At 34.2% G+C, this 72,089-nt stretch overlaps 1 protein-coding gene and 2 long non-coding RNA genes across 38 annotated transcripts; all 3 read right to left on the minus strand.

Annotated features, from left to right (window-relative positions):
* Nucleotides 1-17,857: 17,857 nt before the first annotated feature.
* On the minus strand, nt 17,858-28,696 carry LOC114184834. Of its 35 annotated transcripts, none has more exons than XR_003604634.1 (6): nt 28,374-28,696; nt 25,407-27,202; nt 24,210-25,288; nt 22,258-22,331; nt 18,154-18,530; nt 17,858-18,051 (listed from the first exon to the last, which is right to left on the minus strand). XR_003604634.1 is itself a non-coding variant. In XM_028072175.1 (4 exons), the coding sequence occupies exons 1-3, from the start codon at nt 26,446-26,448 to the stop codon at nt 22,278-22,280; spliced, it is 408 nt and encodes a 135-aa protein (XP_027927976.1). In that variant the 5' UTR covers nt 26,449-26,793; the 3' UTR covers nt 17,858-18,051; nt 22,258-22,277. The 35 variants fall into 35 exon arrangements, 4 of the variants coding, with proteins under 4 accessions (XP_027927976.1, XP_027927978.1, XP_027927977.1 ...); XR_003604624.1 differs by having other exon boundaries at nt 18,237-18,530; nt 22,258-22,345; XR_003604621.1 differs by having other exon boundaries at nt 22,258-22,345.
* Nucleotides 28,697-39,471: 10,775 nt separating this feature from the next.
* LOC114183222 lies at nt 39,472-42,643 on the minus strand. 2 transcript variants are annotated; one of them, XR_003604310.1, is made up of 8 exons: nt 42,626-42,643; nt 42,428-42,479; nt 40,961-41,021; nt 40,773-40,828; nt 40,484-40,551; nt 40,312-40,372; nt 40,124-40,179; nt 39,472-39,554 (listed from the first exon to the last, which is right to left on the minus strand). It is a non-coding gene; the product is annotated as an uncharacterized LOC114183222 (long non-coding RNA). The 2 variants fall into 2 exon arrangements; XR_003604311.1 differs by lacking the exons at nt 42,428-42,479; nt 42,626-42,643 and adding an exon at nt 41,133-41,145.
* Nucleotides 41,181-41,654, minus strand: LOC114183223. Its single transcript, XR_003604312.1, has 3 exons — nt 41,609-41,654; nt 41,422-41,477; nt 41,181-41,200 (listed from the first exon to the last, which is right to left on the minus strand). It is a non-coding gene; the product is annotated as an uncharacterized LOC114183223 (long non-coding RNA).
* Nucleotides 42,644-72,089: the final 29,446 nt, after the last annotated feature.

Genomic DNA, 72,089 nt, shown 5'->3' on the forward strand with positions numbered 1-72,089 from the left:
ACATTCTTGTTGTATATGGACCCAATAATAACAACAAATATTGCAATGTAAAAATAAAAGTTCATAAATATAAACATATAACTGCATAAAAACAAAATGAATCAAATTTAAAACACTAACAACATACATAATTAAAAAAAGTTGATGCACTGGCGTTGGACTAACTCTTGTGCAAAGGGTAGCGGGAACGGAGACGCAATGGCAGGGCACATTGGAAGTCGTCTAGACTTCGCACGAGCAACAATGACACGAGCAACAACGACTTTGAACGGCCAACACCGACGACTTTGTAAGAGCAACGACAAGATTCAACGGTAATGGTCGCAATGGCTAGAGGTTCAAGCAACGGCGTAGTGGTTGGAGGTGCGAGTAATAGCGGAGTGGCTGGAGTGTCGATTAGCGTTTCATGGGTTTCATGGTGGAAGTGACAACTTCAATAGTGGTTGTCGCGGAGGAATGTGCAAATGGTGGAGGGTGACACAAAGGAAGGAAAAGTGAAAAGTGTGTGCGAGGGGAGAGTGAAAAGTTATTTTTTTTAACCCTCGTCCAACTAATCCACGAAGGTTATTATCATTATTTTTTACGTTATTATTAATAAAAATTTTAGTGTCTCGAAGCTTTAAATTATACCTTATTTTAAGTATGTAAATTGATGTAGAAATGTCAAGAAAACAACTACGTTCTTTTTTTTTCATAAGTTAATAGTTTTTTATGAGACACATTTATAGTAACCAAGCTCAGGTCATCCAGCATTGTATCATGAACATTGCTAATATTCAGGGGAATTCATTGTATACTTAAAGGAATTATGCATAGTATTCGAGGTCCATGTCATCGATTTCAGACTCGTCAAGTTCCTCCATGACCCAGGTGCCTCTCAGTCTATGTCCTCAATCGTAGGCTCCTAAAGCTAAATTGCTTTAGTTCAATTAATTCTCTTTTTCTCTTCATATTCATATAATGTTTTATGATTTGATATATAATAATCACAATAACAATGACTGAGTGATTTATTTAAGGATATGTGATTGACGTTGATTTACATTATTGGATTTACATGACTTCCCGTTGGGCTCACCATGAGGGAAGTCGTTCATATGTAGTCCAATCCTCCTCACTCCACCACTCAAAGTCACACTCACAACCACACTAATCTCTAAACTCGTATTTATGATGTTTGCTCATCCATATTCATTTCTCTTTCAGAATAAATTAACAGAGAGGAATATTGTACAGTAACTTCATTTGTTGTTTGTTGGAAGTGTAACAACAAATCAAATATGTTATAGTACTATATCTAATGTAAAATACGTTTTGATTATTTTTGCATTCATGTTAACTGTCAAGTAATTAGAAGGGTTTTCATGAATCTTTAACTTAATTTATTTTGTTTTTAAGTGTAATGTAATAATGCCTTGGGAATAAACTTAATTAGATATGTATTTGAAACTAACATAATTTATGTTTCCACTAGGTTGTATGCTCTAAGGTAGACAATGTATATTGAATGAGTGAAGGTATGATAATCTTTTCTTATATATATATTTGTAGTTTGTATATAACATATACTTATATTTTAGGATCAAGGTATTGCTTTTGTAAGTGAGCCAGGGGTTGAATTGGCTAATTAAAAAAATAAAGTAAATTTTAAAAACTTAAAAAAGTTTTAACTTGAACCAAATCAACCACGAAATGACGATACAAAAGCTACTGAACAATACACTTTTAACCGATCAAAAACAGAGACAATCAATTAATTTCATTAAACATATATTGTATTGTGTAAATCAGCAGAATAAATCACAAAATAGTCCACTGAAAAACTGGGAAAACTGTAGAAATGTGAATTTGTGATTTAAATAAAAAAAGCATGAAAGATCAAATAGGATACATTCCATGAGTCATACAAATATGAGCAAAGTTTCATATTATGCTAGAACACACAAAATAGAAAAAAGATTGTTCAATTCAATTTTCTTTAAACTTTAAAGTGCAACACAAGTGGGAAGAGTTAGATACAAGTACAAGACACACAATGGTTCACTCAAATCTGAGCTAAATCCAGTTTGTCAAGAAAACATGAGCTTGACTTTGCACTACTTCAAAATATTTACAAAGTTTACAAGATTACACTTTCAAAATATGCCAAACTACTACCTCTGACTCTTTAATCATACAAGCACAATAAGACTACCCTTGCAGACTTGGAAAACCATTAGGAACAACCAAAAAGCTTAAGAAGGATCATACATGACTGGTGGCACAACCTAGCCTACCAAACATCTTCCTACAAGCGTCAAAAACCAAGCAAAAAGCTTCAAGAATGATCCAAGATCAATCTTCAACGATTACACTTATGTATGATCACGAAAAAGAGAGTATTCGACTTACTCCAAACAGTTTTCCCGCTCAAAATGGTAAGTCTTACCTCTCTTTCGAGAAAAACAAAACTTATAATCAAACTATTACAAAATTCAACAAGTTTATTTTTGAATCAATCAGTTCATTTCACTTAACTTAAGTGAAATCAGTTGATTACAAAATAAATCAATTGATTCAATATGTAACAATTAAAACTACTGCAGCAAACCTTTTAATCTGTTATAAAAAGTCATTCAACAAATTAAAAGACATCATTTAACCTGTTGAAAAACAATTCAATAGATTAAAAGACACAAACAAGACCCTATACATCTATACAATGATAAATGGTCTACAATACGAACTTCAATATTCAAGCTTGTTTTCTTCATGAGTAATCCAGATATATCACACACACACGAGTCTTGATGAACACGTGAAACATTAAATCTTCACATTTTCATCAATTTAAGCATGGTTCCAACATGTTCCAAGGCAATGACTTCATGTGTCTTCATTAAATCTTCAAGCACCAAAATCATCAAGACCATTTGTGCTAAAAATCTCCCCCTAATTTGATAAAGCCATCTTCCATTGGATCAACCTCCATTGAATTGACGAAGTGTTATCAAAGCATCATCTTCCATTCTTTGCTTAAGCTTGTGAATCTAAAAAATGTTTCCAAAAGAAGTATACACAAGATAACAAACATACATAGATGCAAATGCTCCATCTATAATTAGTATAGTTAACATAGAGAAATTGATTTGGCAATTTCTTTAGTGCAATTCCTTTAATGATCCAATTTTTCTCCCCCTTTTGATTCATCCAACAGAAGTAAAGCAATTAAGAACACAATCAAAGGAAAATGCTTCATTTATCATAGCGCATGATACATTGCAATAGAAACTAAAACATAAATGAAAGCATGAAACTAATACATTCAATAGACTGATTTAAAATCAACCGATTAAAAGAAACTAGCAGAATTCATAACAAAGCAACACAACCACATGAATGCAATGTATGATCTTAAAGGTCAATACACTCAATCATCTTGAGGATTCTTTCTGGTCTAGAATGAAGTCAACAGATCATGAATGTCACGAATTTTGGCCATCCAAATCATTGAACCTCTCATTGCAAAAAGTGTGATGTGCATCTTGAGACACATTGAGTTCATGCAGTTGGTGCAACACCATTCTCTCAAATTGAGAAGTACACAAGTGATGAAGGATTATCTTGTTTTCTTTTAGAGTTATGAATATGGTGAACTTGTTTAAGAAAGCTTTTTGAAAATTCCTACTGGACATTAAGATAGCAAGCTATCTAGATGTGAAGGTTCATTTCTCAAACTCATGAAAGGAAGAAGAGAGTTGGATTCAAACTTAAACACACACGGCAATAACAACACTTAAAGAGCAAAATGAAAGAAGAAACCATAAGAATGGAAAGCAAAGAAGATGGATAATGGAAGAACCACGCCACTTATAGGGGGGATCTAAGCCAACCAAACCCTAGAGATGAGTGATGGTGTCGCCACTTGCAAGCAAGATAAGGCAAAGGGTGAGTTCACTTCTAGGAAGGAGAGCTCACGGAAATGGATGGTTGAAAGCACAAAGTTTATAACAAAATGATCAACCCTTTTACAAGACAAGGAGCACCCTTTAAATAGGAGTTCATAGGGGTCCTTTAGCAAATACAAAAACATGAAAGCGACTAACAAGCAAACCCTAAAAACCTATAGCTAGAGTGAAGTCTCGGCCAAGTGAAGGAAAATGATTGGTGGATGCATTCCCATGAGGATTCTAGGCCAAAAGAGGAAGGAGATCAAGTAGCCTTCAAAGGAATAAACCAAAAAGGCAAAAGGAGACAAGGCACATGTCTACTTTTGCTTTTGCTTTATGCTTGTTGCTTTCCTCTCTCTTCCACATCATCCATGTGCTCCAATCACCAAGTGCCACCTAACCATACTCTACTTCTTCTTAATTACCTACAAAACAAGACAAACAAGGATTAGCATGTTGGTTTAAGTTAATCTAATCTTGGTCAAAGGTCAACTTTGGGTCAAAGTCAACAAGTCAACCAAAATAAGTCAACTAGAAACCAACTTAGGGAATTCAAACTAAAGTGATGCAAAACAAAGATAAAGATGATGGAATAGAAGACTCCCCTCTAGACATGATTCTAGTGATCCTTCTTGAGGAAGCTTCTAAGGAGGTGGTGGTGGTCACGCCTTCATCAACAAGGTCATTGTCCTTTGGCGTATTGTACGGGACAATGTTCATTGGTCCAGTAGTGGGCTCTTCCTCTTCGTTTGATCCAAGCATTTCCAACCTTGGTAAAGCCCATCTTGTGTAGATGGAGATATGAGGTGTGGTTCAAGATCATAGTTGACTCCTCAAGTTCATCTTCAACATCAACACCAAAGTACTCAATGAACTTAGACACCAAAACCACATATGGTAGCCTAAAATACGTGAGTCTTTTGTCCTTGAGTATGTGATCACGAAGCACAAAGATCCAATCTACTTGCACATTTTGTTGGTTTAATACATGAGGATCAATTATGCCTCATTCAATGTAGAATGGTTGTTTCCACGTGGAACTATGATTTTTGTGATGACCATAGCAAGAAGCCTTTTCATCCACTTTGAGACCACCAATAGGGAAGTTCTTGGTCTCAACACCAAGATTCCTCAAGCATTGCCCATAGTATTGGACTTTGTTGATTTCTTGCACAACACCAGTTTCACCTTTCCTTACTTGAACTCCTTTTTTGCCTAAGTCGAGCAACATCCTTCCAAATATCCTTGCATATCTCCATTCAAACTCCTTTAACACTAGATAGCAACACATCATTCTTGAGTTGCAAGTTGATGAAAAACACCTTCACTAAGTCAGGAAAGATTTTCGTTGAAAGTTCAAGGAAGGTCTTCAACTTTTGATGCTTCATATAGAAAAACACCATCACCTTAGGAATGTTGATTAGCTTCCTAGTCATCTCTATGAGGAACGCTTGAATGTTTTCCTCATTTCCTTCAAACCAAGCTTCCATGGTGTTCGTGATTTGGAGAACTTGGAATGGGAGGAGTGGAATGTTCTTCATCAGATTGAGTAGTGCGTTGTTGACGACGAGGCACGATGACTGTTGGTATGGCTGTTTCTCAAAGATGTTAACACATTGAATTCCAGAATTAGTCATTTAAATTGTGCATATTTATTTCAATTAATTTATGTTTAGGTTACCAACGCCATGTTAATGCACCAGATTACAGTATCTGAATAAAGCATTATGTATCCAATGAGTTTTTAGTAATTGATCAATTGGTTCAGATCATGTAAGGTGCATGCACATTAGAATCACTGGATGCTTACTTTGACTAGGTCAGCTTTTGAATTTAATTCATTCAAATATTTATAGTTTAAGTAAAATCAGCACATAGATTCTAAAAATTAATCAATTAAAAATCGTGAAACTAAGCTTCGTATTTTCATATATATAAAGAGGATTTTTTCTTTTGTATCCACAATTATTATTCGTATTTTACCTTTTACAATAAATTATTTATTTATATTTTACAAAATAACAATTATTTTTACATGTTTTCTGTAAAGCTATCTTAATAGTTATTTCCTCATTTCTCATTCTCCATTCATCAACAATTAGTTTTTCTTCTTTTTTTTCCATTCATTCCAATATGCTCTTAATAAATATAAATTTACTTTGTATATTAGCTTAATGTAGAGCTGTCAAAACGGATAACCCGACCCGACTTGGCTTGACCAACCACGGGTTGATCATTTAGAGAGCAAATCCAACCTGACTCAGTTATTAGCGAGCCAAAAAAATTTGAACCGGGCCCGGCCCACCTCGGGTTGGTGAGTTAACCGGGTTGGTTCAGAGGCTCACTTCATTAAAAAATACAATTTTATTTTTTTCGTCAAAAATAAATTATAATTCTAAATAAAATCTAAATAAACTTTATTACAATCCAAATACAAACCAAAATTACAAAAATATAAATTATTCATGTGTTGACTAAAAAAATAACCTGACTAGACCTAAATGCAAAGCCCAACTTAACAAAAAACACTTGCGTGATCCTTTATTTGTGGGTTAGTAAGTCAACCTGGTTTACCATGGGTTCAACTTGGGTGAGCCGGGTTCTAGGTGGGCCGGGTCAAAAATCAACCCGTATTGAAATTTGTAAGAAAATTTCAACCCAACCCGACCCGAACCCATGGTGGGCTAGGTTGGCTCGCGGGTTCCAACCAATTTTGACGGTTCTAGCTTAATGATATTACAATATTGTCACCTAATAATATAATATCTTATATATTTAAAAAATGCATACACACAGGTGCGAAAGTGCCTGTGTTTACGCTAATATCTATAGAGAGAATAAAACAAATTGTATGAAGTATTTTTTTTGTAATGGGTGTCAACTTCTAGTTAACCCACAAAAGGAAGAAGGACACCGCAGGATGAATTAACCCATTCACTACAAGAAAATGCTTTATTAAAAATGAATTTTCGTGACAAATAATGGTTAGTCACTATAGTTACTAATTTAGATACCAATTTAAAAAATAAAAACTTATTGGTTACTAAAATAGTCACTATTATGAATAAAAAAAATATAATAGGTTGCTAAATTGATCACTAATTAGATAGTGACTAATTTAAAAACTAATTTCTTTTTTAGAAAAAACATTGGTAACTAATGTTTAGTAACCAATTCTAATTTTTATTCATAATAGTGACTATTTTAGTAACCAATAATTTTTTATTTTATAAATTGGTATATAAAGTGGTCACTATAGTAACTAGCAACTTTTGGTCACTAAAATTGGTTATTAATGAGGCATTTTCTTGTAGTGATTATACATATGCAATGACATACAAGGACAATTGTGCTAATGCCACATTAAAGACATACAACATTGCATAGTGAAGGACAAATAATTATACTCAACAATACCAAATCTAAAGGATGGACTGAAATACCTCATGAAAAAAAAATGCATCTTTCAGCCACAATCCTATTTAAATTGGGATTACACGAACATGAACAACGAATGTAAGAAATTTATTTGGAATGTTATGGGATGCACTATTAGAAGCTGTATAATTTGGACAACACTACAAAGGGCTCCATTAATCTAACAAGAACTCGCACAAAAGAGGGGTAGGCAATTGTGAAATGACAAAAATCTTGGTTGGGTCTACTTCTATGCCCTTACTTGAAATGATGTGCCCCAAAATTATACCATGTTCTACCATGAAATGGACTTCCAAAATTAAGAACATGGATAGTTTGGATGCACCTATTTAGAACTCTGTCCAGGCTGTCTAAACATGCATCAAAAGAGGATCCATACACAGTAAAATCATTCATAAATACCTCTATACAAGTTTCAAGAAACTCACTAAATATGCTAAGCATGCATCGCTGGAATGTGTCAAGGGCATTACATAGGTCAAAAGGCATCCTCCTATAGGCAAAAGTGCCAAAGGGGTAGGATAATGGGGTGGTATTTTTGTGATCCTCAAGAGCAATGTGAATTTGAAAATAACTAGAAAAACCATCAAGAAAACAATAATGAGATTTTCCTATCAAGCACTCAAGCATCTGGTCAATAAATGGCAGGGGGAAATGGTCTTTCCTGGTTGCTTGATTGAGCCTCTTATAGTCAATGCCTATTCTCCAGTTGTTTTGCACCCTGGTTGGGATCAACTCGTCCTTGTCATTCTTCACTATAGTGAGGCTTGTCTTCTTGGGCACAATATGGATCAGGCTGACCCATTGACTATCTAAAATAGGGTAAATGATCCCAACTTGTAGAAGCTTGGCCACCTTCTTCTTTACAACATTCTAGAAGACAAGGTTGAATCGCCTTTGTTGTTGTCTCACTAGCTTTGCTCCTCCTCCAATAATATCTTTTGCATGCATATGGATGGGCTAATACTAAGAATGTCAGTCAATGTCCAACCAATAGCCTTTTTGTGCTTCCAGAGCACTTACAACAACCTTTGCCCTTGTTCAACGATGAGGGAGGTAGAAGTGATTATAGGTAGTCTCTCCTCATCCTCCATGTATACATACTTGAGACTGTCTGGTAGAGGTTTTAACTTTAGAGTATTGGGTGACTGTTGAATAGCAAGAACTTGAGGGGAGGGGGAAAGTGGTTCCATAACTTGTACCTCAACATGAAAATCATATGCATATGTACTTCTTGGAACATGGTTAATGCATTTTGACCATGTAATATCAAAATCAATCGGTACAACATCTAGATAGTCAAACAAAGAATCAACATCATAATCAAAATCAGAACCAAAATCACAATCAACATCAATGCATGAAAATTCAAATAATTCAGACACAGATGAATACTTCATTGAATGCAAAGGGTGGAAATCAGAAACATGTCCATCAACAACATCATCAATGATATGAACATGGAAAACAAAATGGTCCTTTAAGGTATGTTTCATGGCATTAAGAATATTAAAATGCACCATAATATCATCAAACTCCATAGACAAAGTAACTACAAGGACATCAATCTTGGTTCGTGTGGTCTTTAAAAATTGTCTGTCTAAAATGATTGGTGCATAACCATGTGAAAATCCCTCTTCCATGTCAAGAGTATAAAAATCAGCAAGGAAAATTAATTCACTAACATGAACCAAGATATTGTCAACCAAACCTACGGGGTGGGCAACACTTCTATTTGCCAACTGAATAACCACACGCGTATGTTACAAGGGTCCAAGAGAAAGAGATTTAAATATGGAAAGAGGCATAACATTAATTGAAGCACCAAGATCAAGCATGATATTTTCAAATTTATTGTTACCTATGATGCAAGATACAAAAAATGTACCTGGGTCCTTGCACTTCTCAAGAATTTGAGGAACATATTTACCTATCAGTGCTAACTAATTCCTTCCCATATTGATATTCACATTTCCCTTTAGCCTCGTCTTGTGAGTGCACAACTCCTTCAAGAACTTCGCATGAAATCTGTTTAATGGCATCCAAAAGAGGTATGTTCACCTTCACCTTCTTGAATTTCTCTAAAATCACCCTGTCAATTTCTTTCATCTCTTTGCTTGCAATGGCTTTTGGTGGGAAAGGAAGAGGGATGAGAGGCATAGTAGAGGTGGAAGGCACACTAAGGGAAGGTACACTAGATGTGGAAGGATCGGCTGCATGAGCATCATGCTTTCTCTAAAGTGTGGCACGGTCAACTTCTTTTTGAAGTGTAGGCTCTAATGTGGGAACTTGAATTTGCTTCCCATACCTCAATGTGATGGCACTCAGATTTATGGGATTCTCAATTGTTTGAGATGGAAACTTGTCTTACTTATGTGTATGTGCTTGGTTTAGTTATGTAGCCATCAACCCCATTTGTTTTGTCAAACTCTGGATTGAGGGTCTAGTCTCCTATTGGAATTGCATATTTTGAATGGTCATTACATGCACCAACTACTTTTTGTTGTTGTTGAGGAGGTGGTTGTGCATTACCCTCCTAGGAGTGAGGAAAAACCTTCAAGTACACATGATCTTCTTATACATCTGCAGGCTTCATGGTGGAACATACAACTTGAAATTTCTTTATATGCTTGCATGGGTTCTCGCCTACAACACACTTAGGTGAAGTCAACTCACTCAATGTCCTCTCATGAGGTGGAGGTATATGTTTAGCCATGTTATCAGTATGAAAATGAAAATCAAAATGATGCTAATGCTCAGAATGATCAGAATGCTCAAAATGTTGAGTATGCACAGAATGTTTAGAATTAGGACTACCAAGAGTATTAGGAAAATTAGGAAAAGTCATATAATATTCAGGATGTAAAGATGGATTCCTATGATGTCTAACTCCTCTATGGAAGATCCTATCAATTTCATGATCTAATGTTTGTAATATACCAAGATTCCCCCTAGTCATGCACCAATCAATCTAAACAGCAAAAGTTAACAAAAAGTCAAAGTCAACCTCAAGGGTAAAAATGGTATAAAACTGAAGTACCTTAGATTAACCTTAAAATTTTTGAAAAACACCCTAAAATCGTAAACATGTATGACAAAAAATTTGAAGCCTAAATTCGAACCTTAACTACACAAACAAAAACACACATTGTTTGATTGAAAATAGGAAAAACTAAGAAAAAATCATTAAAATAGGAAAATGGCTTTATTTTGAGATTTTTGAAATCGCCTACATGATTGAGTGGAGGCATAGCAAAGAAAATTAAATCTTATCCCAAATGCATATAAAATTTGCCCTCTCTCAAAAACCGGAGCAAAAGTTATGGTCGTTTGAAATTTTGATGAAAAACTAAATAATTTTTCTACTACAACTACTACTAGAATGACTCAAACAACAACATACTCACTGAAACTGAAACACCAAAATGGAAGCACTAAACAGAAGAATATCACGAACATAACAATGAACATCAACCACATTTAACCCACATATCACGAAACAACACACACACAAAACATAACACAAGACAACAACATTGAAAATAACTTTAAATGAAAATTTTGGTCCCCGACAACAGCACCAAATCTGATTGAGGTCGTATCTGACCAAATTAAACAATGTGAATGTAGTACTTGGGACTAAACCCAAGGTCGTCTCCAAGTAACCAATACTTTCATTCAAGGGGTCCAGATGCAAACACAACACAAAGGGGGTTGGCAATTTCAAAAATTCAACACAAAATAAAATGTAATTCCAGAATGTAGTACTTAGGAGTTAACCTAAGGTCGTCTCCTAGTGACCAATACTTTCATTCAAAGGGTCCAGACGCAAACACAACACAAAGCGGGGGGGTTGGTAGTTTCAAAAATTCAACATAGAAATAAAAAGTAATTGTAGAATTGATAAAACAGTACTAAAAACGACATTGATTCTTTGATTCAACTGGAAATCCACCAATCACAGATTACAAAAATAATTATTGTGTCTTGTTTGCTCTCATGAAACCCGTAATTAATCAACTACGCTAAAATTAATACTAGTTCTATGTGCCATTAAGCAAACCACACTTCAAATATTAACACCCATAGATTAAACATGAATACAAAACGATTAAGGTGCACAAACACAAGATTGAGATTAAGCCTACATAAATTTTGTGTTTAACCATCAAAAAGCAACCTGAAGAAGGGCAAACAAAACAAAACTCAAAAATGAACAACAATCTTAAGGGTTCATTCCATTCTTTTTAAGGAATCAATGTACAATCAGTTCTCCATGGGATTCGAATTAAAACTCAAACAAAAAAAATACATGATTATAGAGAAGAGAGGAAGACTAAAATCATAAACCAATGTGCACAAAACTTAAACAAGAGAGGAAAACATGGAAACCCCCAACTTGGGTGTTGTTCCAATCTACAGAACCGTGAAAAATGGAGTGTCTCCTTCAATGGTCTTCGAAGAACTATAAAAGTGCAATACCTAAGGGGTTCTACCACACATTATGGAGTGCATAATTACAAAAATGCCACTATGAGCCCAAAATGTTGGCCCAATGACGTGGACAAGCTAATTAACACGGTGTAGATGTAGCAGTGATGTGGGAATGATGTGATAATTCTCTTTTCACCTTAAATTAGCATCTAAGCTCCAAAATTACTTCAAAAAATACCTAAAAATAATTAGAAACTAAAATTAAACCAATTAATGTCAAATTAATCAAAATTCAAATAATGGCCCAATGAAGATCAATAGATGAAAATACACTAACAATAAACAATTAAGCTCTAAAACCTCATCAAGATGGGCACACAAAGGCAATAGAATAAGGGAAAATAATGACTCATCAGTCTACTAAGCCCACCCTTGATACGACACAAACTAAGAATATTTTAATATTTAACGCATTAACGTTAATGTAGCGTCGGCTTAGCCCACACAAATTCCTAAAATTGCTTCAAAATACACCTTTAAACTTGCTTCAATGTCAAAATTATTAACAAGGAATCAAATAAAAATCAAGTTGATGAGTTTATGTTGGCTTTAAGTTCTAATAATAAAAACAAATGCACTAATCATGGCTAATGCACCCAAGGGTTTGACCTTGAGAACCTCACCTATTTTCCTTTGTCTTTCACCAATTTCAACAACATCAAATGCAGAATTGCAATGGTTTGACACATATTGTGTTGTATTCCTAACATAGAATTACGGTAAAGATAAGATTAATTGAATACCTAGATCGTTATCTCCCAGTGCTCCTTCTACTTCAGAGTTTGCAAAAGATGGATCTTCCCATGTTTATGGAAGTAAGCCATAGTTCAAATTTATATTGTAGATAGAGAACATGAATAAGATATGTTTTAGAATAGTCTAAAATGGAACCAAATCAATCTACCTAGTTCAACCAAACACAATAAAGGAAACCAAGGATGTGATGAATGAGAGATGCAAAATGCTTCAACTATTAAAGATAAAAAAAACTAACATGAAAATGACATCTAAGTAGGAAGGGTAATTATCAAAGGTCAGCAATGGGTATTGAACCCTAAAAGTAGTAGACTTATGGTAGTAGATAGATAAAACTGAACAACAAATATCGTACCACATTTATGTCGACAATAAAGCAATAAAATAATGTAGAGAATGGATTAATGTTAAAAATGAACTTCCAAAGACAAATAATGTAATTTAGAATAAGAAAGGAATAATATGAGCTCAAAAATTGTATGCATTCCTTTTTTGTATCTTGCTTTATGGGAGTCAAAGCCTCGTCAATTACAACCTCCATCTTTGCACTAGATTCTTGAAGAATCTTTATAATGAATTTGAAGATATCATCACCCGATCACAATGGAATATCATGCCAAGGAGAAACTTGAATATTTTACAAATTACATTTTAGGTACAAGTAACAACTAGCTCATAATAGGTAGCCAAGGAGAAACTTGAATATTTTACAAATTACATTTTAGGTACAAGTAACAACTAGCTCATAATAGGTAGCCCATATAGTATAAAACTCATTCAATAAACGTTACTTCCATTTCGTAGTTGAAAAGCACAATATCTAATTATATAGTGATTCTTATTACTTGGCTACATGATATAATTAGCTTCTATTGTATTAAGAAAATATAAATCATGATGAGTCCTCATAAAACATTGAAATTTGGCTTTTGCTCTACATTCCTTTCATAAAGTAGAGGAAATGTAGTAATAATAAGTGAACACCTACACATGTGTTAAACAACATATCTCTATTAGCTAGTGAAGTATAAGAATCTTCAAAACTATTCAACAAAATAAACACCATCCTTAACAACTTACCAAGCCATTGATCCATAACAATAAACACAAATATTAAATCAGACAGTAACCTATTTATCTCTAACGCTTCCATCACACAAATAACAAACAAACAAAGAGAAACTAAAAATCATTACATTTCAATTTCACTTTTCCATTAATCAAATACAAACCATTAACCATCATCATATCATAACAACGACAAAAACAAGAAGAAACTTTTAACACCCAACATCTCATTACTCTAGTGGAAAGCAAAACCCATAGAAGAAATCAATTCCCATTCGATAACAAAATATAAAAACCAAAGCGATACTTGAAAATAACATACAATGGCCATGAGTCATATAAATGATGCATAAAGAATATGCATATTACATTAGGAACTAAGGATTCAATCAATAAACAAAGTTTAAGCAATTAAACTCTTTATTATAACCATTTATATTGAAAGTTACCTCTTTTGTATCTTCCTTCAATACTTGTTCATCCTTCACCATAAGAATATGATGAAGCATAAACAAACTACTATCATTACATGTTATTCTATTTGCATCAGAACAGTTGAATCCAAGAAGAGCAAAATCACTAACTCACAAAGTCCTTACCCCTACTGCACCTTTCTCATTTTTCATGCTACCACTGAATCTTTCTCTCATTGCGATCCCCACCACCGAATCTGGCGTATTTCATTGGTGGCTACACTTTCATTACCTCAGTAATCCATGCATGGTCAAATTCATGTATAACTTGAAGGAAAGTATTTAATATCTATCGCAATTGAGATCGCGACAGGACGACAAACCAAAAGATAAACGAGTTTGAAAAAGAGATTTTGGAGTTGCCTCCATAATTTATTCTAGAAAGCTATGGGAAACCATGAAGATAAATCAAGTCTGTGAAAAACAATTTTTTGGGTTCGAAAGTCGATTATGCGTACGGAAGGTGTTAGCACCCTACAACGCCAGTCTGAGGGCGGTACCTTTAATTAAACATGCAAAGTTGATGTGGTTTTCAAAATGTTAATTTTTCCCTAAAATAATAAGACAATGATACTAAAATGAAACAAAAATATTTTTTGGTTTTTTTGAGAGGTGAATATGACAAGGACTAGCCTTTCTCCTGCGTATCTCCATTCACGATGGAGAATCAAGGATCACGTAGTTCTTAATAGAAAATTATTTAGAAATCAATTTGGAAAATGGTTGGATATTTTTAAGGTGAATCAGATGAAGGCTGGCCATGCTCCTACGTATCTCCATTCTTGATGGAGAACCAAGGATCACGTAGTTCTTAAAAGGATATTTGAAAGTGTTTATATTTTTAATTTTTTTTTAAGTTTTATATTTTTTTGGTATTTTGGAATATTTTAAAAACCAGCGTCACATGACTCAAGCATTAGGACAAACACCAAAAGAGAAACAGAAAAAAAAAATTTTATGTTTTAATTTTTACTTTTTGAAAAGAAAGTATGTGAAAAAGGATGATGTATAATTAAAAGAGGGCTAAAAATAGATTAAAATTTTAAATGTGTGGTGTAGTTAGAATTTAATGTGAGGTCTGCAAAGTGCAACATAGGCGTATGAAATAAAATTAGGTGGCGTGTGTACAATGAACAAAAGGGGAGGCAGTGATCAAATGCAATCAGACCCAAAACAAGACCAATTAAAAACATGTGGTGTGGGGTTAACAATTATGGGGGTGTACGAAGTAATGTCCAGCCCAAAAGTAAGACATGTTGTGTATGTAGCAATTTGAGGGGTGCCGAAAACAGTTAACACAGTCCACATATGGGGGTGCAGGATAAAAATAGGAGGTGCACGAATAAGGGGTGGGCTGAGATGCTTGATCAGCCCAATGTGAGATGTGTTTATGGAACATGAACCTAAACCCTAACTGCTCATCAATCAATCAAGAGGCAAACCTTGTCTCTCTATATAAGAACCCTTTCACTCGTCATTGCCCAACAACCTCCTTCTAGGATTCACTCCACTGCCTCAAATTTATCGTCGGCCTTCCCGTCACCGTCGATAGTATTGCTAGCGCCGCTAGTGCAAACAGGGGGCGCGACTTCTCCTCTCATCCACAAGCTCTCCAGGACCGAACAAATGCACCTTTAGTGACGATGTTGGTTATCAAAATTGGAGTTGACGCCATGGCCATATTAGGGTTATCGTTGCAACCGTAATGCAATGGCACCACCACCAATATCATATTCGAAGTTCAACGATTATTCCTCTTTTCTTTTGTTTCTCTTTCCGATTCTTGATGGTTCTGTGTCGTGAATGGGTGTTGAATATGGTCGTGTGTGGATTCTGGTTTGTGGTTTATATTCTATCTGGTTTTTATGGAGGTGAATGATGAAAATAAGGGTGAGCGAAGAGGAAGGGTGAAGCCGAGTGAGTGATGATGAGTGGGGTGAAAATGGATTGAGTATGTGTGCTTTTGACTTGATGTAGCAGAATGTAGAGTTTATGGCTCGTGTGTAGTGGAATGGGAAAGAAAATGAGTGGGGTTAGAAGAGAGGCTTAAAGTCCGCTTTGAGTGTAGCGAGGAAGAAGATAATGGTTATGGTGGTCAGGGGAAAGGAGAGGAAAAACACAGATGAATGGTTGAGAATGAAGTTGATGTTTAAACTATTTCCCAACACTCATTGAAGCAATAACAATATTGGAACAATAAAATGTTTTAACAAAGGCAGATAAAATGAATTAAACTCACACAATTACGTCATGTTCATTCCTTCAAGCATTTAACAACACACCATAAATTTCACACACATCAAATCAAGCTCCAGCTCACGCAAATACTCAAGGTTCAAGACACGACACTTACCTCTTAGAGCTCCCTTATCTCGTACTACTCATTTCCTTCTATTTTCTTTGATTTCTCTTTTTTTTTTTTTTCTGTTCCTCTCTTTTTGGATGTATATTTGCAATGTACAATTTTATCTCCCAAAGAGTGCACTCAGAATTTGTGCTAAGAAAAAATCCCCCTATTTGTTATGCTTGTCTAAGTATATATATATATATATATATATATATATATATATATATATATATATATATATATATATATATATATATATATATATATATATATATATATATATATTGTACCATACCTAGTCAAACTCGACCAAATAAGTAAACAATGTGTATATCAAGACAGCCAAGTATCCAGCCTAGGCCGAGTTAGCCTAACTTGTACCGGTTTTAACCTATACATCTGAAGGAATGATCTACACCTCGTATAACCAATATATAAGTCGTCAAGGTAGGTAGCTGGTCCAGGCCGCCTACTCCAGGCCGACAACTCTAAAAGACAGTAAAATAGAAGCCACCTTCAATAGGTCTTAAGGGCCTGGGTTAGGGCCTAGGCCCACTCATGGTCCAAGCTAGGACCCAAGTCAAAGCCCGACCCATGGGGTAATCAGACATAATTAATGCTCTATAAATACGAATGGACCCCAGTAATTAAAGGTACGCATTCATTAATCACTGATTTGACTTTCTGAGAGCTTTGACTTACTTGAGCTTTGGAGACTTTTCTACAGGTAACCCCTCCTGAGTTCAAGCTAACATATATCAACCGGGGAGAGACCAACTAAAGAGATAACGGACTACATGGTAAGGTGACGCTTGTGCCTAACTCATACCCAAATTAAAGTTCACTTTTTTTGTATTTTTCTTTTTTTTTTCTAAAAATTTCTAAGTCAAATTTTATTCTTATCCGGACGAAATTGGGTGTTGACAATATCCAACAAATTTTCAAATTCATGTACAACTCGAAGGAAACGCTTAATCACGAAGAACTAATTGGGAACCTTAAACCAAAATATTTAACAGTAAATGGGCTTCAATTAACAATGCAATAAATGGGGCTTCAATTACTTACTTGGATGCTTAAAACTCCATATGGTATGAACGAAAACTATTCGCCTTGCAAAGTCTAGGTTATGCCACTAAACGACCTCCCAATCACGCCTCTCAACCACCTTTCCGACATAGAGACGGGAGCCACTTCGTTGTTCGTAGAGAAAGGGGCAACTCGTGTTGTGTTGTTCTTTGAACTCTAACTGTTCACACAAAAAGGGGTTGTCTGCAACATCCTAGACGAATATTACTTAATTAAATAATTTATAATTTAATATAAAGTATAACAATACGGTTCCCAAAAACACGAGAAATTTAAAACTTTATTAATGCGCGTAGTTCCAAAATTCACAATTTAAACTTAACTTTTACAAGTTCCAAAGTGTAAGTATCATACTTAAAGGAAATACAAGAAAAACATGCTTAAGAAAAATAATCCCCATGCTAGCATTCACTTCGGCTCTACGCGTCACCAACACCCCTTGAAACATCATCTGCTCCTGTGTGACAAGTCACATGATCATCGCCAAACACAAACAGAAAGGGTGAGCTAAATAATTCAAACATCCACAAAAGAAAGTAAATCCCCTCACCCAAAATACCTTAATCATTTTCTCAATTAAACACATAGTTATACTATTCCACCCTGATCTCATAACCCCTATGAGACGAGAACACACTCAACCTTGGTCTTCGGGATTTCAATGCTTCCACGAACCTGCCCGCTCGTGATCTAACTCTACGAATCTACCCGTTGGTAGTCCAACTCTACGAACCTCCTCGTCTGTATTAATCACGTATTTCCAACTCCATTACGAACCTCCCTGCTCGTAATTCATCCAAGCACATCCCAGACCAGGCCATCACAATGAGCCATGCAAAACACATCACAAAAAGCTCTTACTCCTGCGTTATTGCTTGGCGCAACCTACGCACCGCCAAGTGAAATGTGTTGCAAACAGCTTTGCGATCACCACTTCTAAACAGAAACCTCGAAAAAAAAAACAACGAATAGGAGTGAAGGGTTCATGCATTCAACTTCAATATACACAATACACATTATTTAATTAAAATCACGCAAGGACAACTCTCATTACTTGGATTTCTTGCTCCCAAAAGCACTCATATTGTTCCTCTTTGCAAGGCTTGGCTTCAACTTTGCCTCTACCACCCAAAACAACCCCTTCTCCTTTTCTTAGACCAAACTTTGGGCTCAGACAAATCTCCTTACTCAACCCCACAATATTCTACTCTTTCATGTCCATAATTCCTCCCTTCTCCTCCCTTTTTCAGCTCCTAAAAATATAATAATTAAGAAAAACGAAAATAAAACTTAATGGCCATCAAGTGTCATTACTTGGAGGTTTCTCATCCATAGCACACTGCCTCTACCTATCTGGCTTCCCTAACGGCTAGGGTTTCTAGACTCTCCAAGGCTAAAAAGTAAAAATATGAAAAACTATAACGCTCTAGCCAAGGTTCAAACTCATTCCACCCAATTACAAAGCATATCACTCATTCATGCATACTTGCAAAACAATTATTTAAATTATCACACTAGTATTGTTCTATATAATTCTCCACATTAATTACTATAAAGATCTTTTTACCCGCATTTATATTAAAGAAATATTTATTTATTTGTTTAATTTTTCTGAGTCTTACATTCTCCCTCAAGCTCATAGAGAAAGTTGAAGCTCGCTCGAGTCTAGGGATGTCAACGGGGCGGGTAAGGTACAAGTAGTAGCTCCCTCGTACCCTACCCACTGGATAAATATTTGTCTTATACCCATATTCATATCTGTCGGGTATCCGTTATGCGGGTACCCGCATAATTTTTTAATATCCACGGATATCCATGGGTACCCGCAAGTATTTACAAAAAAATAAAAATAAATATTTAACAACATATTTTAATCATAAATTCAAATAAAATACAAATACATAACATTCATAAATTTTAAACAAAGTTCAGATAACTCATTTACATAGTGTTGAATGACAATTTACAAAGAAATTATTTTTTTAAAACTAATTGATAAAAAAATAACTCATTCAAAATCAATATGTTAATATTTTAATCATGTTTTTTTTAATTTAAATTGGAGTATAGCAGGTACAGGTATCCATGGGTACAGATACTATGATACCTATACTTGTCCAGCTAACATGCGAGTTTTAAAAATACCCGTACCCGTTACCCGCAAGTATCCATTTCCTACCTGTTGCAAGTTTTATCCATGGATACCCACAGGTACAAATTTTTTTGACATCCCTACTTGAGCCTCGTCACTCCTCACATCGCTCCAGCTACCCACACTTTGAACTCACTCACTCTCACTCGCATTCTATCACAGGGGCAAACTATTGTTTCGTAGAAAGGGGCAAACTCGTGCTGACGCTTGCAAGAAAAGTGAAGTCTATAAATTTTCCCACCTAAACTTAACCTAAATAAAAACCTAATAAAAAAATGTTTTTTTTTTAAATTATATAACTATGCATCGGTCATCCGATTCTACATAGCCGGTTAGATATTCTCTCATAAACTTATGAAGCTATACTCAGATAAGTTTATGAGAATATAAATCTGGCATAGCCGGTTAGATATTCTCTCATAAACTTATGAAGCTATACAAGATAATACTCAGATAAGCTTATGAGAATATAAATCTGGCATAGCCGGTTAGATATTCTCTCATAAACTTACGTGATCAAAAATATAAAACTATACAGAGAATAAAGAAAATTTAAGCCTTTAAATGGTTATCGCATCTTTAGATAAATATTACTTAAGGCATCCGTGGATGCCCTAGATAAAACTACTCCATAGTAGAGATATTAGAGATACTTACTTTAGGGAAGATGAAAGATAAGAAAAGAAGCACCTCTAAAATATACGTTTTATTGCTGGAGGAAGAGAGTACAAAAGGAGAGTGAGAGAATTTTTTAGAGAGAGAGGTAGGTGTAACTCTGCCCAGCATAAGGGACTTATGAGCCTTTTTATAGATGAGTGGGGAGACCTACAACTTGTCATTCCAGTCAGAATGACCGGAAACCTTTTGTTTAGGTCACTTGTTGACCTTAGACCTGTATAGCCAGTTTTTACCCTTCAGTCTATTACTCCAGTAAAAGAGTAAAATTACTATGTCATAGGTAAAAACATCTATTAACACCTTCGTGTTACGGCTACAGACGTCAAGTCACCAAGTTCTTCTTCGAGCATGTGTTTTGTATAGTCAGGATCTTCATTGTCTGATGGAAATGAAGCACCAGGAGTTTCTTGTCCATGGTTCCCTGTTTGTTGATAAATTTCTTTATAAATTCTTTCTTTTTCAAAGTGTTTTACCAGAAGTGGACTGGCCTCAATGGGGAAAGGGTGAAATTTGTTTCCCATAAGTTTCTTCCAGTATAATTTTGTGTCAGTTGTCTCTTTGAGAAGTGTGAATTCAAGGATATCTTTCTTAGAGAAATTCCAATTTGATCCTTTTATGTATGCTTTCCAAAGTTGGTATTGGTATAGTTTATCTTTGTTAATAGATAATCCTTTAAAAGGGTCATGTTCTAACAAAGCATGTGTCTCTGGATTTGTGTCTGTGTACAACTTCATTACAAATATAAATACTTTATTAAAGTTGACCAAGATATTTTGGTTTTTAATTAATTTTTATTATAATAGTCAGATTTGCATGGGTCAAGCTAACGTTTAACAATTATCAAAACTAACACTACATTGTGAACTAATTTAAAACTGTGTAAAATATATTATTATCATTATTATATATATATATATATATATATATATATATATTATTAAAATTATTTAATTGGATAATGTATTATATTATTAATATCCACTCTATATTGTTGGATATAGGTTAAATTTGAAATTAAATTTAAATAATCTATGATTATTATTTAGTTTTAAACGTATTATTATTATTATTATTATTATTTTATTTAATTTGTTATTTTATATTTAGTATAAATGATATCTTTCATACTTTTGATTATTAATATTTAAAAAAGAACGCATACTTTTGACGAAAAAGTAGGCTTTCAAACATATATCATTTAGTTATCTAATTTTTGGGAAAACGTAATATTATTAATATCTTATAGTTACTTACCATGTATTTTAAAGTAGATCATTTATGATTTCCAATATCAACTTTTGAATAATTATACATAATCTCGTTAACAGGATAGTGATATAAATGTTATTTTATCGTAAGATATCTATATTACTATAACTTGTTTTGTATTGCATTTATTATAAGTATATCATTTATATACTTTCGATTATCAATATTTAAATAAGAACACATAATTTTGATGAAAATTTAGGCTTTTAAATATATATTATCTAATTATCTAATTTTAATAAACACATAATATAATTAATATCGTTTAAACTATCATTTATAATCTTAAGCATCAATTGTTAAAGAATTACACATATAGAAACTATTCAATTCTAATCTTTTTTTTTCTCACTATCCTATGATAATTTGGTTATTTTAGTTATGGAACCAAGTTAAGCCGAATAATCAGTACTAGACATATTAGTTTTAATCACATTTAAAAAATGTTGCTAAAGCCTAAAAAAATGTTATCATCTGCAAAGGAAACATTAATACACATGTTGTGTATAGTACATGTTCCTCCAGAGAACAAATAAGATAAATTAGGTACAAGTGTCACCTTACCCATATAGTCCGTTATCTTTTCAGTAGGCCTCTTCCCAGTTTACATATGTATGCTTGGACCCGGAAGGGGTTACCTGCAAAAGGGACTCTGAAGTTTAAGTCAGCGAAAGCTCTTAGAAAGTCAAATCAGGTAATTAATGAAGTAATGAATGCATATCTTTAATTGCTGAGGTCCACGCATATTTATAGCTTATTAATTATGTCTGACCATTCCATGGGCTAGGCCTTGGTTTGGGCCACATGTGGGCCTAGGTCCTAGCCCAAGCCCTTAGTCCTGATTATCGTGGGCTTACTGATTGTTAGGTGTTTTGGTTTCGTCAAGTCTTTTAGAGTGGTCGGTGTAGTCCGATTACTTCTCTAGCGGTGTATGTCGTCATTGTTCGCATGTCGTCCTAGGCTGGCTGTTCCTTTAACAGCTTGGGTTATCGATTTAGGCCGGTTAGGCCTAGGTCTACCTAGGCCGGCTACCCTAAATCATTTTCCGTATAGATGTGGTGATCATTTATTATTATTATTTGGTTGAGTTGGCTAGATGTGGTACAGCAGTCCCCTAGCCTTTGCCGATTAAGTATGTCGATGAAGGATAATATGTGCTGATGTGCCAGCGAGACCGGCTAGATGTGGTACAGTACATGTTACCAAAAGGTTTTAGCAACATTTTTATGTATTATTAGCATCACTTTTAAAAATGTTACTAATCAGTATCTTTACTAACATTAGAAAAATGTTACGAATTTAATATTTTTGTAACACTTTAAAAATGTTACCTCTACATTTCCTAACATTTAAACAAATTGTACTTATATATTCTCTAACATTTAAATAAATGTAACTAATTATCTTGTTTTGTAACAATTAAAAAATGTTACAAATTGCCTTTTTTTAACATTTTAAAATTGTTACAAAATGTTTTCTAACTTTTAGATGAAAATTTGGCAAACCAGTTGAATGTTGCAGAAGAAACATATTCAATGAGAACAAATTATGCTTGTGGTTATATAAAAGGATCCAAATAACAAAATATATTAACCATTGCAAACAAAGTGCGTTACCTTTCTCCAACTATGACCAAGAAATTTCATTCACAATTATAGCATTGTGTCCATACATCAGCGGTGAGAACCAAGAAATTTAACATTTCTATTAAATAGTATTTTAAGGTTTTCCATCTCCATGAAAGTGTTTTCATAACATTCTATTGTTCCTTCATTATCAGAAATGGAGAAATCAAGAGACATGATTTCAGTTTAACTTGTTCCCTAATATTGCAAAAAGGCACGAATCAACCACAACATAAGTGTAAGACCTCAATCAAGAGAAGTTTAAAAACTAATATAAACATAGAAATTTAGAAATTGTCAAGAAAAAAATAACTATGATGTGAATTACGATAGACAAATGACTGAATCAAAGATAAGAAAGCAAATCAATCATTGGTGAAGTCCATTAGCATTGTGGCAAAAGTTAGAATTTCTTTATCCTGAATATCTATGAGCCAATACATTCATGATTGGGAGAAAAAAAATCATCAAAAAAATCATTAAGTGATTAAGGGGGAAAGCTTAGAACATATGATTTCCATAAGGCATCATTTATAGAGTATGTGATATGAAAATGAAGAAAAAAGAACTTAAATATTGACCTCCAATAATATCTCTTGAAAAATATTTAAAATTTATGTTGACTATAATGAAAATTTAGAAAAGTTATCACAAATTCCTATAAATACCAAAGCACCTTTAATAATGACAGTGGATCTCATGATTATAATATTAAGATTTCAGTGGCTTTTATAGCAGGTGTTCAACATGTTTAATAGGGAGTAATTTATCTTTCCAGGTTCCTCATTTGAAACTATGAACATGCATATTCAAGGCTAAGGATAAATAATGACAAAGGTATACCTCAGTCCATATCTACATAAATATCCTCAAACTTCTGGAACATGTTACCTGGAATATAACTAGAGTTGTCCTTGTATGTCCAATATGAGAGAGGATACAAAATTAAACTTGAAGGCGGTTCTACTTGATTATCTGCCAAAAAATAACAGAAGAAAAATCCAACGAAGATCCTCAGTCAATGGTGGCCATTTCTATAGGCCTAAAACTAAATATACATTGATCAGAGAAGAAATATTCTAAAAGCATAAAATTCATTGTACATAAATCTCATCTTAGAACACATTTATTGAATAATTATTCAAACTAGTTCCTACCTTACAATGCCAAACTAAACAACAACCTTTATTATGTTCCCATCCCACCACCATATTATGCTCTGTTTTATTCCCTTTCGCAACATTTAACATCAAAAACGGAAAAGAACATGGAGGCACGTGGCACAGGGAATTCTAAATTCGAACAACCTTGTAAACTTGTTCACAAGACATCCGGTCTAAGATACTAAAATTTAAAATATCTTCCATCTATGTTCACGATAAATTCCATAGTTAAAAGTTATTGAACCTTGAATTTCAATACATCTCATATGCTTAGGTTTCTATATATGCACTCAAAAGAGCAAAATTTCTAAACAATAAGAAAAGTCTAGGTTTTCTACTTGTCAATTTCTTAAGAAATAGGAATCCATTCATATTATAAATCCATTCATATTATGAATCCATTCATAATATCATGCAAATAGAGAGCACACCATATTAACACAAACAGAGAGAAACCAAAAAATAACTCAACAGTTAACCAAGTGCTCAAACTACATATAAACATAATTAATCTTAAGCAAGTTAAGTTCCCCTTTCTGTTCAAATCTGTTAGCATTAATTAGGTCACTAAAATTTAACTATCATATACATATTTAGGATGAATCCCAAACTACAACTTAAAATAATGTTCTTTCCTTTTGTAACAGTGTGTGAAATTGAAAAGCTAGGGACTCCAAGACTAACTCAACTTCTTTTAGTATACAACAAAGAATTGTACTCACCATTGTGTTGAAAAACAAATAATTGCTCTTGATCCTCGTGCACCACTAACAATTGAGTTGTGGTTCAACGAATCACTAATCATCACTATAACATATATACTATAGTAAGTTAAATTTTACAGAAAACTAAATTATATGCAAGTTTATAGATAATGCAAAATATAAGAAGACAAATAAGAACTTGTTTTATATGGGAAACTAACCCCTCTTTTGGACCAAGCAAGACCACCAAAGACAAACTCACCCCTCATTTCTTCTGTTGATCTTGACTTAGTCAAAGAAAGAAAACTTTTTCCAAATGTGCCCTTGTTCTATCATATTATACCTACATTCACACAACTAATAATTACATCGAAAGCACAAAAAACTCAGAAAAAAGTGAAGTTTGACTATCCTTCTACCCTGTTACCTAACCATAAAAATAATGTTAGCTATATATTATTGTTATTTTTTTAACTTAGTTTTCTCCTTAACTGAAACTTATAACACTTGTGTTTTGTCAGTTTCCAACCAATAGAGTGGAATAAAAAAGAGCAAAATTATCAGCAATTGCTAGGAACACATGCATGATTGTATGTGTGTATAGCAGCAACTTGAAGAAGGGACAAAGCTATATAAAGGAACCATTTTATAAAAAAATCAGCAACTAGGTTAGTTTAGCCTGTAACATAGTGCGCAAGATAGCTACCAACCAAGTGGGAAGTAAATTATTTTTTCATAGTATGTTGTCATCCCAATATATATGCAAAGTTTTCACGCCATAAATAACCATGAAACAAGGAAGAGAATTATGAAGCATAAGTAGAAAGTATGGAGCATAAATAGCATAATTCACTTACATCCAACCCGAGAGAACTGGTCTCTTCATCCAAGACCCAATACTATAAACGAGGTTGTCATCAACGACAAGAACAGGAAGCATTGAGAAGTTCATAAATTAAGGGAACAAACAAAAAATTTCAAAAAGAAAAATGAAATAAAGCATGTACCGAGAATCATATTCAGAATGACAATGTTTGATCGAGACTTAGTGCAATCTTCACACACTGAAGCTGAAGTTTGGTCTCTCATGGCTGGTCCAAGATTAGAGACACAAGTTTGAAGTGGAGGAAGAAGAGAAGCCTTACACGAGATTTTGAAGGATGGTGGAAGAAGACGATAACTTATGTCGTTGCTAGTGACATCTCTAACAATGGCACAGACGGTGATGTTTGGTGCGACGCCTCTCTTGCTCCTAGTGTACATTGTGGAGGTTGAAGATGATGGAAGAAACCCTCGAAGTCAGATAGGACAAAGAGGACGATCCTCGATCTCGCTTCAATGCGATGCTGGATAGAAGAATTTTTTTTGTGAAATTGAAATAGGATTTAGGAATATTGTAGTTGTGGAAGAACAACACCCAATCGATCACGTATTTTAGAATCTAACTTTGGTTTAGGAGATCAAACTCTTTTGGAAGGAGGGTTGAAGAAAGAATACAGAGTTTGAGGTCTTTTGAGCAAAGGGAAGGAAAAGAAAATTTCGTAAATGAAACAAGTAACAAAAACATATTAAATAAAGTAACAAAAAAAAGGAAAAAAATAGTTAATTTTAACATTTAGTAACATTTATATGAAAAATGTTACAATAGTACGAAGAAATTTATCTATTTTAACATTTTAAACAAACGTAACTAAGAAAATGTTACTAAAAACAATAAATGGTGTAGTGAAAGTACATGTGGAATATCTATAGAATATTTGATCTCATCAAAAGTGAAGGATAAAGGTTGAAAAGGAAGAACCATACTCCTTCCACTCCTGTTAGCCTTGTCATCACTAACTCCTCCAGAAAATAACCTTGATGACATAGTTGCTTCGTCTACCATTTTCATTTGTGTCTTGTCATCACATTCAATAGTTTATGGCCTCAATACCAAAGCACAAGCTGAAAATGGAGAAACTATAACTTGTGCTCAAGGACTCACCAGAGGATAGGCCTGCTTGATTCCTTTTGAATGCTGTAGAAGAAACATATTCAATGAGAACAAATTATGTTTGTGGTTATATAAAAGGATCCAAGTAAATTTCTCAGTTAAAAGATGTATGAAGATGGCACTTATGACTTAGATATTGCAAGCCAAGGTGAAAAAAAAATTAAATAGAAATACATAACCAATTAATGCTCCTACTCTAATCCAATACCAATAAACTTATGTGAAAAGTCCACGATTTTTCAGTACATAAACTCCTAAAGTTTTGTTGGACTTAGGAGTAACCTACAACATAACAAATTATCTCATAAATATATACCTAAGATTCTAAGGCTTGTTGTTTCTCAAAATATATTAACCATTGCAAAAAAAAAAATGTGTTACCTATCTCCAACCATGACCAAGAAATTCATTCACAGCTTTGGCATTATGTCCATACATTAGAGGTGTTTTATTTTTTTTAGTTTAAAAAGTATTAGTAATAAAGGAGTTCAAAATAAAACTTCTGGGAAACAGCTAAAATATTCTTCAAAATAGAAATTCAATAATAATTCAGCATATAACAAATTAGAAATAATAATTCTTTGAAATTGCATTGGACTTTGATCTACTATGAAACAAGAAACATAACCTTCTTAAAACAAATCTAGGTGGATGAGGAGGCTTTATACTCCAACAATATCACCAAACATTGTATAAATCACACTATTCACAAACAATGGCCTCCTTATTTCAATTACAACCTTAAATGAACCACACAAAACTTCCTCAAATGGAAAGTGATAGGTAAACTACTGAAGTAGGGGCACTAACTTTCCTATTTCTCCTTTCACAAAACAAAGTGATCGTAGTTTTTAGTTTCCTCTTCTACATCTAGTGCTCTATGACAGTGTACAGTTAATAAGAGATCTAAGACATTCACTTTTTTATTATCTAACGATTTTACATTAAGAATTGGATTTAAATAAGCAAACCCATCTATCATCTACCATCTGAATATCATAGAAAGCATATACGAAAAAAAAAAGTATCAATAAAACCTAATTCATGAACAAGGTAGCCTATTAGCCCTAATTCACGAAATCTTAGTAAGATAAGAAAATAAAACCTAAACCTCAAAATATTGGACACAAAACAAAAAGCAATAAAATCAATCCAAACAAACAAACCTAAATAAAATCAATCCAAACAAACAAACCTAAACAACAAGAAAGTATCTCGTAGCTAGTCCATGAGTAGAAACGCAAGTTTAGAGAAGCTTCACACGCGATCTCGAGGGAAGGGGAAGACTACGAGAAATTGTGTCGTTGTCGACGACATCTCTAACAGCGACACTGACGGTGATGGCTGGAAGTGTTGGCGACTGTCGGCCCTGACGTCGATTTTGGTGATGCGTTGCGAATACAGCGAACGAGGTGGCGTGCAGACTTTATCGAAGATGGAAGCAAAGTGGTGGAGAGGAAGAACGGAAAGTTGTTCGAAGATGGTGAATCAACCCTAAAGAAAAAATGGTTTTATGAATTTTAGTTACTGGAAAATCAACATCTAAATTTTGAGATTAAAGATAAAAATATCAAAATTTTAATAATACAATAATTAAAAACTAAAAAGTTAGTTTCTATTTTGATTATTTTTATTGATTAAAATTTACTTTCTAAAAAAATTAAAAATTACTAGAAAATAATTTCTAATTACATTTTAACAAGGCATGGGTTATTATTATTTTATATTTAATTAATTTCTGATAATACTAGTAAAATTATAATAAACAGTCAATTTATTTATTTATAGTAACATTTTCAAAACGGTTGCAATATTATGGTTAATATTACTTATAATAACGTTTTTAAGAAAACATTACTGTAGGATGTATATAGTAACAGTTTTAGTAAATGTGACTACACAAATGTTACTAAAGCCAGGAAATCCTGTAGTCAATATATATGATAACATAAATATCTCTCTTCGTACACACATATAATTACAATGTTTAAAATTAAGTTATAATAATAATTGTTCTTATCAAGAATATGAGGCGAGTCTTTGGATAGGTAACAAGTTAATAAGAAAGTTAAGACCTTATACGAGAGGGATTAAGTATATGAGAGTATGTATTCTTTGAAAATATTAGATATATTTATAAGATCTTTTGGATTTTGGTTTCATATGGTAAAATATGTAATATAATATCAAACAATATCATTAAAATAACGACTTATCTCAAATAAGCAATAATAATAATAATAATAATAATATTTTGATGTCTGACTTGATATGCCAAATATCTTGTAAATATTTAATATCAAGATCAAGAAATATCAAGACATAATCAAACTACCGAGATTTGTCATGATTACTGTTAATAATGAATATTTGTCTTCAATAAATGTATCTAATAATATTTTGTAGTCTTTTTGGTGATGAGGCTAATTTGACCTTAATTATTAGACTCTCTTACTTAGCATCATCTATTAGGCCAGACAATAATAATTAAATCTTAATACATAAATTTAAACTATAACAATTGTAAGAGAATATGTTGTTATCACTCGAACTTAGTTTAAAGAATAACTAGTGCTATACCGGGTGGTGTGTTTTTTTTTTATTTAATTTTGTATTTGTAAAATAAAAAATATTAATTATCTTTTGTAATTAATCATATATATATATATATATATATATATATATATATAATTGTACATTATTATTGTTTATACGAATAATAATAATAATAAATATTGTACTTAGATATTATTATAATTAGTATAGATCAATATTATTTTAATTTTTGTAGTTATATTTTTAATGGAGTAATTCAAATTTGGTTACATACAAATTTAGATATTTTTTAATATAAATAAATTTATATTATATTTTTTAATGGATTGCTTTAAAATTGTTTAGAAATAATCATAAATATCTTTTTAGTTAAATAACAAAATATTATGTTTTTTAATTGCTTATTAATAAATAAATTGGTTAAGTTATGGTTATTTTGATTATGCTATTTATATATTAAAATGTCATATGATTATTGGTTATTATAATCTTTGACGGATATATTAATTAAAAGTTTAACTATAGTTGCAAATGTGAGGAATTGTTTTTTTTCTTTTAATATTTTGAGTACAGAATTACAAATATTGAAAATAATAGATGGAAAATGATGTTTAAAGAGGGAAAAAACTGGAAAAAAATAATAATTTCATGACTATATCAAGAAGATTGTGCACGAAAGAATACCAAAATTTATAACCTTGTTTTAATCCTAAAAAAATAAATTTGTTTGTATATAATATGAAGATGTAATAGATAAGAAGAACAATAATAATAACCGTATAAAAATAATTAAATATCTCATACAAGTACTTTTAGAAATATTAATAATAATAATAATAATAATAATATAGTGTAAATTTATTATAGATTATGAATCTCGTACAAAATAATAATAATAATATGAAAAAATTTAAATAATTATTCACATGTATCTTTTGCAACAAAATAATTAAAAATATTATTATTATTTTATACTAACATTTTAAATAAAAATAATAAAGTGTAATAAATATTTCTAATTTTAAATAAATATAAATTCAACTTCCAATTAGTAATAACATATTAACATTATTATTATTAATAATAATAATAATAAATATAAAATAATTGAAGTTGAGCTTAAAATTTATGAATAGAAACGCATGGAATATATATATCCACTGCTAAACTAAAATGTAAACATAATAACAATAATAATATAATAATGATGATAGTGTAGACATAATAATAATAATAATAATAATAATAATAATAATAATAATAATAATAATAATAATAATAATAATAATAATAATAATAATAATAATAATAATACAAAGTAATATTAATATTAATAATAATAGTAATAGTAATAGTAGAATAATATCAATACTAATAACAATAATGAATATTCATTAGTACTAGTAATAGTAATATATTATTAGTTACGTGAAGAAAAAAATATTATTGTATAATTAAAAAATATAATTAAACTTTTGAGTTATTCATTACATATGTGGTATTAAAATGAAATATGTATTCACTTTCATTCTTAAAGTAAAATGTATATATTTTACATTATGAATCCCGCACAAAGTAAACACATAATCAAGTCGAGGTTGATCTTAAAATTTGTTAATAGAAACACTCGTAAATAAAAATAACTTTAATTAATATTTAAAAATAATAATAATAATAATAATAATTATTATTATTATTAATTGCAGTATATAAATTAAAAGATTTCAAAAGGTATGGAATAAAAAAATATCAGTATTATCAACTATAAATAAAAACTTCATTCATAATTAAATAAATTTAAAATAATTAATGGAATAAACTAATTTATAAAAAAAAATAGAAATTAATGATATAATTATTAATTGCAACTGTATATATTTAAAAGATTTCAAAAAATATGGAATGTCGTATAAAAATAAAATGTAAATATATCATGTATTATGGATGTCGTATAAAACAATAATAATGAATAGTAACATCACTACTAATAATACTAATTATTCATTAAATCAAATCATATTAATATTAATAGTAGTAATGTAATATTAGTTAAGTGAAGTAAAACAATATTCTTGTATAATTAAAATTTGCACCGTATAAATGAAATGTCTACACATGGTAATGAAATAAACTAATTTATAAAAAAAAATTAATGATATAATTATTAATTGCAACTATATATATTTAAAAGATTTCAAAAAATATGGAATTAAAAACAATCCATTCATGATTAGAAAACTAAAAGCAATTAATAAAATTAATTGATCAAATATTAAAAAAATTAGAAAAAAATCTTATAATTATTGATTATAAAAATAAGATGTAAACATATCATGTATTATGGATCCCGTACAAAATCATAATAATGATAATAATGAATAGTAACATTACTACTAATAATACTAATTATTCATTAAATCAAACCATATTAATATTAATAGTAGTAATGTAACATTAGTTAAGTGAAGTAAAACAATATTTTTCTATAATTAAAATTTGCACCGTATAAATGAAATGTCTACACATGATAATGAAATAAACTAATTTATAAAAAAAAATTAGAAATTAATGATATAATTATGAATTGCAACTGTATATATTTAAAAGATTTCAAAAAATATGGAATTAAAAACAATCCATTCATAATTAGAAAATTAAAAGCAATTAATAAAATTAATTGATCAAATATTAAAAAAATTAGAAAAAAAATCATATAATTATTGATTATAAAAATAAGATGTAAACATATCATGTATTATGGATCCCGTAAAAAATAATAATAATGATAATAATGAATAGTAACATTACTACTAATAATACTAATTATTCATTAAATCAAATCATATTAATATTAATAGTAGTAATCTAACATTAGTTAAGTGAAGTAAAACAATATTCTTGTATAATTAAAATTTGCACCATATAAATGAAATGTCTACACATGATAATGAAATAAACTAATTTATAAAAAAAGTTAGAAATTAATGATATAATTATTAATTGCAACTCTATATATTTAAAAGATTTCAAAAAAAATATGGAATTAAAAACAATCCATTCATAATTAGAAAACTAAAAGTAATTAATAAAATTAATTGATTAAATATTAAAAAATTAGAAAAAAATCATATAATTATTGATTATAAAAATAAGATGTAAACATATCATGTATTATGAATCCCGTACAAAATAATAATAATGTTAATAATGAATAGTAACATTCTTCATTTCTAAAAGTAATATATATTAAAAATGCATATGCACAATCATTTCTAAAATGAAATGTATTCATTAGGAATATATACAAAACAATAATAATAAGATAATAATAATAATAATACTAAATATTTTATTTATTGATTCAAATAATAATAACAAAAATACTAATAATTATGATAGCAATTGCCAATTAAAACTTCATTTGTAATTAAAGAAATTGAAACAATTAAAGAAATCAATTAATTGAGAATAAATCTTTAGAAACTAATCATATAATTATTAATTACAAATGTATAAGTTTAACAGATTTCAAATTGTATGGAATAAAAAAAATTCATTCATAATTAAAACATTAAAAACAATGGATGAAATTAATTGGTCACTTCATGAAAATAGATTATTATACAGACAACATCACATAATCCACTTGGAAAACCCTCTATTCTAGAATAGAAGAAAAATACATAAAAAAAATGTATTAACTTGCTTATATCTTGTAAAAAATCTAAATATATTGATATTTTAACTAAAGAATAACACATTTATAATATTTTAAAACAATGCAAAAATGTTAACTCTTTCGAAATTCTTATTGTATGTTATTAACCATACACAATATAATGTTGTTGTAAATAATATACATTTTTTTAATTAATACATTCCAAATTGTATTTTTATAACATTGGATTCAACAATTAAATTTTTTAAATTTTAGATATACTTTGAATCATCCTAATTCAATATGTTATCTTTTTTTTCTAAATAAACTCGTAAGAATAAGAAATACGTATTATTATCATCTTTAGTGTGTGAAAATAAGAAATTAAGTACTAAACATTTGATATTGTTAACCTAATATATTTCTTTTCTTTTACCAATTATGCAGTAAAACACAAATATTGGGATTTAAAAAAATAAAACCTGGATCACACAATGTGCTAAACACAAATGTATTCATCTCACAAAATAATAATAACAAATACATTTCAGTGGTGTAATTTTGTATGAACATAATAAGTTTTAGCTTCCTACACAAACCAAAGTAATACACTTTACCAATATTTATTTAAAACATAAATACAACTTTTTTCATGAATAAATTATAACGGAAAATCATAAAATTCCACCAAAAACAAAAATAGAACAAATGAATTGTCCTAAAACAACAATTACTCTTTGAGGAGAAAGAATAATATCTTTAAGTATGGGGAAGCTTTATGATTTTCTGTCCTCTTAAATCTTCAACAATCTTTGTGAAAACCTCAAACTTCTTGATCTCCTCTACTGCAACCTTCACAACATTATACTTCATTACAAATTTCACATTCTGTTATACAGATTAAATCTCAATTTTCAAATGATCAATGAGGACTCAAATGTTGTCTAAGTTCTTTATAGTCTGAAATTATAAAAACAAACAATCACAATATTGTACTACAAAACAAAGTATATGCATATTACTTTTTTTCTTATAAGTATAATGTTAGGAACAAGGCAATAGAGGAAAGAATAAAGGAGAGAAAAATAGACACAGAGAATTTAACGTGGTTCGGCGTACGATGTGTATGCCTACGTCCACGACTACACTAGGAAGTATTTGTATTTCTGGTGTATCTTAAAGCTTTACATAGAGTCTCTTATATAGTAAAATAGAGAACCACATCTCACTATTCTAAGCGATGTGGGACTAAATCAAGCACCATAATACTAACAATTCTCCCACTTGGGGTTTGATTTACATTACCACCTAGTGTAGTACCTTCATCATCAATTTTCTCGAAGGCCAGTTGAGGCAATGCAAACCCTCAACTTAGTTGTTGTGACAGTCTTGGTCAACATATCAGCTGGATTCTCTACACCTGGAATCTTCAACAAAATCAAATCTCCATCATTTATCAAGTTTCTGATAAAATGATACTTCAATTCAATGTGTTTGCATTTGGAGTGAAGAATTGGATTTTTAGTAAGACAAATGGCACTTTGACTGTCACTGAACAATGAAGGTTCATCTTGCCCTTTTCCTAATTCTTTTAGAAGATTCTTCAACCATATCATCTCTTATGTTGTTTCTGAGATAACTATATATTCAGCTTCAGTGGTTGAAAGGGAGACTCTTCCTTGAAGTTTGGACTTTCAATTGATAGCTGTGCCACCCAACGTAAAAATATAACATGTTGTGCTCTTTCTGCCATCCAAATCACCTCCCAAATCTGCATCAGAAAACCCCTGTAAAGTGAGATTACTTCTTTTAAAGGACAAATGCATCTTTGAAGTGCCCTTCAAATATCTCAATATCCACTTCACGCCTTCCTAATGCTCCTTTTCGGGATTGGATAGAAACCTGCTCACAACTCCCACTGCATGTGCTATATCAGGTCTGGTGCAAACCATAGCATACATCAAGCTCCCTACTGCAGATGCATATGGCACTTTAGACATGTGATTTTCTTCTTCCTCTGTCTGAGAAGATTGCCTTTTTGAGAAATTTAAGTTAGTTCCCAAAGGTGTATTCCTGGTTTTGGCATTTCCAACATTGAACCTGCTAAGCAACTTTTCTATATATTTTTCCTGAGATAAATTTAGAATACCTTTAGATCTATCCCTGGAAATTCTCATACTAAGAATTTGCTTGGCTGAACCAAGATCCTTCATTTCAAAATTTTCTGACAATTGTTTCTTCAACCTGATAATTTCTGCCATATTAGCACCAACAATCAACATGTCATCAACATATAAGGCAAGAATGATATAACTATCAACATATTTCTTCACGTAACAACAATGATCTTCTTCACATCTGTGAAATCTTAAGTTTCTCATAAACTCATTAAACTTCTTATACCATTGTTGCGGTGCTTGTTTCAACCCATACAAACTTTTATGAAGCTTGCATACAAGATTCTCTTTGCCTTGTACTTCAAAACCTTTTGGTTGTGCCATAAAGATTTCTTCCTCAAGATCTCCATGTAGGAATGCAGCTTTCACATCTAACTGGTCCAGATGAAGATTTTCTGCAGCTACTATACTCAAGATAACTCTGATGGTAGTCATCTTGACAACAAGAGAGAAAATTTCTGTGAAGTCAATTCCTTGTCTCTGTTGGAACCCTTTCACTACGAGTCTGGCCTTATATCGTTTGCTGCCATCTAGTTCTTCTTTTAACCGATAGACCCACCTGTTTTGCAAAACCTTCTTTCCTTCTGGAAGCTTGGTTAAAGACCATGTCTTATTCTTCTGAAGAGACTTTATCTCATATTCCATTGCTAGCTCCCACTTAATAGATTCACCTCCCTGCATAGCCTCAGCAAAATGCTCTGGCTCACCAGCATCAGTCAACAACAAGTAATGCAATGAAGGGGAGTACCTTTATGGTGCTACAGTTGTTCTGCTAGACCTTCTAGTCGGTAATTCAGGAGTTACTGACTCTACTATCTGTTCAGGTTCTGACCCAAACTCTGACTCGGGCTCTGACTCAAGCTCTACTTCTGTATTCTACCTTCTGTTGGCTACATCACTTTCTGAAATTTCTTCTAATGATACTTGCTCTGGCTTTTTATTTGCATTTGCAAATTCTGCAGTCCTGTCCTTATAGAACATGTTTTCATTAAAAGTAACATTTCTACTTCTGATAATTTTCTTGTTTTGGTCATCCCAAAACCTGTAGCCATACATGTCAGATCCATAGCCAATGAAATAGCATCGCTTTGCCTTAGGGTCCAATTTATCTCTACTATTAGAGTTCAACAAAATATATGAAGCACAACCAAAAACTTTCAGATGTGAAAGATTTACCTCATTTTCAGACCATACTTCTTCAGGTAACTGATAGCCTAAAGGAACTGATGGTCCTGTGTTTATGAGATAGGCTGTTGTGCTTATTGCATCTGCCCAAAATACCTTGGGTAATCCTGACTGGATTCTCATACATCTTGCTCTCTCATTCAAGGTTCTGTTCATTCTTTCTGCCACACCGTTTTGTTCTGGTGTTCCTGGAACCATCTTGATCATTCTGATCCCATTCTCTGAACAAAACTCCTTGAATTGATTACTGTCATATTCTCCACCATTATCATATTTCAAACATTTAATCTTTAAACCTGTTTGAGTCTCAATCTCCTGTTTCTACCTTTTAAACACAGAAAACACATCAGATTTATTTTTAAGAAAATAAACCCATACCTTTTTTGTAGAGTCATCAATGAAGGTTACGTAATACTGTGAACCTCCAAGAGATTTCACTAGAGTTGGCCCCCAAACATCTGTATGCACTAGTGCTAGTCTTTCAACTTTAGACGACTTACTTGTTTTGGAGAAGCTAACCTTTTTCTGCTTTCCAAAGATACAATGTTCGCAAGGTCCAACGTCAACATGCTTCAAGTTAGGTATTTTACCTTTTGAGACCATGAGCTTCACTCCTTTCTCACTCATATGCCCAAGCCTCTGATGCCACAAAGAGGAACTGTTGCCAACTTCTGCAACTGATATCATATCCTCATCTGCAATCATGTAAAGAGATCCTCGCTTCTTTCCACGAGCAACAACAATATTACCTTTCATTACTTTCTAGTGTCCATCTCCAAAGGTGGTGTAATGCCCCTCATCATCCAACTGCCCTATAGATATTAAGTTTCTCTTTAAGGCTGGAATATGTCTGGCATTCTTCAAAGTCCACACACTTCCATTAGAGGTTCTGATATTGATATCACCTTTTCCTATAATATCAAGAGATTTTCCATCAGTTGCTGCATTTGCTGATTGATCATTGTCTTGCCTCTTGTTGTTGTTGTTCTTCCTTGGAGCCTTACATTGGTTTATAAAATGACCCCTTTTCTGACAATTCCAACAAGTGATATCATTCCAGAATTTTGGTTTTGATTTCTCTCTAGACTTTGATCTGCCTCGGCCTTGATTACGACCTTTCTGGCTACTTCTTCCTCTAGTTTCAGTACTCAATGCTGAACCAGAACTAGAACTGGAAGATTCCCCTAAACTTTTCCTGCAAACATCTTCGCTTAAGATCAAGTCACGAATGTTATCAAGCTTCAACTTACTATTACTTGCAGAATTACTAACTGCAGTAACAGTTGCACTCCAACTTTTCGGAAGAGATGATAAGAAAATTAATGCTTTCACCTCATCATCAAGTGTTATCTGCACTGATGTCAACTGCGTAATAATTGTATTGAATTCACTAATATGATTAGTAATCGAGTTACCTTCACCCATTTTTAGGTTGACTAGCCTGCGAATCAAATACACTTTATTGGCTGCAGATGGCTTCTCATACATATTTGACAATGCCTTCATCAAATCTACGGTTGTGTTCTTGTTCATGATGTTGAACGCAACATTCTTGGCTAATGTCAACCGGATCACACCGAGTGTCTGCCTGCCGATCTAACAAATCCCATTCTGCCTGCTCCATGTTAGTTGGCTTCTGCCCTGTTAAGGGTAGATACAACTTCTTCTGATACATGTAGTCCTCTATCTGCATCTTCCAGAACCCGAAGTCACTGCCATCAAACTTCTCAATCCTCACCTTCCCTTCTTCCAATGCCATTGCTCTTGCTGCTTTGACGAAAGCTCCTGCTGCTTTTGACCAAAGCTCCTGCTGCCTTTGACCAAAGCTCCTGCTGCGGCTTTTGACCAAAGCTCCTACTGTGGCTTTTGACCAAAGCTCCTACTGCCTTTGACCAAAGCTCCTGTTGCGGCCTTTGACCAAAGCTCCTGCTGCGGCTTTTGACCAAAGCTCCCACTACTTCTCTAAACTGAGATCCCCAAGAAGAAAAAAATAGAAACCAAATCTTTTCTGATGTGGAAGATCAGACAATGTTGCAACCACAGAGCATACTAAGAAAAATGGCTCTGATACCAATTGTTAGGAACAAGGCAATAAAGGAAAGAATAAAGGAGAGAAAAATAGACACAAAGAATTTAACGTGGTTCGGCGTACAATGTGTATGCCTACGTCCACGACTGCACTAGGAAGTATTTGTATTTCTGGTGTATCTTAAAGCTTTACATAGAGTCTCTTATATAGTAAAATAGAGAACCACATCTCACTATTCTAAGCGATATGGGACTAAATCAAGCACCATAATACTAACATATAATACAAACTTAAAACCATAAAAGACGATGCATAAAAACAAATTCAAACACAATACATAATGAACTTAAAACCATGAAAGACCATGCATATAAACAAATTCAAACACAATACACAATACAATAACACAATAAAAGAACTTATAACCTACTTATCCACTGGAATATGGAGCTCAAGCTTACAATATTCAAAACTAATATAACTTTCCAATGACTTAACATTTTTTTTTCAAAAACAACTACCAAAAGTTACTATATAATGCCATACCACCATATTTTCATAAAGAACTCCATAATATATTGTAATGACATTCATTCAATAATAAATTCCATCAAATCATAATTATCTAATCAAATCCACAATTTATATTAATTATTAATACAATTGAACAACTAAATCATATTAATGTCAAGAAAATAAAAGAAAAAGAACATGTTACCTGCTTATTGAATGCAATATGGAACTAAAGTTGTAAGATAACCTGCTTGTTGACTGCAATATGGAATTAAAATTGTAAGAGTTAAAAACAAAAGTTAATAGCCAAAACATACTAATAAACAATACAACTATACTAAAGCATTAAAAAAATATACTAACATTTACTCGGTGTTCAACATACACACAAGCATCTCAACAACTTACATGCTACCCAAAGTACAACCAAACCCGCAAACACAATATTATGACACAGAACAATCAAAATTCCATAACAGAACCAACTATAACATAGAACATAAACTATTACATTGAAAAATGGAAAACCTTATGCAATCATTCCCACATTTCCTTCCTTTGGATCCATTATTGTTTATGAAATATTAAAAATATTGGGAGAACTTAAGAAACCCACCATGGACTCCAACATAACCAATAGAACAAAAAAGCAGAAACACAAAATCGATCATCCAATAACAAAACAAATAGTATGCTCCTGAAATATATGAATCCACACAAATCAACAAACAATTAAAAAAATTAATTAAAAATCATTTATTTCTAGTTTGCATGGAATGAAAATGGAAACTTGAAACATAAAATTCAGAGATCAACAAAGCTATTACCTTCCAAATCCAATCAAGTATGTCCCTCCTAACATCCAATAACAAATAGTATGCTCCTGAAGTATATGAATCCACACAAATCAACAAACAATTAAAAAAAATAATTAAAAATCATTTATTTCTAGTTCGCATGGAATGAAAATGGGAACTTTGAAACATAAAAAATCAGAGATCAACAAAGCTATTACCTTCCAAATCCAATCAAGTATGTCCCTCCTAACACCCAAATCCAACTTCCCACTTTTCAGCCTTTGCAAGTAATCAATCCTCAGAAAATGCAAGTACTCTCAAAAAAATTGAAAAACAACAAATTGATATATAAAATAAATTTAATAAAAAAAATATAAACAAAAATGTTACCTTTTCATCCAAGAACTATTTTGTTGCTTTGTGTTCGTCAAATGAAAAAACCCTAAACATCGAAGAACCTATTAAAGCATATATTAAGTTTAAGAAACAAAAGATTAAACAACTAATAAACAAAATGGATCATCCAATAACAAAACAAATAGTATGCTCCTGAAATATATGAATCCACACAAATCAACAAATAATTAAAAAAATTAATTAAAAATCATTTATTTCTCGTTTGCATGGAATGAAAATGGAAACTTGAAACATAAAATTCAGAGATCAACAAAGCTATTACCTTCCAAATCCAATCAAGTATGTCCCTCCTAACATCCAATAACAAATAGTATGCTCCTGAAATATATGAATCCACACAAATCAACAAACAATTAAAAAAAATAATTAAAAATCATTTATTTCTAGTTCGCATGGAATGAAAATGGGAACTTTGAAACATAAAAAATCAGAGATCAACAAAGCTATTACCTTCCAAATCCAATCAAGTATGTCCCTCCTAACACCCAAATCCAACTTCCCACTTTTCAGCCTTTGCAAGTAATCAATCCACAGAAAATGCAAGTAATCTCAAAAAAATTGAAAAACAACAAATTGATATATAAAATAAATTTAATAAACAAAATATAAACAAAAATGTTACCTTTTCATCCAAGAACTATTTTCTTGTTTTGTGTTCGTCAAATGAAAAAACCCTAAACATCGAAGAACCTATTAAAGCATATATTAAGTTTAAGAAACAAAAGATTAAACAACTAATAAACAAAATTGATCATCCAATAACAAAACAAATAGTATGCTTCTGTAATATATGAATCCACACAAATCAACAAACAATTAAAACAATTAATTAAAAATCATTTATTTCTAGTTTGCATGGAATGAAAATTGAAACTTGAAACATAAAATTCAGAGATCAACAAAGCTATTACCTTCCAAATCCAATCAAGTATGTCCCTCCTAACATCCAATAACAAATAGTATGCTCCTGAAATATATGAATCCACAAAAATCAACAAACAATTAAAAAAATAATTAAAAATCATTTATTTCTAGTTCGCATGGAATGAAAATGGGAACTTTGAAACATAAAAAATCAAAGATCAACAAAGCTATTACCTTCCAAATCCAATCAAGTATGTCCCTCCTAACACCCAAATCCAACATCCCACTTTTCAGCCTTTGCAAGTAATCAATCCTCAGAAAATGCAAGTAATCTCAAAATAATTGAAAAACAACAAATTGATATATAAAATAAATTTAATAAACAAAATATAAACAAAAATGTTACCTTTTCATCCAAGAACTATTTTCTTGTTTTGTGTTCGTCAAATGAAAAAATCCTAAACATCGAAGAACCTATTAAAGCATATATTAAGTTTAAGAAACAAAAGATTAAACAACTAATAAACAAAATTGATCATCCAATAACAAAACAAATAGTATGCTCCTGAAATATATGAATCCACACAAATCAACAAACAATTAAAAAAATTAATTAAAAATCATTTATTTCTAGTTTGCATGGAATGAAAATCGAAACTTGAAACATAAAATTCAGAGATCAACAAAGCTATTACCTTCCAAATCCAATCAAGTATGTCCCTCCTAACATCCAATAACAAATAGTATGCTCCTGAAATATATGAATCACACAAATCAACAAACAATTAAAAAAATAATTAAAAATCATTTATTTCTAGTTCGCATGGAATGAAAATGGGTACTTTGAAACATAAAAAATCAAAGATCAATAAAGCTATTACCTTCCAAATTCAATCAAGTATGTCCCTCCTAACACCCAAATCCAACTTCCCACTATTCAGCCTTTGCAGGTAATCAATCCTCAGAAAATGCAAGTAATATCAAAAAAATTGAAAAACAACAAATTGATATATTAAATAAATTTAATAAACAAAATATAAACAAAAATGTTACCTTTTCATCCAAGAACTATTTTGTTGCTTTGTGTTCGTCAAATGAAAAAACCCTAAACATCGAAGAACCTATTAAAGCATATATTAAGTTTAAGAAACAAAAGATTAAACAACTAATGAATAACAATGTTATTAGACCAATATGTCAATCAAAAAAAAGGAAAAAGTAAAAGTTGAAAATCAAACCTATATATCATACCTTTTAACTGAAAAAAAAATATGAGCAAGCCTTTCGACTTGAGGACAAAGAAGATAATAAGAAAAAGGAGATCTGAAAGGTTTGGAAGGGATTGCAGAGGAAGAGTTGGAAGGGAGCCACGAACCAAAAATAAAGGTGAAAGGTTTGGAAGGTCCGAAAGTAACCATAAACCTGGTAAAGGAAGGAGAAGAATTCATAAATCGAGAATGAGTGCTGCAAATGGTGCAGATCGCAAGTGGTGTTTGGGTGGTCTGAATGTATTTAGGGTTTTCGTTTTAGGGGGAAAGATCAGAGGGAGTGTAAATGGGAATTTTGGAATCTGATATTTGAATTTGAATTATGTCATCAAAGCTCATAAATGCAGACATGTCCATAATCACGACTGACGAATTCAGATGCATTTAAAAGTGGGCGAAATTACCAAATACCCAAACACAAATTCACTACGGAGCAGAAAACAGGGACAAAACAGTAATAACGTTTTCAACTACTTAAACCATTCCAACAGGGTACCAAAATGACGAAAAAGCCTATTTATTGGACACGTGTCAGATAATTAGATAGGGGTGTTACGGTAATATCCCTAGTAGTTTGTTTTCTTAGTTTTTAAGTAGATAAAATAGGTTATATAACTTGTTTATAATTTAAATATATAAATAAGATAGATTAAATGGTACTTTTTAATATTTTATAATTTTGTATTTTGCATTTAAATTTAAAATTCTCTTATGTATTTTTTTTAACTCATTTCGTTCTTTCTAAAGAAAAACATTAAATAGAATAAAACATGTGATTCACATAATATTATTAATATAATTATTCTTTAATCAATCTAAATAATATTTTTTATAACTTCTATTATCAATTTTCAAAGAATTCGTGAAAAATATATTTTTTAAATATAATATGATTAATATCTTATCATTATTTTAATAGATAAATTTAGTGTAACGTATTATCATTTTATCTCATTTATAAATAAGAGAAAAGAAAGGAAAAAGGGAAAGCATTAGAGTACATTTGTGTAGTGAGTTGGAAAGGAAGAAAGCGTTAAAAGAAGAAACAACAATGGGCAAATAGAATGTGAATTGGTGAAGTGAGTTGATTCCGCTGTTGAAATATAAAGTTTTAAGAAATTTGATTTCTATAATCTTTGAACCGTTCTTGAGTGATTTGATGTAATTCAAGATTGTGTTTCTATCTATACTACTTATTGGAATCAATCTTGATAAGTTTCATAAACTGTTTGAGTTAATTTTCAAATTCGCATTTCTGTAAAATTCCCAATATTTCAATTGACTGTTTTGATATTTTGATTTGTTGAAATATACTCCTCCGTTATATGTTTAATGAAATCAATTTGTTATTTTTGTTTTTAACCGATTGAAAGTGTACAGTTCAACAGTAATTACATTCTTATTTTATGGTTGGTATGGTTCAATCAAAAGGTGTTTTAATAAATATAAAAGTAATCAAAGATTTCAAAAAACTAATTCAATCCCCCCTTTGTTGCTAATTACCCATTTCACTACTTACAAAGATGGACCAACCAAAGCATAAAGTAAGGATGGAGGGCCAAGCTTACAATCGAGATGGGTTGATGTGACCCCACCAAGCCCAATTGCACCTTCAAGCTCAAGCCCAAGCCCATTAAAAGGCCAATAACAAGAAGTATGATGAAGAAGATTCAAATGGGCCTCCCAATAGATGGACACAAATCTAATGGGCTTGTCACATTATTTTCATGGGCCAAAGAAATCAACAAGACTTGAAGAAGTGCATCAAAGCCCAATAGAATAGATTTTAAATTGGGCCAATGTTTGGCCTTCTAAAATATAAGAAAACAATGACCTCTGGAAAAGACCCAAATACTCCATCTTAAATTCCTGATAGCTGTCCCATTTTTAGGTTTTTTGGTAACTTTCCTTCTTCTCAAGGATGGTCCGTGATCTGGCTATTTTCATTCCCATTTCTGACGAATCTAACCCTCTTATAAAGCTTCCATTTTGCTTAATTGTGTGGCCGAAGAAGTAATTTTTACTTTCCCGCCTGTTTGATTGTTGGATGGAGGGAGTACTGCATGATTTGATTGATGTTCATGCATTAATTACTGAGCTCACTTTCTTTGTAATAAAACTTGAATCTGTATTTTAAAAATGGTTTCAGTTGGGTTCTTTTGTTCTTCTACATTTCTTCTTCTCCGTCCCCTAGTATCTTACCCCAGTTTCTTAAGGTATTCCATTTCTTTGCTTTTTGTGGTTGAGTGTTTCGTTTTTGTGTTTTCTGAATTTGGTTATGTGTTTGTGTTTGTTTTTTCCGTTTAATATTTGTTGTTATTTTTTTTTTTTCAGTTTTGGATGTTGGGATTATTTATGTTTGTTGTCTTTTTAGTTTTCAGTTTTGTTTGTCTTTTTATGTTTGGTTCAATTTGTGATTTTTTAGTTTCGTTCGTTTGTTTTTGTTGTTTTAGTTTTGTATGTTTTACCAGGTATGTATTCCGTGTTTTTGAGTTTGATGAGTTATGGCATTTGTTTGTTCTTTCCGTTTAAGAGTTGCTGTTAGTTTTTTCAGTTTCTGTGGTTGGTGTTATTTACGTTGTTTGTCTTTTAACTTGGTGTAGATTGTGTTTGTTTCTTCTGATGGCGAGAAAACTTGATATGATCAAAGATATTGATGATAAGAAAGAAACATTGAAGCTTGCTGTTAGAGTCAAAGACTTGTGGTTTGTTCAAAACCGGGATAACAATCGTCATATGGAGTTGATTCTTTTGGATCAAAAGGTAATGAAATTGTGTTGTTGTTTTATGTGTTGTTTTTTTTATGCTTTTTGTTTTTTTTCAGGGTGATATGATTCCTGCGATGGTAAACAAGGAAGATTTAGGTTTGTGGGAAGAAAAAGTGGTAGAGGGTCAAACCTATATAATGCATAACTTTAAGATATTGAAGAATCAAGGACAATTTTGGGTATGTGAACATCCTTACAAATTGTTGCTCATTGGAGCAACAACTATAAAACAACAACCAATTTCAAGTATTCCACTGAACATTTACAACTTCAAAAGTATTGAAGATATAGTGGATGGAAATTACTTTGCTGATCTGGTGTATGGTATGTACATATGATGTTGGTTTTTGGAATTTAGTGTATAAAGATTATGATTTTAATGAATTGTTATTATTTCTTTTAGATATTATTGGAGTGGTTGATAATGTGAGGTGTAATCCCCAGTCGAAGAATGTTATCTTTCATATAAGGGATTTGAGGTTAGTAATTATTTACTATGTTTTTTAATATTGTTGTATTATCATTTAAGACTTGATATTTTTAAACTATTGTCGTGTCTTTTATAGTTCTATAGTCATTGGGTGTACGTTGTGGGATTCATATTACTTCAAATTTATGAGTAATTGGAGGGGTGAACCAGATTCCTATCTTCTTGTCGTTATGTTGACGCGAGCTAAGATTAATACGTGTTCAGGTTTGTCCATTTTATTTCAATGTTTTGTGGTTTTTTTCTGCTGATTTTGTTGTTAATTTAGGACGGTGGCCAGTGTCAATATTGAATTCCTGGAATGGTTCCAAGCTTTTAATGGGCGAAGAATGTGTTGAGTTAGTTCGATTCAAGGAGCAATTGATAGAGTATGTGTTGGTATAATCTAAAATTTTAAGATATTTGTAGAGATATCGAAAAGACTCCCTGAACGTTTTTAGTATATACGTTGCCGCCAAAATTGACACCCACATATTTTTTCAACAAAGTAATCATTAAATTATTTCAAATATTTTTCCTTTCAGCTTTTATTTTTGGAAACACAAAACGTGTTTTTAAGTGGCTTATTCAAAAAAGTGTTTTCTTATATTTTAGATTCATCTACAACTGATTGAAAAATAAATAAAAACTATATAATTATGTAACAACTTCAGATAATTAAAAAATTGATTGCATGATACTAAATGATTAATCAGATATTGTATCAAATATGATTGAATAAGAATCACGTGCCACATTTCTAAATCACACGTTCGTACTTTTTTCAATTTTTATCTTATATTCAATATCAGATTAATTATACAATAATAACAATAATTTAATTTACTTTTTAAATAGTATAATATTTAATAATTAAAGCAAATAACTACAACAACAATAACATAAAGACGAAAATACACACATCAACAATAACAAACACAAAAAAGGCCTGTGCGTACGCACGGGTCTCATACTAGTTGGTTTAATAATGGTGTAAGACATAAAAAAAAGTGTTACATGTACAAATGGGCTCGACCCACTAAGAGTCTCCCTTAAGCCATGACTTCCTCATGGATCATGCATCCCATGGAGCCAAGTCCACACTCTACCCATGTGCCTCCTTCATCCAAGGGCTAAGAGAGTGTCTTCTTTTCCAAGTCTTCATCCAAAAGCTAGGAAGATGCCTCCTCCTCCAAGCCACCATCCAAGGGTGATGATTAAAGCTTCTTCTCCAAGATTGATCTAAAGGCCAAGAATTAGTCTAACTTTTAGGCTCACATAAAAGCCAAACACAGACCATTTATACATTTTTACTCTTGAATTTTGCAATAGAAGCATAGTGTTGAGAGTACTCCACACTACTACATTTGAGAGTCTTCTTTGCTAAAGGATTGAATCATCTCCTCTAGCCACCTTCCCCTAGCTTTCTCTTAAGCTAAACCTTCAAACACCTTAGTTCAAACCAATGCTTAGCAAGAGCCTTAAACACTTGCTTCCACTCCGTTCCATGAATCACGTCTACTTCATGGAGCTTTCATCCATTCCGCACCAAGAGCTCCACCATTTTGGTATTTAAAGCCACTCAAGCCATTATTCATCATTTGTGTTGGTTTGAGTAAGGTTTCCTTCCATATCTTGTGTTTTTCTTTTCATTTTCGTATTGTTCATCTTTTTTTTTTGTTTCTTCATGTTTCCGTCCTTTTCTACCGATTGTCATTGAGGCTACATGAATCTTGTTGATTCAAATTGTAGTACTCCTTGCTTCAATGGTGAATATGTGTTTTTAGGTTCCATTTTTTTTGTTCCAGCACTTGTTCTTTAATTTCTTGTTGTTTTTTATCATTTTAATCGATGCATCTTTTAATTTTCGGTTCATGATCTTGTGTTTTGTCTTAAGTCATGTTTAAGCATTTTGTTTCATCTTCATTTTTGTTCTCATTTGTTAAATTCTGCACTTGCTTCATGAGAACTAAGTCCTACATCACACATTTGAGCTATGAACTTCAAGTGATGCTTGTGGATGTGTAAGGCAAAGGTCTCACTATTTTTCTTCCATTTCACCGATTGGATTTTGCTTTAGAGTGTCCTAGATGTTCATCTTGATCTATGCTTGATTTTAGATCATAATCAAGCTCCAAATCAAATTGATTTGTCCATTGAACATCTTCCACTTTCAATATGCTTTTGCTTCAGTTTTCAATTTTTTCCACTACACACCTTCTGTTTGAGAAGTGTCACAAGTGACTGAGTGAACCAAATCGTAATCTGATTGTTGCTTCGAAAAGCTAAGTCATAGACGCAAATTATCCAACAAGAACAATTCAATTATGTTGAGAATTGAATTCTATACAAATTTTTGAAGTAGACGCAACTTTCTGCGTTTTTCAGTGCAAATCTGTTGTTTCCACTTGTGTCCTGACGCACACTTTTCTTGTCTGATTTAACTAGAACGTTTCATAGCACCGAATTACTTTCTCATTTTTGCATATTTTTCTTAACATTTGGAAGCAAACTTAGCAAAAAGAATTATTCAAATATGTCTAGTACAAAAAATATGATAAATCTTCAAAGTTAAGGCATCTGTTAGCATTTTCTGGTGCTGTGTTCTCGAGAAAATCACTGTTTAGTGCGTTTTTGGTGTGTTTTGCTTCAAAATTTCAGTGCTCTTGCTCTATACATTTGCTTGTTGATGTGTGTATTCCATATTGACATCAATTGCTTTCATTTGGAGTGGATTAGTTCCCTCAAATTGGCACAAATGCAATGAATATCATAAGCATCTTATGAGCACTGCAGTTTCTGTTTTTCTATTTTCTACTCTATTCTACTACCTTTCTAGGTTCCTTTTGTTGTGCTTCCTTTCATTTCAAGCCTTAATTTCTTGCTTGTCTATTATTCCATATTCATTTTCGTCTTGTTTCATTACGATTCTCTTTGGTTTAGCATTTCTAATTTGCTTTTCTTGCTTTCATCTTTGTGTATTGCCATACAAGTGTTAAGTCTCACGCATTTTGGTTTTGGTTTGAGTGTGCTTTGAATTCTAGCTTAATTTCTTAGCTAGTGGTAGCATCTTAGGTGGTGGATGTGAAGTAATCCTTTAACATTGTGCTTTCATTTGCAAATTCCTTCTCACCCTACACATATATGCAAGATTTGAGCCAATTTTCTTAAAGAGTGTTTGAGTGCTAAGATTTGTGTTTTGGCATAGTTTTTCTTGTTTCTTGTTACCGCTTTTAGTGCAGTTTTTATTGCTCTTCTTGGCCATTTGGTACTTCAATTACAGTGCACAAAGTGCACCAAAGTTGTCCCCATTGGTGTGTGCACAAAGGCCATCAACTAAGGCTTTCTTTACTAGTGGTCAAAGGAGCTCATTGAACCATCATTTTGAAGACTTTTGTTTGGCCATTGTGGCTTGTAATTGTTGCATCTTCATAGTTTACTTCTTTCTCTTCAATTTGGTCACTTATTTTGGCATTTTTAGAGCATCCTAAGTTACCTAATTTTCCTCCCAAAGTTCACTAAATTTTTTGTGTTCTCGGGATTGCTCCTTCTTTGCCATTCTTAGTGAACATCCTTTATTACATTCTAAACTTGTAAGCTTGGCCTACTTAGGTGTCTTGGAGAACCATAAGGTGTTCAATCCCATCTTTTAAGTAAAACCTTTTGATACTATATAGTGAGCATTTTAGTAGTAAGTGTGTTGAAAGTTCTAAGTGCTTTCTCACCTTACTTTAGGCCACATAGCTATATTCATGTGAAACCAAAGTCTCTAATCTTTTGCCATTTAGGGGCCGTTTTTAGTGTTAAATTTCTTTGAGTCTTGTTTGCTTGTTTTGTGCTTAGTGACTCAAGTGATTGTATTTACTTAACACTTAGACAATTGTGTGATCTTTGAAATAATAAACAAGATGTATTTAAAAGTCTCAAAAATGTAAAAGTTTACAACTGATTCAAAAACATAATAAAACTCTAAATAAAATCTCCTATACTGGTCTCGCTCCGGCTCTACACCTCACTAGATCCACCTACAACATCATCTGCTCCCGTATACCGCGTACACGATTATCGCCAAACACAAGCAGATAGGGTGAGCTTACAATAACACTGATATCGCTGTCGTTAGGCGATCAAATTACCACTACTTTAGCAACTTCAGTATTGCCAGTTAGTAGTGAACAAAATAGTTAGGGTTAAGATAACCCTGAGTCGTCTCACAACGAATACGGAATTGATCTCAAATATTTGATTCTTAAAAATGCAATTAAAACTAGCAATTATAAAAATAGGGGTTTTTGATATGCAAAGAAAATGACATGGAAGATTGTAAACACAGTAATAGTAAATAGGTCAATTCCACTGCTTTTTCTAAATAAGATTCTTCATTGGTTATCTAGAGATTATTGTTAAATTAATTATTGTTGTTGTTTTACAAATCAATCAATGTAAAGACTCAATTCATTTGTTGGCATCCTCACTTTTAATCAAAGTACAGTCTCAATTAAAAGTGAGAATTGTTAGATTGTCCATAGTAAATTCAATCAAAGTACAGTCTCAATTAATTTTACTATGCCTAATCATGTCTATTCCTTTGTTTCTTTACCAAATGGAAAACTTAATTAATCAAAGTAAAGTCTTGACTAATTTTAGTTAAAGTAATTACCTCTAATTAAATTAAAGTCTCAATTATTGGCAAAAACTTATTTAATCAAATGAAAGTTTCTAAACAAAATCAAAGTAAAGTCTCAATTTAATTTAAAAACCTTTTAACTCATATGATTAGCATGCATGTAGATTTAAAATCATTATTTTCTATTCGATTAAGAAGCAAAGGACATAGATAAACAAAAACCACAACAATAATCAATATAACAAAACATATAAATTCATCTAACCTCAGAATCCAATTAAGAAATTACAGTGAAATCAACCCTAAAAGCTTAGCCCTCCATGGCTTTGATGGAATACATGATGAAATGAAGGAAAGAAAATAAAAGAAAGAATGAGAGATGTGGTGGAGACGGTATCTGCCAAAACCAGAGAGTTCTAAGTGTCTAAGCTGTAAGTTGTAAAATTGTCAGTTCTTCCTTTTCTGCTCCCTTAAGTCTCTTTATATAGGCTTCCATTGGACTTTGGGCTTTATCTGTCAGTTGCTAAAATCTTTTATTTTTATTTAATTAATTAGCAACTTAATTCCTGTCCAATTTCCAATTCTGCCCCTCTCATTTAACCATATTTGCAGTTTTGACCAGATTTGACTGCTGACTTTGACCAGTTGACCAGAGTTGACCAGTTGACCAGTTTGACTGTCCTATCAGATGCTGACACGTGGCGCAGAGTACTCTCTCTCCAGAATTAGGGTTTGCTGCTCCTTCCTCCCTTGGCTCTACGTGACGGCGCGGCTGACGGCAATGGCGGCTGCTCCGGCTTTTTCTCCGGCGAGGTGTAGTGCAGATCCTAGTGCTGTTCCGTCTTCTTCTCGTTTCACGGTGTTGCAGCAATGAAGTGATGCCAGTTCCGCAACTGCAATGGTTCGAGAGGTGCGCGATGGAGAAGGTGGTTATTGTGTGCTCGCGGTGGCGTTCTGGTTCGCGGAGGTTGCTGTGTGCTCGCTGATGGTTGACAATGGAATAAGATGACGTCGCGATGATGGTGGCGCTGCGGAGAAGACGGAGGCGGCAGATGCAGGTTCGTGGTGGTGGTGCGCGGAGCTGCGATGGAGATGGAGGTTGAAGATGGAGAGGCGGTGGTTGTCGTAGCTGCGCCGTGGTGTGCGGACCTTGCGCTGCAGAGGTTGGTGGTTGCCGGCGGTGGTGTAGGTTGGATGCGCGTTGGTGGAGCCGCAAAACAAGATGGAGATGGTGTAACTGCGGTGGCCAACGAGATTGGCGGCGGCGGCTACCGTGGAGGGTGGAAGGGAAATTAGGGTTAGGGTTTCATGTGTGAGATGGAGGAGATGATGACGTGGCAAGATCTGAGTGGTCAATTTGGTGAGTGGAGGATTATGACACGTGGCGGCTTATGGTTGGCTAATTTTAAAAGGTGGGGATTGCCACATGGCATGATCTGGTTGAGTGGAGTTTAAGTGGTAGGAGGGGTGCAACTTAGTGAAAACTGGGGGTGCAGAACAGGTTTTTGTGGTCAACTTGAGGGAGGAGTGTGCAAATAAAAACTGGGGGTGCATTTAGCTCTTGATTTATTCTTTTTCAGAATTTCTTGATTTTGGACTTATTTTGTAACTTTGAATATTTTAAAATCACACTATTAATTGACCAAAAATAAATTCCAGCTGCATTAACAAATGTTAGAATATCCAATAATATTTTATGCAACTAAAATCAATTTTTACGCCACTTTTACCAAACTTACTCAATAAATCCAATAATCACAAATCCTAATTAAATCAATCTTTAAGCACAGAAAATTCAATTAAATCCCCAAATTTAAATATTAAATGAGGGCAAAAATTTGAACTTACAATAACACAAGCAGATAGGATGAGCTTACAATAACACACCAAAGGAATTTCTATCCTTTGATTCCACACCACATGGCCACCATCATGTTACTCGTGTTCTACGTCTTCTAGTGAATGTCTCAAGATGTGTTGCTACAACACCTATTAGCCACAACTGATAGAGCATGTGCAGGAAACCATGCTACAGATCACACACCGTAATGTCAGGTGGAGTTCCCAATACGAATAACATTCGTAATGTCCTAAGACTACCAAACTCATCAGCTTATTACTTAGGAGAGCAATCTAGTAGACCCAATTCGTACATGCCACAATGTGCACACTCACATCAACAACACTCGCCAACATGAGCCACAATTGAAGAGTTTCTCATGTTCATCTGTGATTCCGAGCCATAACTCAAGAGATGTTATTCCAAGCCACAACTCAAGGAATACCACATGCTTAACCCATATCCCGAGCCACAACTCAAGGGATATGTTCTGAGCCACAACTCAAAGAACAACAACAAGCCGACCTATAAGATATCCTAGAAGCCTTGTAGACCACACACATCAAAGCAAGCAAACACCTTTGCTTCACGGTATCGCTTGACGCAGCACACTAGGCTCCAAGCGCATCAGGCTTTCGGACCGCCTGGCGGGAGACACGTACCGCCATGCGCCAAGCGCCTCAATGCCCATTGATCTGCAGCTATCGCTTGGTGGGATGCTCTCTATTGCCAGGAGCCACGCGTACAGGCTGCCTCTAAATCACCGCTATCGCCTGGCGATCTATCACTACCGCCAGGCGCCGTATCAGTACCTACGCAGTACTTGTTTGGTTCAGGTTCTAGTGCAGTTGCTCACACCCCACTTTTCTCTGCCATTCAACTAAAATGGCATTATCCTAATTCATTAGTGTCAATACCACTTCCAATTATTATAACTCCTCTCATACACATCAATCCACTCAATGTTATCACGTAAAATCACAATGGTTCACACTTATACTTCCATTCCTATTAAGGAATAAAAACTGCCTTTCCCCTCTCCACTTAACACAACACTGATTCAACCTTACCAATTTCTCTGAGTCCATTACCATAGCATATCACCTCCTAACACTTTGCCTCAAACCATGTTCATCTCTGTCGCCAAACGATACATCAAATTCTTAAGCCTTGTGTTACAACCACTTAATTCTTATTGCCGGTGTAGTTGCTATTATGTATCACTATTAATTTAATAGTTTCCCTCTGTTACCATTAAGATCACAGTTTATTACCATTAACTTTCATGTAATTCCTACTCAACCATCAAGATTCTTTTGGCCCATCATTTCCATAAGATGTTTGTACTATTCTCTCCAGAACGCGTCGTTGATTTCTCCCTTTTCTCCTCATGACCAGTCACCAAACCATCATTCTTACCTGCACTGTCGCCTGGCGGCAGATTACGTCCTGCTCGGTAGCACACCAGTTTCTGGAAAAATCACCAAAACCCTAAAATCACAATCCTTCTCGTGTCCCAAATTCGTCCACTCCTGAGCAAAGAGTTCCACTCACGTTTTAAATTAACATCAGACGAGTTCCTCTAAGTCCATTTCACGCTGCAATTAATTCCAAAGCTCACGAATTTCCCACCATTAGGATCCTAGTTCGAGATTATACCATAATCACCCAATTTCCCCTTTATTACACCAAGATTTCACCCTTGTTCACTTCTATTTAATCAATTAATGATCTAAGTACCCTCTCCACCGATCAAAACTTGTCGAGAAAGCCCAGAACATGAGAATCGAACAATCTTGGCTCACGTCGCCTAGCGGGTCAATCACCACCGCCTGGCATTCATAAGGAAACCCAGAACCTGGGTTGAATAGTATGCGTCGCCTGGCGGCATAAGGCTCACCGCCAGGCGGTTCCTCGTAGGAACCCAGAAACCAAACAAAAATACATGTGTCGCCTGGCGGTAGTTCATTGCCCGCCAGGTGGTTTCTGGGAAATTTCCAGAAATCTAAAAATCAAACTAGAAAACAGGTATTCATGTATAATTATGTCTATATATCATGCAGTTTATTCTTAAACGTAAAATTAACAAGTAACAGCTCCCTTAACCTGGTTTCCTTGCTTAAAATATAATGCTAGAGTCCCTTTCTTAATCACCAATGGTTTCTCTTAGTTCTTCCATGGTCCAGCTCCTCAATCACACTCACTAGTCATTATTTTTCTTTGATTTCGTGCACCTTACAATACCTTCAAATGTCCAGACTCAAAACCCTTCTTCTCTCTCTCAATTAGTCTTTTAATGGTGTCTTAAAGGTAGGTTAATGTCCGAAAACGAAAATTGGTTTAATGTGGCTGATAATTGCCATTCAATGGTTCATCATGGACTGTTTTTCAGCCCCTCTTGGCTGCTAGGGTTTTCCTTGCCCTTTCATATTCATGCCAAAAGAAATTTTGCTCTTAAAATTATTACCACAAATAATGTTAAAGTAATATGGTAACATTTTTAAAAACGTTACCGTATATCATTATATATTTTTCTTACTTCCAATAACATTTTTGTGTTATAATTATTAAAAACATAACCACAACAATGTTTTTAATAAAAAGAAAATAAAATTTTTAATTTCTCCTTTTTACTTCACTTTGCTCAGCGTAAACCTAACCTAATTTAACTAAGTCTATCATCCCATTCCCATTCCAACCCCATTTTAACCATGGTGCATCACACAAGCGTTAGAGCTCACTTGCACAATTGTCCATTATGACGACTCCAAACAATCCCTACCTCCCTTCACTTTCCCTAAATGTCTCACACTCAACCTTCCTAATGCTAAACACAAAACTGTTGTTACCATTGTCGCGTAACTCCACCGTCCTTAAAAAAAACCTTGCTACCAAAGACAACATGCCTTGCATTTTCACTATCGATTTTGAGGACTGAACATCGCACGCAGGAACTCCGAAATCCTAACTGTTTCAATCTTCAACTATGTAGATCCATTTCGCAAAATAAAAATCATCGAATCAAAGTATTGTTGCTGAGCATTGAAGATTCACCTTCACATTTTCTCTAAATTTCCATTGTTAGTGAAGGCATCGCAAATTAGGAGGGCATTCTTTGTGTTCATGAAGATATTGTGAAGGTGAGTTATTAAATCTCTCTTTTCCTAAAGATAAATAGAGTTGTGTGAAGTGAGGCCTTCTTTTTGTTTCTATTGTACAATGTATTTTCACTACAAGAAAAATCGATATTACCGACGGTCAAAATCCGTCGGTAATGGTCAAAATCCGTCGCTAAATTAATATTATCGACGAATTATCGACAATCAAAAATTCGTTAATAAAATGCTTGTCCGTAAAATTTTACTGACAGAAATCATGTTCCATCAGTAATTACCGTCAGAAAAATCTGTCAGTAATTATCGACGAAAAAATTCGTCAGTAAATTCTTCTTCTTCTCCTCTTTCTCCTTCTTCTTCTTCTCCTTCTCTTTCTCCTTCTTCTTCTCTTTCTCCTTCTTTTTCTTCTTCTTCTTCTCCTTCTTCTCTTCTTCTTCTTCGTCTCCTTTTTTTTTCTTTTCTTCTTCTTCTCGTCTTCTTATAAGGTGAGATTTGGGCGGGAAAATACCGCTCCTTTTACTGACGGATAAATCCGTCGATAAAAAAATTAAATTATCGACGGATTTTACTGATGGATTTTGAGTTATGTAAGTATTGACAATTTATTGATAGAAAAATCCGTCGGTAATTCAAACTTGGACGGGAAATTTCCCGCTTCTTTTATCGATGGATTTTTACGTCGGTAAATCCGTTAGTAATTCAAATTTGGGCAGGAAATTTCCCGTTTCTTTTACCGACGAAAAAATCCGTCGGTAAATTTGTCGGTAAAAAAAATTTGAATTACCGACGGATTTTTTTGTCAATAAATAAAATTTGTGTTACCGACGGAAAAATCCGTCGACAATTAAAATTTGAGAATCCGTTGGTAATTCAAATTTTTTTTACCGAAATATATTCGTCGGTAAAATTTCGTCAGTAATTTTAGTTTTTTTTTGTAGTGTTTGGCTATTTGTTTGTGATGGCGTTTTCTTTTGGTTGAAAATTATCGTATTATCTAGACCTAAAAATAACCTCTATATTTCATAATTGAGGTAATTTCAATGTATTGTCGCAAGTCATGTGTTCCCCACCCAACACGAGTGTTCCATTAATTATATTAAGGTTTATTTGTTCTCCATTTTTCTTAGTTTCTTTTGCAATACTAGCTATTGTTGATCGCGTTCTGGAGAATTATTCAAATTTTGTGTCAGCAAATCTCATAGGTTTCATGTTTTTCCCCTATTTTTTTCTTATGATTTTCTTGTTTCTGTTTTGCTAGTTTCTTTCACTCTTTCCCATTGTTATTATTTAACTATGCTTCTTTCCCACTGTTATGCTATTATTCAGGTACTTTTTTACTCAATGATTACCCTTGAATATTGCTTTTTAGATGATAATTCCCTTGTATCCTCTTTTGAATTGAATTGAATTTTCTTCTGGAGATACAATGGCAGGTTTAGTACCTTATGCACATTCCTCATGGTTAAGAAGTTTACTATTAGTGTGTACTCTACTGTTCTTTTCTTTACGTTTGTTTTTTCTGCCTTAGTCATATTCAAGCAGACCAGGTTATAAGGTGAAAGAATTTCCTAAAGAAGACAATGAACCATCTATAGATTTTTTTATTAGGTAATGGCAAACTCTAGTCAAGGTTTTCTGATGAGGTACCTGTAACAATGATAAAGTTTTAATCTCATCTTTTGAAATAGGCTTGCTTGTTTTCAATAATCCTAACCTAAACTGACCTTTTGTTGTATGATTTTGGTCGGCAGAAGGATAAAACAATCGTCATTTCCCACATGAGTACTATGGCTAGTGTTGTTTTTCCTCTGCCAAATCTTATAATGGATTGATCGAATATGTGCAACAATGAAATTATAGTTTTGGGAAATATGTGTACAATTTTTATCTTCATAATAGTTGGTAGCTTATTTCTACATTCTTCATATTTAGCACATTCGTGTAAAAGACAACTTTCCTGCATATTACTCTATCTAATATATACAATTTACATCACTTATATGTTTGGGCTCAAATCCATGAGGGTAAAGAACCAACTCAGTTTTTCTCAATACTTCACAGACTAGTCATATTCAAGGTATGTGCTCCAAATTGAATTTTCAAGTTTTGCTTAGTATTAAAAAGCACATACTCCAGATTCTTCATTTTTAGGATATTTACTTAAGTAGACTATTGTTTCTAATAACTTGGTGAATTGTTTGCGATTTACTAATTGTTGAAACTTTATGCAGGTTATCCCTCCTAGAATGTTTAACAATTATCTGTACATGTTATCCCTCCTAGAATGTTTAGCAATTGTCTATTTATTGGAGTTTATGCCTAAGTGGATAATTAATCGTTTATTGTTGTTTTGTCCAATACGATTAATATTGACACAATTTCAGTTTATTTAAAAAAAGTTATTTGTGCAATTTATTAGAAAAAATCATATCATTTTGTTTTAAAATAAAAGAAATAGTAACATTTGTTAAATGTTATGAGGTATTTAGATTAGTAATATGTCGTATATATTAAAAATGATACCACAAATTTTTAGTAACATTTTTAAAACGTTATTGACTATTGAAAAAAAAAATTATAAAAGCTCCTCAATAACACTGGTTCTTTATTAAAAAAAATGTTATTAAAGATCTTTACCAATATTTTAAAAATGTTGCTTTTCAATTAAAAATATTACTAAAATTTTGGTAACATTCTTGCAAATGTTACTGTTAACATGTAAAAGTGTTGCTAAATATTATTAGCAAAACGCGGTATAAAAATGTTTCTAAATATTGTTAGTAACATAGGACTAAATCCTTCTAGTAACATTTTTCATGTTTTAGTAACATTTTTTTTGAATGTTACAATGATATATCTCTACTTATTATATACCAGGATTGTCCAATGGGTTTGCTATTTTCTTTGCTCCCAACTCTAGCAGTGCCCTTTCACAAGGAATACCGATTGTGATATGCTCCACTTGTTGGGTGGTGATTGTGTACTATACTTGCTGTTAATAAATATGAATAATGCCATAGCACTGTTATAGAAATGAGTATAGTAAATCTGTCTATTATATACTTGTGTTATATGTAAATTTTTCAAGTACTGCACCCATTATGAACGGTTAGTGACCAGGGTTTCAGGTACTTCAAATATTAAAATATGTTTTGATATCTTTAAACCTGTCACAATAAAAGTTGTAAATCTATTCTGTACCTAAGACAAGACTAAAAATGGGATTAGCATGGGAATCCAATTTCAAAAGCAAGTTCCCACCTATATATGAAAAGACAGGAGCAATATGAGCCAACACAATTCACAATTCTATTAACTTTCACAACTAAGATATCGTGAAAAATAGTAGTAGCAACTCGTGGTTTGTTGTTATACCACAAATAAGTCTCTTTCAAATAATCTTTAACCACCAACTAAGGCAATTAAGTAACCATTTCAAGTGGGCCGAAAAATCTGAAGATAAAGTGTTGATTTAAGTGTTTGTTTGACTTTGTGATCGCTCTGCATGTTCAGTGCAACTTTTCCTTTTTTTTTTCTGAACTTATATTTTCCTTTAAGAGTTACTATTGGTCTGGCTTTTTTCTGGTGTCTGTTTGACATGTTAATACATCAAGTGTTGATTTTTATTTTTTTAAGTGTTAGTTTTCTATTTGTTACAAATTTAACATATGGCTAATTAAAGCTTAAAAGAATCTTCTAAGAAAAAAATTTATTTTATAATAAAATTTTGAATACGCATTAAAATATTAGATATTTCGTACATCATTATTAGTTAATGAGAGAGTTTATGTGATTGCTAATATTTTTATGTTCCTTGCTAGACATTGTTGTGAATGGTGCAGATTGGGACAGCATTTATGAGAACGAGAGGCAAGCACAAGAAAAAGGACACGGAGATGAAATGGAAGCTATACATGAGTTACAAGGTTAAGAAAATCATTAAATAGTAATCAATTTTAGTAATAAAAAATAATTAGGTAGTATAATGATTAAGTTAGGTACCAATTTATAAATCAAAATTGGTTTCTAAATTGGTAATTAAAATAGTTTCTATTATGAATTAGTCTTTAAATTGGTTTCTAATTAGAAAATTGGTCTTTAGACATATTTTTGGTCACTAAAATTAATCATTACTAAGAGTTTTCTTGTAGTGAGTTTAAGGGATTATATATGGGCTCGTTTTGGGCTTGATATGGATATTGAAGAGGTTATGTCACTCCCACTAGACAATTTTCGTAGCCTTGACCATTATGTGATTTCATATGCTTTTTTCTGCACCTCCCCTTTTTTCTCCCATTAGCTCCGTAACATTTATAAATATCCATTAGTGCAAACACGAGTTTTTATGACGACCTATTATGCTGGTTAAAATCCACCTGACATAATAAGTGCAATGAGATGTTGTAATTATGATAAGACTATCTATACTAGTTATCACTATAACCGATATAGAAGTGGATGTGGTGACATGTTGTATACCAGTTGTACTTAAAACCAGTATAGAAAGATTGAGTAGTGGTAATTTTGTAATAAATTACAAGATTTTCTATACCAAATACACCTAGAATTGCTATATAAAGTGGGGGTGACAATTTTGTAATATATTAGAAGACTTTCTATACTAGTTCGTGACTATAAACAACATAGAATGTTTAATCTTCTGTTCACTATTTTCATTGCTTGCTCCTCGCTGTCGCCAATCCTATTTCATCTTTGAATAACCTCATTTTTTAGGACGACACCAAATGAGGGAGCCATAAAAGAGGCACATCCCAAAGCCCCCTCTCAAAATGAGTTACGGTTAGAGGCAAGTTGGTATTGACCCTAGTAAAAAGACTTTAATTAACTATTTCAAACTACAACTTCAGTTTGGACCAAAGATCGAACAAAGTTGTCTCGGGCTGAAAGGCGAAACGGGTCCACCAAGGCCAAAGGTCAAGACGATTCATTTCAAACAAAAAATTGAGACGGGTTATCTCGGGTCGAAGCTCGATACAGGCTGACATGGGCCAAAGATTGAGATTACTCGTTCAGAGTCTAATGAGTTCATATTTTTGCCCTCATTTAATGTTTAACTCTGGATTTTTAATTGAATTTTGTTCTTAAAAGATTGATTTAATTGGGATTTCTTATAATTGGGTTTATTGATCATGAGATACAAAAACATGTTAAAAATAAGTTTTTTTAGTTACATAAATGTTTTTTCTGGATATTTTGAGGCGTGTTAGTGCAGTTGTAGCTAAGTTTAGCTCATGGAGGTGTGAAAATAAATTGATTAAAGTTTCGTGACACCTTAAAGATAAATCAAAGAATAGAAATTATCAACATCACAAAAAATCCAAGCCAAGCATTGCATGAAGAAGGCAAGAAAAGCTTGAAAAAATGAAGAGGTTTGGCTAAGCCAAGAATAGGGAACATACCACAAAAATTTGACCCTTTTTCAGACACTGAGAAAGGAGAAGGCGGCTAGAACAAAAGTTGTCGAGAGCACTAAAGTTTCGAATTTGCGAGAATCCCTTGTGGAAGTACACGCGCATGGGGGTACCAAGAGGAAAGCAGAGTTGCCAGCTAGGCCCTATAAGGGAAAGGATGTGAAGAAGGTTCAGGCTACGTTGTTAGGGTCGGGATCATCCACTGGTGGTAAGGGTCCTAAGGCTAGATTGATCGAGTTGCCGGAGACGATTAATCGGCGAGACATCGAAATCAATGTGCTAGAGACGCTGATCAATTCAATTGATAGCATGAAGCCTAATGCTCTGGTGAGGACTATGGTGGAGTTCAGCAGCAAGGCGCTGATATTGGGGCGTCGAGTTGGGTCGTTGTATCAATGGGAACTAAAGGAGGGGAATCGGGAAAAGCTAGAGGAATTGCAAGGTAAAGTCGACAAGTTTGCGAAGGAGAAGGAAACGTGGGAGAAGGAGAGGGAAGAGTGGAAGGAAGAGAAGAAAAGGCTGAGGACGTGGAGGGTTAGGTGCTTGGATTCTGAGGAAAAGTTTAAGGCCAAGGTTGTTGACCCTGAGGCTGATTATGATGAGTTGAAGGAAAAGCACGAGGGCGTGGAAGGGGAACTGGAGGATCTTAAAAGGTGCATTATTCAAGAACATGTCACTAGGTTCCAAAAAGGCTTGAGACAGGCGGCATTTTTTTGTAAGGATATTGATGTGGCGGATCCGAGGTTTGATGTAAATAAGGACGTGGTGGATGGACAGCTGGTCAATGAGGTTGAGTTGATTCCTGAAGGGGAAGGAGAGAAGGCAGTGGTTGAGGATGAGAAGAATGAAGGAGAAGTCGTTAGGGGTGGTGATGAGAAGACTTAGGATGAAGTTTCTTGATGCTTTTGTTTTTTAATTCATTCTAAGTTTGTAATAACTGGTACAATATTTTTCTTTGTCGGTTAATGTGATGCATATTGTGGATTATATCTAATGTGTGATTGTGAACGATATCATGTAGTAGAAACGCGCTTGTTTGAATGATGTTATGTACTTAGCTCGTTTATTGTATGCATTTTTTGTCGAGAGCTTAAACAATTGTAAACTAGGTTAAGGGTGATTAACTCGAGTCATTTACTTGTGGTAAGGTGGGGGAACTTAAACTATTTCAATTAGATAAGAGGTTTTCGACCCAGATCGCTTACTAGTGGTAAGGGTGGGGAACTTAACTGTTTCAATTAAATAACAAGTGTTCGACCCAGGCCGCTTACTTGTGGTAAGGGTGGGGAAGTTAAATGATTTCAATTAAATAACAAGTGTTCGACATAGGCCGCTTACTTGTGGTAAAGGTAGGGAACTTAAACACTTTCAATTAAATAACAAGTGTTCGACCCAAGCCGCTTACTTGTGGTAAGGGTGGGGAACTTAAACGGTTTCAATTAAATAACAAGTGTTTGACCTAGGCCGCTTACTTGTGGTAAGGGTGGAGAACTTAAAGTGTTTCAATTAAATAACAAGTGTTCGACTCAGGCCGCTTACTTGTGGCAAAGGTGGGAAACTTAATAACAATGTAAAGGATGGATGAAGAGGTGAGTGTGTAATCAAGAACCCTTTGCTTTATTCATAATTTTTTAAGTGCCTTGTTAAAAACTCCTTGGCTAAAGCCCACCTTAGGAAAAAATGCCAAGTGAGGAAAAAGAGTACACCCAGGATTACAAGTATTCGATACAGTAAGTATTCTAACTGAAGTAAAATTTGAGATGGGACAAGTTCCAAGTGTTTGGTATTTCTTTGCCTATTAACTATTCAAGCTTGTAAGCGCCACCCCCGACATCCTTCTTTCTCACGCTACTGGCCATTCTCCAAACTAGGTCTCATCTACCGAATGATCGCGGGCATAAGTTCGCGTTATATTTTTTTTCGCCATCTGTTTAGTTGCTAAGTTGCGTATTTGAGCTTTGTCTCTAAATTCAGATAGGAGGTCGAGGTAGGTGTACATGTTTTAGTGGTTTTGCTCCAGGTCGTATAGTTCTCGGTGTAGAGATGGTTCGCCAATTTCTACCGGTATCATGGCCTCTACACCGTATACTAGACTGAAAAGGGATTCGTTTTTTGATGATTATGGGGTACATTTGTAGGCCCATAGTACTTCCATTAATTCTTCTGGCCATCGGCCTTTGGCGCTATCCAAGCATTTGCGCAACTCTACTAGTATGACTTTGATGGCTGCTTTGGCCTGTCCATTGGTTTGCGGATGTTTGACAAATCTGGTTATATGTTTAATGTCGAGGTCGATGTAGAACTTAGCAAGTTCTTTGTCTATGAATTGTCGGCCATTGTCAGTTATGATCGTTTGTGGGACGCCATATATGCATATGATATCTTTCCAGACGAACTGCTGCACTTGTTGGGCTGTGATGATGGCTAGTGATTTGGCTTTTATCCATTTGGTGAAGTAGTCGATGGCTACTATAAGAAATTTTACTTGGCCTTTGCTTGGGGAAAAGGGGCCGAGGATGTCCATTCCCCATTTTATGAAGGGCCATGGAGAGAGTATAGAGTGAAGTTATTCTTGCTTTTGATGGATGAGGTTGCCATGCTTCTAGCAAGGTATGCACTTTTTGACAAAGGTGTGGCAGTCTACCTCCATGGTTGGCCAAAAGTAGACGGCGCAAAGGATTCTGGTGGTCATCGTTCGTGCGCTAGAGTGATATCCACATATGCCTTCGTGCAATTCTTTTATTATGTATTGGGCTTGTTCGGCTGTGACACATTTGAGGACTGTTGGCCCTATCCCCGCTTGTATAAGTCATCTCCTATCATTGTGTACTTAACGGCTTTAGCCAGCCAACTCCTGTTAGCATTATGAGGGGGGTTACCAGTTCAAAGATACTGGATGTAAGGAGTTGTCCAATTGTCGGTTTGGTTCTGGGTTAGGTTAAGGCAGGTGTTTATTATGGATGGTGAAAATAATATTTATTGTAAGAGGGATCTGTGTCGACTTTTTAGCTTAGTACTAACTAATTTAGATAATATGTCAGGCCTAACATTCTCAGTTCTGAGGATGTGTTGGATGCATACGCGTTCAAAGGCAGATTGAATGATGTTTCAAACTAGGTGATAATATTGCATGAGAATAAGGTCTTTAATATGGAATGCGTCGTTTAAATGGCCCATTGTGAGTTTAGAATCAGTTTTGCACGTGAGTGTTTTGATGCCGACTTCACGAGTGAGGGATAAGCCGGTGAGGATGGCTTCATATTCGGCTTGATTGTTGGAGGTCTTGAAGGCGAAATGAAGGGATTTTTTGATGAGGATGTCGTTGGGGCCTTCAAGGACAATGTTGGCACCTGCCCCCTTCGGATTCGAAGAACCATCAACATAAAAGTGTCTATTGGTCTTCTTCGGAGGTGTGTTTGAGGTCGTTGACGAAATCAAGGAGGCATTGAACTTTGTTGGGGCCGTGGGGTTCATAACGGATGTTTAACTCGAATAATTCTACGGCCTAGGACGACATGCGGCCGACAAGGTCTGGCTTTTGGAGTATCTTCTGGATGGGGTAATCGGTTTTGACGATGATGTTGTGGTTTTGGAAATAGGGGCGTAGGCATCGCGCTGCGTGTACTAGGGATAGGGCCAAATTCTCCACCATTTGGTATCTGGTTTCTGGATCCTGCAAGGTACGACTGACGAAGTATACAGGGTGCTGAGTGCCCTTGACATCTTGAACAAGTGTGGCGCTTATGGTGTAATCCGTGGTGGTGATGTAGATAAGGAGGGGTTGATGAAGGTTCGACTTATGGATGATAGGTGGTGATGTTAAAGTATTTTTAAGGTTTTGAAAAACTCGCTCACATTCGTCGTTCCAAGAGAACCTCACAGATTTTTTGAGTAGTTGAATGATGGGCTGGGTTTGCTTAGCTAACTTGGGTTGATGAAGTGGCCATTGGGATCTGATTGTATCTGAAATAAGCATCTAGGAAACTGGGGACCGTGTTGTCAACGGCACCGTCAACTAGCCAGTCAATATTGGGTAAGGGGTAGGCGTCCTTGGGGCAGGCCTTATTGAGATATATGTAATCAACACACATTCGCCATTTACGGTTAACGTTTTTTACCAGAACTACATTGGAGAGCCAGGTGGTGTAGTGGGATTCTTCGATGAATCCTGCGTTGAGTAACTTGTCGGCTTCGACCTTTGTTGCTAGTCGACGTTCTTCACCAAGCTTCTATTTTTTCTGAGAGACATTTCTGGCTTCTTTGTAAATGGAGAGTTTGTGGACCACGACGTGAGGGTCAACACCGAGTAAGTCGGTGGCAGACCAGGCGAAGAGGTTGGTGTGGCTGAGGAGATTGGGTGTAAGCATTTCACATTGGTCGTGTTGAAGACCAGTGCCCATCTTGAGGGTGCATCCATTAAGGAGTTCCAGAGGTATGGTTTCATCAACAGGCTCGAGGCGTGCATCACGACCTACTTTAGCGTCCAAATCATCTCCAGATAAGGCTATGCCAGAGCCGGGTGGACGTTCAATATGGTTTGTTTGAAGGATGGGTAGTTGTGGGCGTAGGCTGGCCATGTAGCATTCCCGCGTGAGCCGTTTGTTGTCGTGGATGGTGAGGATGTCGCTGGATGAGGAGGGAAATTTCAAGGCCAGATGAGGTGTAGATACGACTACGCCTAAACTATTGAGGGGCGATCGGCCGAGGTGTACATTGTATGACGTGGACGCGTCTAGAAAAAGGAAACAAATGGGGATTGTTTTGGTTTGATTGTTATCATGAAAGACGTTGTGGAGGTCGATGTAGCCGCGAGTGGAGACCTTCTCCTCGGAGAAGCCGTATATGGGTTCATCGTAGGAAACCATGGCAGTGGTTGGAAGCTGTAGTTTCTGGTATGTCGTCTAATATAGTATGTCGACTAAACTACCTTGGTCGATAAGAACTTTCTTGACTGCATAGTTTTCCAGTTCAACCGTGATGACCATGGGGTCATCCTGTTGGTGATCAACACCATGGAAGTCATCGTTTGTGAAGGTGATGGGAGGCATGCAGTGTCTATGGTGGGAGTGGGTTATATGGTTGATGGATTGGAAGTGGCAAAGATGTTTCTTTTTGGCCGAAGAGGTAGAGCCTCCACTAGCGAAGCTGCCAAAGATAGTGTTAATGGTGCCACGTAGTAGGGGATCGGTTAGGGCGGCATCAGTGCGAGCAGGTTGGGGGTCATGGCTAATGGGTTGGTGAGGATGTTTGTCGCGACAAGAGTTCCGGGGAGGATGTCGGTGATCAGATCATGAAGGATGTGGATGGTTTACATTCGTCTGTAGTATGGCCATTGTTACGGTGATAGCGACAGTATTTGGTCATGTCAGCATTGGGAGGATTGGATGTTTTGCGAGGTGGTGGGATGAGGTCGGCTTGTAGAGCTTCATCTAGAAGGTGGGATCTAGGGACGCTCAGAGTGCGTATCAGGTGAAGCGAGGTTGTCGAGGTTCTCTAGGTCTAGGGTCAGGCCGTGAAAGGGGTTTGGTGGGGGTGGCAACGGAGGTGTGTAGTCGTTGCAGAACTTCGTATGGAGGGTTTGCATCTCTTCCATGCGGATGTAGTCTACAACGCAGAGCTTCAGTTCGTGCATGGATGTGGGCAAGTGTAGGTAGACGTTATTGGCGAAGGGGCCGACTTTAAGCATGAGCGACATACATTACTGTATCATCTCTTGGTTAAGGTGTGGTATGAGGAGGACGGCCCTGCTAAAGCGGTCGATGAAGATTCACAGCGTCTCATCTTGTTCCTGTCTGACGTCGAGGAGAGAGAGGGTTGTGGTTTGATATGGGCGATTGCCGGCGAAGTGAGTAGTGAACATATGGGAGAGGGTGTCGAAGTAGTCGATGGAGTATGTGGGTAGGGTGGTAAACCATTCGAGGACAAGGCCTTTAAGGGTGGTTGGAAAGGCTTTGCAGAAAACGACACCGTGAGAAGTGTAGAGGGTGACGTGCGTTATGTATACTTTGAGGTGCTTATTTGGAACGGTTTCGCCTGTGTAACGGTGCAGCATGAAAGGTTCCCACTGGGTAGGGAGGGGATGATGTCATCCCAACAAGGCTTATAGCTTGGGCAACGCCTAGGCCCAAATCATGCACAAGGCCCAATCCATGGCCCGCATGCATATCAAGCCTAAGCCAATCAAGAGGCACAATAACAAGGGGCATGCTAAAAAAAGATCAAATTGGGCTTCATTCAAGATGGCCCAAACCCACATGGGCTTCTTATACTCTTCACATGGGCCAAAGAAGATGTGAAGATTTGAAGAGATATCTCAATAGCAATAGAATAGCAATAATATTGGCCCATTGTTTAGGCTTTGCTTTCTAGAATAATAAGTCAAACAATGAGTAATTCAATTGATAAAATTGGGCTTGACTAAGCCCAATAGGAGATTTGGCCATGAGCTATCAAAAGAGCCAAGGTGGACTAGGTGGAAGTCAACACTTCTTCCTACACCTCATGGATCTAAAGCATCCAAGGGTTAGGAATGCTTCCTCCTTTTCCAAGGCATCATCCAACGGCCAAGATCAAGCCTCCTTCTCCAAGCTTGATCTAAGGGCCAAGATCAAGGCCCACTCCATCCAAGGGCTCTCCTTTCTCATGTGTAAATGGCTTCATATAAAAGCCAAAATTTCACTCATTTGTAGACACTCTTGAATTTTGCAATAGAAGCATAGTGTTGAGAGTACTCCACCTTATGGAAGCTCCATGAAGTATACGTGATCCATGGAAGGGAGTGGAAGCAAGTGTTTAAGGCTCTTGCTAAGCATTAGTTTGGACTAAGGTGTTTGAAGGTTTAGCTTAAGAGAAAGCTAAGGGAAGGTGGCTAGAGGAAATGATTCAATCCTCTAGCAAAGGAGACTCTCAAATGCAATAGGGTGGAGTACTCTCAACACTATGCTTGGAAAAGGAGGCTTGATCTTGGCCATTGGATGATGCCTTGGAAAAGGAGGAAGCATTCCTAACCCTTGGATGCTTTGGATCCATGAGGTGTAGGAAGAAGTGTTGACTTCCACTTAGTCCACCTTGACTCTTTTGATAGCTCATGGCCAAATCTCCTATTGGGCTTAGTCAAGCCTAATTTTATCAATTGAACTACTCATTGTTTGACTTATTATTCTAGAAAGTAAAGCCTAAACAATGGGCCAATGTTATTGCTATTCTATTGCTCTTTGAGACATCTCTTCAAATCTTCACATCTTCTTTGGCCCATGTGAAGAGTATGAGAAGCCCATGTAGGTTTGTGCCATCTTGAATGAAGCCCAATTTGATCTTTTTTTAGCATGCCCATCATTATTGGGCCTCTTGATGGGCTTAGGCTTCATATGCATGTGGGCCATGGATTGGGCCTTGTTCATGATTTGGGCCTAGGCGTTGCCCAAGCTATAAGCCTTGTTGGGATCACATTAGGGGGTGTAGGCGATATAATCGGTAAAAGGGTGGCGGTGCCTGGGTTGTTAGGATGGTAGCGGGTGAGGTGGAATGGGATGGTGGATGAGAGTAGGAAAGGTGGAAGTAAAGTTGTGAGGTAGGATGTGGGTGGTGGGAAGGGTGGCAGCGGGGGTAGGTGCTATAAGGTGTCCTGTGAGGGTAGGATGGAAGTGTGTATGATGGGTCGAGATGATGAGAGTTTGTTGAATGGTAGTGAAGGTGTGCGGGGTAGGATTGTACTCACTTTCCCCCCCACTAGGCTGCAAAGCCCGGGACTTTGTGGCTTCTGACGTTTCTTTGGCTTTTCCCTTTTGGGTGGGATCAACCTCAATCTTTCTCCTTAGCCGGGATTTTTCATGTCTGAGTGCCTCCATTTCATCAACACTGCGCTTCTTCATATCAATTAGCTCTTGTTGCATTTTGGCTTGGCCTTCCAAGATAGCGACCAAGTCCGGGGTGGTACCAGCAGGTGCTACAAGGCCTGCTTTAGTTTGCTTGTTGACTCCGGCTCTGCTGCGGGTAGAGACCATCTTCAAGGGAATGCGGGTAGATCCGTAAAGTATTACTTTGGGCCCCACGGTGGGCTCCAATTGTTCCTGCGGAGAACAAATAAGAGATGCTAGACATGAATGATACCTTACCTCAATCCGTAATCTCCTTAGTAGGCTCCTCTTCGGTTGATGTATGTTATTTGTTGGCGTCTCGGCTAGCACTGGTCTGGACCCAAGAGGGGTTACCTGCGGAGAAGACTCTGACGCTCAAGTCAGCAAAGAATTCCTTAAAAAGTCAAATCTCATGATTAAGGGATTAATGAATTTGTACCTTTAATTAGTGGGGTCCATGCATATTTATAGATTATTAATTATGTCTGCCACGTCATGGCTAGGCTTTTGATTGGACCGCAGATGGGCCTGGGCCAAGCTTAGGCCCTACAGTTTGATTATTGTGGGCCCCAGGGGCCTGATTAGTAGTGTTTTAGATCTATCAAGTTCTCGTTCAATTTCCTTAAGTTAGCGGCTTAGGTCGCTTACTCTTGCTTTGTTCGACATACATGATTATTGTTTGCTTTCTTGAGGGGGCTATGTAGGCAAATCCCATGGTTGTATTCAAGCTAAGCCGCCTAGGTGTAATATTTTTTCATAAATGTGTTTTGCCTTTTAATCAAGTAAAAGTAATGATTTTTACATTGTAGCAAGTTTGCACGGTGTTTTAATCTACATGATTGTTAATCACATAAGTTCAAGGGTTTTTAATTTTGATTGAGAATGTTCTTTCATTAAATGGGTTTCTGCCAATTTTTGAGAATGTACTTTGATGAGAGTGAAAACTTTAACTAGACTTAATAAAAGATGTACTTTGGTTAATTAGCTTTTTGCTTGACATTAGAGGTAAAAGAATGGACATGATTAAGCATAGTAATATTTAATTGAGAATGTACTTTGGTTTAATTTACTATGATTAATCTACAAAATTATTGTTTTCAATTGAGAATTTACTTTGGTTAGTAGTGAAAAGGCTAGCAAATTTATTCAGAATTTACATTGATTAATTTGCAAATCTACAACAATAATTAATTGGGTAATAATCTTTAGATAACCGATGATAAATCCTATGTTGAAAAAGTAGTGGAATTAATCTATTTTCTCTATCATTGCTTTATATTTTTTTATCTTTCACCAATTTTATTCTCTTGTTACTTTTATTATTTGACTAACCATTTTATTATAGTTTTTATAAGAACTAATTTGTTAGAAATCAATTTTGTGTTCATTGGGAAACAACTAAGGGTTGACTTTACCCATACTAATCTTTTGGCTACTTGCTTAACAATACTAGAGTTGTTACAAATAAGTAGTATTAATTTGATCGCTTCACGAAAGCATTATCACTGTTAACGATTGGGATGGGATGTCCCAAGCCGAAGATCGAGACGCACTAGTGTAGATTATTGTTTTTAACTCGCCTTATATGCCTCGGTTATCTAAGAACCGAAGCATATAATGACGCGGTGGCATTTTTGCAATTCCAACCAACTTTTATGCCTCAATTCACAGAACACCCAAAGAAAAAAATGTGTTATGCTTTGGTTCATTAAAAATTGGTGCCAAAAGCTTGCATATGCCTCGCTTGTGGAGTATCGAAGCCAAAAACTTGGCTAATATTTCAAAAATGCCACTAGTCGTTTCATATTTGGCCTCGATGGCAGAAGACCGGTTCCAAAAGCTCTCATATGCCTCAATTATTAATTGAACCGAGGCCATAGAGTTTAATTAGGGCTCAAAACACTTACCCTATTTTCCTCTTCTTCTTCCCTGCGCTTCTTCTCTTCTCCGCTACTGATGAGTGCATATTTTTGCCCTCATTCAGTGTTTAATTCTGGGTATTTAATTGAATTTGTGTGCTTAAAGAGTGATTTAATTGACAATTCTGATAATTCGACTATTTGAGCTTGTGTAATAAAAATGTCTTAAAAAGTGATTTTTAGCTGCATAAATTATTTTTGGATATTTTGACGTTTGTTGATGCAGCTGAAGGTAAGATTAAGCTCATTTAAGGTGGAAAAATAAATTGATTGAAGTTACAAACCACCTTTAAATAAGGTTGAAATTAGCAAGTTCTCGAAAAATCACTTCTGCACCAAGTTTTTATTTTACACTTCTCCAAAATCCCTTATTTCAAGTAGACCACTTAAAAACTTGTTTTGCACCCCTAGTTTTACTAAGTTGCACCCCTTTTACCACTTAAACTGCACTCAACTAGATCATGCCATGTGGCAATCCTTACCTTCTAAATCTGTCCAACCACATGATGACACGTGTCATGAACCTCCACTCATTAAATTGACCAATCAGAGAATGACACCTCATCACCCTCTCTTCTTCAACCAACCAGAAATCCTAGCCTAAATCTTCACTATGTTTCTGCCGCCATTACACTCAATGTCGTCAACCATTACTGCCGCAGAACCACCATCTTCGCACCATGACAACCACCATTGCAGCTGCGTTCCACATGCAACATCTTGTCAAAGCAAAACGTAACCAACGCACGCCTCACTATGAAAATTGCACCATTGAACTTTGTTCAAGAATTGTGTGAAACAGCGGCGCCACCACGAAAGCACCGCGGAGCAGCACCTATTCCAGCAGCAAAACATGCACATGTTGGCGCCACTATAGTAGTCGCGACTGACGTTGAACACCATTGACAACCACCGCTATAGTGCGATTAAACTGCGTCGCGCATGAACCTTTCACAGATCTGGACCTGTTCGTCTATGCAAAACCAGCAACCTCTATTCACCTGATCAGAAACGGAGCAGCGACGTGCACTTTCCATTGTAGCAGTGAGGATCAGCCTCATTCCTCTATTACAAATGCAGAAACCCTAATTTAGGAAAAAGAAAGCTTCATTTGTGACAAAGAGAGGAATGCCACATGTCAACTTCTCAATGGACAATCAACGGGTCAAATTTGGTCAAACATTGCATATTTTGGTCAAAGTTGGTCTAAGAAGATCAAAAGAAAGGGGTTGAAGTGCAAATTTTCATCCTTTTGGATTTTCCAGCAAATTTGGACCATAGGATTGAAAATGGCTTATTTAGAAAATTAATGCAAATATTATGTGGTGATAATTTATTAGATATCTTTATATAATTAATTTATTTAATTATATAATAAATTATTAACCAACTATATTTGTTAAATATTTTTAAAACTAACTAT

The sequence above is a fragment of the Vigna unguiculata genome, chromosome 5, assembly GCF_004118075.2.
Source record: "Vigna unguiculata cultivar IT97K-499-35 chromosome 5, ASM411807v1, whole genome shotgun sequence".
NCBI lineage: Eukaryota > Viridiplantae > Streptophyta > Magnoliopsida > Fabales > Fabaceae > Vigna > Vigna unguiculata.

Coding starts and splice junctions, on each gene's coding strand:
- LOC114184834 (XM_028072175.1), bottom strand. CDS start 26,448: ATGTACACTAGGAGCAAGAGAGGCGTCGCACCAAACATCACCGTCTGT. Junction 24,294..26,192: donor CATTCTGAATATGATTCTCG/GTACATGCTTTA, acceptor ATTTTTTGGCAG/ATAATCAAGTAGAACCGCCT. Junction 22,346..24,209: donor CAACTCTAGTTATATTCCAG/GTAACATGTTCC, acceptor CTTAAACTTCAG/AGTCCCTTTTGCAGGTAACC.